Here is a 72089-nt window from a genome sequence, read left to right on the forward strand (position 1 = left end):
CCAAGATGAGAAGCAAAGTCTCATACTCCATTGTTCCTTTCTCTTCCCCACAGGAGCATATTTTAAAGATGGAAATTCAGCTATCTGTATTTCCTTACTTTTGTCAGTTTGGGTCATAGCCTTAATGTTACTTAAACAGTTTCTTTAAAGTAATGGAGCCCTTAATATAGACTTAATAAAGCAATGTAAGGCGGTATGGATTTCCTTCTGTCTAAGGTTCAGAGGCCTTTATCTGAATAATACATTAGATACTTTTATTCACTGGTGAGGCTTCCTAACAGGAAAAACTTTGAAGGGAATGTCTATCCTATCATTAAACTGATAATAGACACGTTCTTTACTTTCTATCCCTTTTGTAGCACATCTTTTACCTCTGTTAGGTTTCTCCAGGAATTAAACAGGGACCATAGGATACTTTTACCAGAATGTAACAATGTGGTCCCCTAACTTGTTGCAAGCATAAATAACTGTGGTGAGGAAAACCTTATCAAAAGGTTCTTTGATACTTGCATGTTACTTGTATTGTTATTATATACAGTACAGTAATATAAAGTAGAATACTGTTTTAATATTTTTTTCAGTGTAAGAGGGATACATAAACATCAATTTTAAAGTTATTTCAAAACTATTTCTATGAAATGTATGTTGACATTACTATAAAAAATTTGGATCCAGTGATACCTATATAACCTCCCCCCCCCTCCCCCCCCCAGCTGAATATCTGTGTGCCTTTATTTGCAAATGGAAGGCTTTTTCATGGGTTCTAATATGTCAAAATACAATGGTTCCAACATACATATAACAAAGAAAAGATATGCAACTCTTTCACCCAGAATGCCATACCATTTCTCTTTTCTTTTTTATGCATATGTAATCCCAGGTTTAGAGATCTTTCAAATATGCACCAAACTTCCTATTAATTGTTAACAACTCCTGTCAATCAGTTTACGCTGTTGGTGAAAAGTGAGAATAGCTTGGCTTTCCTTGTTTGTATTTGTAACCCATTTTCCCTATTTAACCTATGTTCAGCTTTTTCACTTCCCAGTAGACCCTCTAGCAAAGGTGTTACAAATGAAGAGCTGCCAAAAATGCATAGAATTCTGGACAAAGTTGTAAATAATGTTTTTGCTAAACATTTCAGACCAAATTCTCAGCTGGTCTAGACCAAACCAACTTCAACTTCAGTAAGCTGTTTTATGTTTGCCATAAAATCTGACCTAAATGGCCTAATGAAGGTGAAGATCTGGTTCTTCTATCTTAGCACTCTGATGTACATCAAAGTTAAAAAGAACTGAATATGAAAAAAGAGTATAAAACGTGGTCCAAGTTCTTTGTCCAATCAATATCTAGAGGCAAAGAAAACAAAAGAAGATATCTGGACATTTCCACCTGTGGTAGTAACAAGTTCTTGCATGGCTTTCAGTCAGGAAAAGAAATTTTGCAAGAACCACTTTCCGTGAAATGTCTGATTCATGTTTTTTGTCATTCAAATGGTAAAATCTATAGGGTTCATTATATTAGTATAAACCCAGCATAGCTTGAAAGAAATGTATGGAAATATACTTGATTTGCAATAGGATAGGCAATTTTGAACAATGCTTCATATAGTTTATAGCTATATATTCTCATCTGATCTGAATCTGAACTATGATAAGAAGTGTTTTGATCTGTCATATACTACTGCAAATCCAGATTGAAGTGAATAATGTTTTGTTATTATATATAAAAAGTTAATGTTGCTTTTTTTTAAAAAAAAACAATTCTCATTCAGTTTCTAAAAAGAACATAATTTGCCATAATTTGTGGTTAAAAATTAGCAAAAATACTACAGTTCTTTCCATGTTGAGCAGCAGCTCTAGTTATTTGTGTAGTTAAATTGAAAAATCCCAAACATATTAATTCAAGTAACATATAACAACTGCCTTATTCTCTTCTATTTTATTTATATCATTAAATGAGTTACATTGATAACTGCAAATGATCAGATTGTGTTGATCCCACCATGCATCATTTTAGTTTTGTAATTGTTTGTATTTATTTGTGGCTTTATGTAGTGGACTTATTAGTATTTATCAGTTGCAGCTCCATCCTGAAATGCATAAGGCAGCAATTGACTTATTAATGACATTAATATGTCTTACTGATTCTGGCTAAATACTTTGCAAAAATTTGGCCCTTTAGTTTGATATTCTTGTGGGTGTCGTATACTACTTGTAAAAAATGTTCCATCAGAGGGATCCATGAAAACCAGCTATGAATATAATGGATACATTCCTTTTTGCAGTTCATCATATAGCAAGAAGTAAGAATATATCTCCAAAAATATAGAGATATACATTAGTCTGTAAGCTTCTATTTTTCCATGTGTAATGAATAATTGTTTTCTGTTTTTAAAATCTAGCTTTGAATTTTAAATAAAATTATTTTATAGGATATACCATGTTAATGTAATTCAATAATTTCATATTTCAGTTTTGATCAGTTCCCTTCGTTTAACTCAATAGAACTTTTATAATTGAAACTGAAGTGTTACTAGAACTGATGTTGGCAGTACACGTAGCACCTAACTTTTTTCCAAGGAAATTATTAGTGAATGAAACTGGAGGTGGTGGGCTATTATTGGTTTCAAAGGTAATGAGCTTGATTATTTACTTTAGTCTTAAGTTTGAGATAGCTAATTTATGCCACTAATTTTACAGTGGATTCATAAACATATATTGGGATGGGAAACTCCACAGTCTTTTGTAAATTGCGATGGACTTCCCAGGTATCTAGAAAACATTATTAACCTTTACTGTTTCAGCTGCAAACCTAAAGCTAATAAAAGTATTGGACTGATTGCAAGAGAGGAGTCTTGAAATGACTGTATTAGATAAGGCAGAAAGGGGAGTGGGAAAACAGACAGCTATTCCCTCCTTGTAGATCTCCCTACTCTGTGAATCACAGGAAGCTGAACTCATTTGAGATATGAAAATGAGATAGAAGAAAAACAACATGGCTGTACTGGAGTAGGTTGCTGAACTGTTCAGTACTTCACAGTGAATGAGACTATTATTCTGGGAGTTTATGACAGAAAGCCCTTCCTTTATTTACAAGGGGACTTTTTGTTAAAAATTCATATGCACATATTCAAAAAAAAAAAAAGAAGAAAAAAAAAGTTGCCCAACTGATGCTTGACTTGTCAGTAGGGAATAACTTTTGATCATGGTGTGGATGAGATCTGGCCGGCACCCAGTCCCTCTGGGAAAGAATATATTTATTCAAACAGAAGACTGTGCTTTCTGGAAGAATCATTTAGGCAAAGCCTTTTAAGCACACCACTCCAAGGGATCCTGCTCCCTACCCCCTCAGTCTGCAGCACTGAACTCCCAGGTACCAGTGAACACAGAAATGGCTTGATGACATGTCAGAGAGGTTAATTTTGTGACCATACAGGGACAGATGTTCTCAATGCAGATAACCACTGAAATGCACATAGAAATAATGTGGAAACACTGAAATTCCAGAATCTGATTCTTTGTACAGTACAATAGTGCAAGTGAAGATACTAAAAAACAGGGGAACCAGGTTCCCTCATTACCATGTCAAGGAATATATTTGACTTCTCTGATGTGTTGCTAAGCTTTCTGTCACCTGCGTAATCAGCAAAAGGATGTGTCAGTTCTCAGCATGATAACACCTCTAAGTCTGGATGGGATTCTGTGAGAGAAAAAGAAGGGACTTTCCTGACAACAGGAATTTTTCCCCACTACATGACATAATATTTGCTTCAAGTAATGACACTGGCTCATGGATCTAGTGGGAAATTTTAGATAACTTAAATATAGCGTAAGTTAATGCCTATTTCCAATGTTTTTCTGCTTGTAATGCATCCTAAATGCCAACTTTCACTCAGCAGTGGAAGTTTCTGCACTGTAAAGTCTCTTGGGACTGAAACTTTGCAAATTCAGTCTCAAACCAAACAACTGAACACAGTTAACTATTTACAGTTATATGAAGCATGTGAGCTCATTTAAACTTTGTGCTCATTTATATGGCTGAAGATAGAAACTTGGCGTAGCTTTTTGGACTTGAAGGAAAACACAAATATGGAAAACAATGGCTGTTTCAAAACTATGAGCTATATGCATTTTTGCTTATTGTTGTTAACTTACTATACTACTTTTTCAGTGTGTTTTAAAGCTTGCATTGAAAATACTTTTTATACCAGAAAAAGAATGCTTTTTCTTTTTTACAGTATTTCTAGTTATGCAGGCATTTACTAGAAACTCCCTTAACTGGAGAAGCAGTAGTTAACAAATTATGTTACTGACCTTTGAGTTAAAACTGACGGAGTTAATTGCATACACCTTATTAATAAGTCAAATAAATACAGCTCAGTAAAACCTTGTTATTTAAAGAAGCAGTCTTTCCTTTTATTTTATTCTCCTGTAGGCCACAGAGCTTTATGTGGCTTTCTGTTTCTCAAGGACATTTGAGAGCACTGCAAAAAAATCAGTGTCACTTTAGGACAGATCATTTCTGTTTGCTGCAACTTTAACAGCACTTTTTCCTGTCTAATTTTCTTTTTGGAGACGGAAAGAAAAGTTTTTTCTTGCCTTTTTTTCCATTCTTAAAGAATTTTTTAGTGATCATAGGAAGTTTAAAATTTATGAGGAATGCAAGATTACCTGTTAAAACTATACATAGGTGGGGTATGAAGCCCTAGTTTTTAGAATTTCTTTGCTATTAAATACCTCATTATTTAATTGTAATGTATATGGCTTTTAGGCCGTACTCACACATTGTTTTTACTTCCAGATTTCGCTTTGTGACCTGGGGCAAATCACTTAACCTCTCTGTGCTCCCACTTACTCATCTGCAAAATGAGCAAAATAGAATTAACCTAATAAAGATTCACATTTGTCTTCTGCATTATCGTTAATGGGGATGTGAATCATAACGGTGGAGTGCTTTGATGTCCCCAGATGATGCTGTAATCATGAAACTATTATTTTGTATTTGGGCAAAATAGCTGAAAATGGATCTGCATAAATTATGCAGGAATAAACTATACATCTAAATAATTGCATGCAGTTGTTAAGCTGCTAGTGGCCCATGGAGAGATTTGTGAAGCTGTTCCTATGTGTAGATCCTTCACAGCTTGGTTCTTGCTGAGTTTGGCTGTTCCACCTAGCTGTTTTATATTAATAGGGCCTAAATCAGGCCGAAACGTCTTTTGTTCCTCATCATTGATTTTCTTCAGCAGCATTAAAAAAGTTTTCCATTTCTCCCATTTGGAAAAAGACCCACAGTGGGGTAAAGGGCCAGAGGAAAAGGTCAGTGTGATCTGAGGAGGTGAGAGCCGCAAGAAGGATTATGTGCATATCCTGAGAGGTGTTTGGTACCTTGCTGTGGGGCCGAGGAGGACACTGCGACCTCCCACTGGCAACGGGCTGCTCCATTCCGCCCGGGCACACTGCTACAGCTGAAAGCCTTCCCCACCTTCACTTTATTCCCATGCACATTCAGACACAAAAGAAGGAGGGATGGGAAACAGGCAGGCTTTTAACTTACCCACTTGAGATGAGAAAAAGGGAGCAGCCAACCATCATTAAAAGGATCAGGGTTCAAGCATTGCTAACCTACAGTCTTACCATGACAATTGAGAGACATCATTCCTTCCCCTCCCAGGACAGTAATTAATATTCTCACTTATTCCTTAGGCTACTACCACTTTTCCATCTTGCCAAACAAATCAACCAGTAGTATATAGCCAGAGTGTTAATATTAATAGAATAATGAAGAATATCCAGATTATCTTGAAGCCTTCCTGTCTCTACAGTTCATCACTTTTGCTTTTACCTGAGAAAATTGTTTTCTCTAATTAGCCAAGACAATAACCAAGCTGAGGCTATGGGTGGAAAGTAAATCATATGCAATTAACACCTTGGCTTGCATAATTCTGTTTTTATGTGAGGTACCTGCAGACTGCTGGTAATCAAAAATTTCCAGTGGGTGGTTATGGAATAGTTAGTAGGCATGGAAGTGAAAGTTGTTATGTCTGTCCTCTGGATTCAGGACAGCAGGAGCAACAATTCCAGTCCTGAGAGATGCCTATCTATTCTTAAATTTTCCAGTAGTGCAGCCTCTTCAAATTCTCCTGGCAGTCAGTTCTCGGTTGTTGTTAGAAAGCTTATCTTAATATTTATATTTAATATCTCATTATTTATTTTTGGTTACGTCATTCATTATGCTTAAGTGCTGTCTGGCGTAGAAACATGCTTCAACAGAGCCTGAGCTCTTACCAGGTACTATACCAAAGAAACACAGAGAAAGATAAATGCATCTAATAACCTGATTAGGAAGTAGGTACTTAAACACCACTGACTTCAGCAGGAGTTTAGTGCTTCAGTTTCTAATTAGCTTTCTGAATTGGAGCATAATTATTGACTGAGTTGATTCCCACTAGTCATGATTTTAAAATCATATTCAGTAAGTAGCCTACAATACTTGCAGTACACCATTGTAACTTAGGAAATGTCCTTGATAGAAAGCTTTTCACTGAGCTATTGAAAGAGGAAAAGTGGCAGGGTGATGTCATCCAAAGTACTTTTTTTCCATCGGAGTGAATCAATAAACAAAACTTTGGGTCCTTTGCTTAATCGTATGAGTTTAAGAATATACATTCTCTTCATAAGGGCCTTCCTTTCTGGAGTGAATTCTGAAGGGAATGAAGGATGTTCTGGTGGCATTAGCACTCACTACAGAAAAAGACCTTAAAAGTGGAGAGTGAAGAGTGGGAGATGATACAAAAAGTCCAAAATATCACAAGGAAGCAATATACACTGTCATGTGAATGCTCCTTCCTTGTTTGGGAGAGACAAGAATAAGGTACATTGGCCTAGTGTCAAGACATTTCACAGCTGATCTCTCACTTTTAATTGAATAAATTCTCCTCCTTCTCCTCCTCCTCCAGTGCCCTGAAGGTACCACATCAACAGAATTCCCCACTTGTCATTGTGAGAATAGTTGCTCCCTGCTGCTATTTTCCACTCTTGGACTCTCTAAGCTACTACAGAGAGCTCTAGGGATAATAAAGACACCTGGCAGGACCAAATCCGCTGCCCTTCATATGTAAGTGAGCACCACCTCCATACTTAGCTGCTGCCCTTTCACTTCCCTGTTTCTTAGTGTCCTGACAGCAATCAGTGCAGTTTCCTGAAATAGTTGAGCATCATGAGCTTCTGTTATGTGTTTCTAATCTAAAAAATACTTTGAAGAAGAAATGCTTGATGTGCAAGTTTGAGTCACTGTCAGACGTGCTGCCAGAGATGTAGCTTGCTTCTAGGCATTGCTTCACTGTTGATGAGCCCGGTGTTTCTCCTCTCAGTGCTGGGACCTTTGCCACATACTGAATTCCTGTGTAGTCCAAGCTACACAGAGAGCAATGCTTTTTCAGAAAGATACCAACAGAAACGTTGTGAGACTCTGTATTACCATTAGGTTATAGTCTGGAGTCATTCTGGGTCTCAGGGGTGTGAATCTACATCAGGTGAGGGAATCTTTCAGGTTCTTCTCCAAAATAGTCCAAAATATTTGTGCATTAAAATGTTGTGAACATAGGCAAGATTTTACTCTTGTGTTCACTATTAGACAAAAAGCCAGAATGTATTTCAATCGTAACACTTCCTTTTCACTTAAAAAGACCCCGGACAATAGCACTGCTGGAAAGATTAGACTAAAATGACCACTGCTTTACTTTCTCAAAGCTGGACATATATCAATACTCATTGTGTCTTCTACAAGTATATCTTATGCATTTTTCCATGTTAACACCTTGTGTGACTTACTGGCACAGCAAAAACATTTTCTGCCAAGCATTTGTGAAGTCCTGTGATACTGAAAAATAAAATTTCTGTTCAGCCACTCAGTAATAGAAAAGCTGTTTCTGAAGTAGAGATGTCTAGGCCTCAGAGACCTTCAACAAAAGCGCATCCATTTATACAGCCTGTTCTTCCTTACTCTGTAATAAAAACACAAATGCCTTGCTACACATTTAATTGATAAATCTTTTTGGCTTATAAAAAATCTTTTAATGTTCTATTTGAAGTACAAAGCCAAATCCATAACTCTCAGCAAGGAAAATGTAATTGTTAATTGATATTGCCATATGGCATGTCAATCTTAAATTTATTGGGTTTTTTTAACCAACTCTTTAAATGTTTGGAGGGAGTGTAAAAGATTGTGAAAGACCGTATCAGGTTAACAACAGTCATTTCTCAATGCAAAATAATTCCTGCTAAAAATAGTAGCTGGTTTCCTAATCCCTCTGAATATATTTGTTAATGTACTTTTAAAAGTACCTGGAATCTCAGGACATCTAAACTTCTATTATTTGTCCTAGAAAGCACTATTATTCTTTTGACCATAAATTTTCCAGTTGTCAATTTCAAATCAAGTGATTTGCTGATGCCTTGCAGTTTGCCTGTTACTGAAGGAAATACATTCACTGATGATGGAAAGACACATTTGGAGAAGGGAGACATTTAAAACTTGTTCCATCCTTTTCCATCCTTTCCCATTCAAAACTGCTTCTTTGTTTTCCACTCCAAAAGGGCATTTCTTTCTCAAATCTACTTCACCCTCCACTGAACATAAAGCATATTTTCTTGCATAAGCAATGGATCCCAGAGTGTGTCTATGATAATTAGTACATTATTATGACATCATAAAGGTCTCAGTAACTGCAGTTCTGCCTTGACTGAGTCCTGGACTGTCCATGCTATGTTGCGCTGTAGCTATTTGCAGTAACATAACTTTTAAGGGAAAAACACAAAAATATGTCTTTAGTAGTGAATTGAAAGAGGAACCTAAGGCAGTACTAACAAGACCTTTCTCTTTTCTAAGCTATGGCAGTTAGCAAAAGAGAAGTAAACAGGTCACTGACACTCCTTCCATGTGCAATATCTAAAATTTCTCCTTAGATGCAAACTCCGCTTGTCCACAATAATGTCAAGTGCTGGTTGGAAGTGAATTGAACCAGAACCAGAAATTAAAATTAGGAATGAGGTAGTCCATCTGCTGAAAATTATATCCATTCTTCAGTGATGTAACTCAGAAGAATTTGTTTCTTCTTTTTCTCTCACACATTTGACTTTTGACTACAGTGTTCTGTTCGGTTGCATTCTGTTCTGTTCAAGGAATGCAAATATCTCCTTTTTGGAATGTGTGCTTCACAGGGTGGCCCCATAGCAATAATTATCATTGCGTTTTTTCAAGTTATTATGGTATTTGTGCAATGCTTTTATGTTTGATGTGTTCTGACTAGCATATGTTAAAGCTTAAGCTGTGTCCCTGCAATACTCTACCTGTAAGAGCAACGTTTTTTTCTGACGTATTATAGAAAAGCGTATCGAAAAAGTATGTGACCTACCTTTTCCCCAGCACAAATATACAATACACATACCACTCCTGAAAAAAAAAAAATCTTTTTTTTTTTTTTTCCCCAATGCTATAACATAAATGGCCTCCATGTTGTGATGATGGACCAATCTTTACCTCCACCATGTGTCTATGAATAGTCCACTCTTCTGAGGCTCTTCTTTGTTTATACAGTGTAGTGAAAGGCAGAGCTATTTAGCTGGGGAGCCCTGAAATGCTGGTAGGATTTCTACTGTTCAAATTACTGAAACAGTCTTCTGGAAGATACAGGCCTTTCAGCTTATTCAGAAGAGGAACAAGGTCTAGACATCTAGTGTTAAGGACTGATGATCTTTCCAGAAGCAATAGGTTCAAACAGGATTACAATAAAATTTGCCTAGGAAAGTCTGGGTCTCTTGCGATCCAAAGATCTGAGGTGCTAGTTTCTTTCCCTGGTAGGCATAAGAACTGTGGAAGCGATTGTGTGTTGAGGTAAGTGATTTGTTTTCAAACAGCTTAAGTCGACTGTAGAAAGAGGGGTAAATCTTTGCAGCTATTTTCCTTTAATGTATTTGAAAGTATATGTAAATGTGTAAACCTCAGGAATCTGAGAGAAGTTCTTTCATTAAAGGCAGTCCTAATAAATATACCCCTCTTTTTACCCCTGCATTGCTTTTAAGTGTTCTTTTCTATCCTGAGGAGAATACTCTGTCTCCTGTGGAAACAGTGCTGAAAAGGACAGCAAAAGAAAAACTGGACATCACTGAAGAAGGCAGATGAAGTAATTTGGTCTGGAATGAAAAATGCATGTTTTGGGTATTACTCTAATGCTTTCATCAACTACTTTCCCCTCCTTCCTGAACTCAGGCAAGCCAGTGACATCTATGCTTGCTTAATTATAAAGCTTCATTATTTCCTCCACCACAAAGTCTGCTTTTTGTTCTTATAAGGGCTTGGCATAATCCTTTTTTGTAAATGCCAAGAACAATGCCAATTAGCCTGTGGGTAATGGTGATCAATTGTAGCAGAAAGAAGTCAAGTCTGAAGTCATACAGCTGTTTGTGCACCTCCTGCTTTGCCTTGTGCAGATCTGTGCTGAGTTGTCCAATGCCTTCATCCTAATGAGCAATAATCTACCAAACTCTCTATAACTGAACAAAAGGAGAACATCCAATTATCCTGCAGAATCAGAGGTATGATATATGCATGTGTATATATAGCCCATTTTTTGCAGCCTGGAGGCACACAGATATATCATCAAGCTGTTTTCTACCCTCTTCAGTACTGGCTAGCATTTTCTGAATGGAAAGTTTAAAATGCACACCCTTCTAAGCAGGACAATCACAAAGCAGTTTATTTCTGCAGCCAGTATTTTTGGAAGTAGAGCCCTTCCCTTTCACATTCCTTATGCTAATGTTCTTTAAACACATATTGCCACTGGCTCCTTCCCTTAATTAAACTTGCAGTGTTTCTAGACAATGTCCTACTCTTCCCTTACCGTGTGCCACACATTCTTGTATCAAACATTTGTACCCTTACTGAAAAAAGTCTGCTTGCTCCAGAATTATCTGGCACTTCTGCATCAGTCTATTTATTCCATCACATGATTGTTTTAGTGTTGTTTGAAGCACTATTTTGGAGCCAGACATAATCATATTATACAGTTCCTCACCTTATTAACTGACAGAGAACTGTTCCCCATTAGACAATTGATCCTGGGCAGATGAAGCCATTAAAAACAGTACTAATTAGCTGAAGAGTGGAGACAGTAATACAGGCTGCATCACTTCCTTTCATGCTTAGGGAAGTTCATGTTCCAGACAAATAATAATTGATATGTAGTCTTCCTTAATTGTGGTTGTTAACAGCCAGTATTATAATGACAGGCTGACAATCTCTGTCTAGCCTATTGTATGTTTATTTCTGAATCCAAGAACCACTGAATAACATTTTTGGTTTAACTCGAACTTCATAGAATATACTTTAAATGTCAATGTAATGAGAGTTGGGCAGCTAACCTTAACTTATGAGTTATTTCTTACATGGCTGCAGGTGTCAGCTGTTTTTCTTGGAAGACTGGGTGCCCATATTTATGTGGAATCATGACATGATACATCAGAATAAAATAAACAGATGGTTCAAATGGGAATCCAAAAATACTGCATTAGATCCACAAGTGGGAATGCTAGGCATCTAAGTAAGTTTCAGTGTAGCCTATAGGGCAAGAAAATCGTATAGTCTTTAAACAAAAGAATGCTTTGATTTCCTCTTCCAAAAATGTGTTCTATTTTTAAAAATCTACATTAATATATGCACATGTATATATGTGTGTGCATGTGTATGCATATATAATGCATTTATTACAGGAAGTTGGTAGCACTCTATAATTTAGTTGATGAAAAACATGTTCATTGTTATCCTTTATTTTTATTCATAATCATCCAAAATATTTCCTTCTCAGCTAAAAATCTTAGATTCAAGGTGATATTTTTTTTTTCTCCTTCAGGTACTCTGACCAAATAAGCAGCTGTTCTACAATTCAAGAAGCTAGAAAAAAATCATAGCAAAAGTAGAAAACTTAATTTCGCAAAAAGAATTAACATCTGAAACACTAAGCATTAAACATCTTTAGTTGATTTGATAAAATTTCTTTTGATATTAAACAGAGTTTTAGCTTTTTTAAAACTGGGTTGGACTTCAAAATGTTTTTTTTCTCCTTTTCCAGCAGTTTTATTTAAAACAAAATGAGCCAAAAAATAGAAAACCCACTCCAAGAAAATTAAATGCAATCAAAGTAATGTGTGACATAATAAAAGATGAGGACATTGAAATTCTAAATATTACAGCTTTGACAATAACTATCTAAATATATCTGGTTTCTCACCATTTCCTTTGCTGTCCCTCTACTTACTGCTCTTCTGTTATCAGAATGCCCTCTAGTTTTGGATTTGGGGAAGGAAGTCTGTGGTTTCAGAATAGTGTTCTGAGTTAGTTGGTTTAGATTTTATTACTGACTGAGACCTTGCATAGGTCACTGACAGCCAAATCCCCCTTGCTTTATTTATTTGGATAGTCAGTCCTATTAAAGCCCATTGATGAAATTCTGGCCACACTGAAGACAGTGGCAAGACTCCAATTAACTTTAACGGAGTAGGGATTTTCTGTTAAGATTCTAGTCTTATATATATATATCTAAATAAGCAGGTAAGCATAGTCCTATCTTGTTCTGCATGATGAAGTTTACCATTCACATTGCTAGTATTCAGACACAAGGAAATTGACAACTTCATCACAATCTATAGATTTCAAGCAGGGGAAGAGCTTGACTCTCGTTAGCATTTTGGCATGTCCTAGGCTCTCATTCATATGGTCTTGATGCCTCAGGCACTCGAAGGGAGGGCACAGACTTTCTGCTCTACAGACATCAACAGATGACTGGATTTTAGCTCTTTTACAGTAATGGGAGTTTCTTAACCTTTTAATTAATTCAGCACTTCTTTGAGAACCTTAGCACTAAAACTTTTACCTCTCTATTATTACTTTTCCCTGCTGTTCTTCACATAACTGCACCCTTTAATTCAGTGAGAGTTTTGTGTGAGGCAAAACAGGTAAATCAGGCCCTTTAACTCAGCAAAATAGCTGTGTTTTTGCCTCAAGTGTACAAACCCCATTGAAGTCACTGGTATGACTTTGACTTCAGTGGATTTTGGATTAGCTTATATGAACCTGAGATGCTAATGGCAGAAATAGCTCAGCAGTGAACAGGGAGAGAGAATATGCAGGGACAAAAGCAATAATTTATGATACTTTCCTACAACACAGATGGTTGTGATTCATAGCATGAGATACATCCAGGGTCCTTTTGCCTTTTACTGCTGCAGTCGTGCTCATTAAAATGAGTGAGCCACAGACAGCTGTATTAATTTTCTTTTTTCATTGGAGGATGCCACATTGAAAGTTTTTGGAGATAAAATTAGAAGGATGCCTGTACATGCATATAGTTATACATATGTGGCCATAAGAAAAAAATTCTCTATTGATTTGGGCTCTGATAGGGTAAAAAATCTCCACTGATTTTCACAGTATGTCAGAGCTATCCTTTGTCCTTCAAATGGAGAAATGGCTCCACAAAGAGCGAGCTTGTGCACAATGTATATTTACTTGTAACATGCTTTTCTATTTTTCCATGCTAAATACAACTTTCTCAATGTTCAATTTTTCTGTTTTATTTACATCATGTTAAGTTATTCAAATTAAATCAAATATTATATGGAAAATTGTTTGCTGGAATCAAATTTAAAGTTGCAGCAACCTCCTGTAAGCTCCTTGCAGGCCAAAGCACAGGTACCTTGTGTTTCAAGGGAATCGAAGATAAATGAAATGTCACCTGATGTATGTTCGTATTAAGGAATAGTCCTAGCTATTAACTAAACAGGAAATATGGTATTGTATATAATAATTCAAAACCCTACAGATCTAATGAGTTAAGCTGTATAAGACATGAAAGTCCCTTTTTACAAAAACAACCGGAGAAGGATGCAGAAGCAAAAGATGGTTAAGGACGCATGAGTAGAACAGTAGCGTGCCTGCCATGCTAAACAATTACCTGCTGTCATATTTGTTTATTAGGAACTCATACTACTGTTTTGTGATGGTCAAATTTTCAAAGGCCCATTTAGAAATTAATAAAACTCAGGAAGAATATTTCACTGCAGTAAGGTTGGTAATGCATGAATATCATTATACTTATATCTATATCTCTGTCCATACAAATGAGAGCAAAACTAAATGTACAATTTACTGTGAAATATTAATATTAATAGTAGTAGTAATATTAAATAATAATATAAAGACTTTAGTAAGCTTTCTGGATCAGGTACTGTAAGTCATGGTAGCATTATTAAGGTCACAGAAAGACCACTGGTTTATACGTCTAAAAATTGACCTATTGGCAGAACTCAACAGTTAGAAGAAGCCTCTGTTGTTTTAATGTATATTCATTGTCTTTCCACTGTCCCTTGCAATTACACTTTCTCTGATGGAAAGATCAAGGAGGAAAGAACACAAAGAACTCTTGAGTTTTTACAACTTGATAAAAATGAGGGGGAAATTACTCAATGTAAATAAAATGTTTTCCTGATGCCAAGGGTCACAAAACCCTCAGGATTCTGTCCATGGTCTCAGTGTCTGGGTTGAACCTCTAGGGTTAGTTATCTCTTTGGAGGAAGCTCATTGATTTGACTTCCCCTCAAGATTTTCTCACATGTGGTTCCATATTATCTTTTTTTTCCATCTTCCACAGTCTTAAGATTTCTGTTGTATAATCTCCTTTCTGACTCAAATCAACTGAAATGAATGAACAAAGACAGTTAAAAAAAAAATACATTTGTCAAAAAGGCTGGTCACTGGATCTAGGCCTTTCACTCTCCCTGTGCTGATGGTGTTGATGGTATTGAAGGTGTTTTCAAGCTGTCTATCAAAATGGTCTGTTAACATGCCATTTCTCACTCTCTGTCCCCCACTATTTCTGGTTGTCATTCAAATTGTTCCACTAAGAGAACAAATAAATGCATGCCATGAAAACTAGCAAGATGATATAATGAATGAGTTACAATAAATGCCCCCAGCATAAAACAATTATGTACCTGCTATTGTCAAAAACATTCAACATTCTCTTTGTTGAAAAGGAAACAGCTATAAATTATTCACTGGGGCACTGAAACTCCTTTCTTTTTTTTCCATCTTTTTTAATGGTTGCTTTCAATTAATTCTTCCCTGCATATCCCTAGGTATTTAGCTGAGGGTAGAAATTTACATGCATAGAATTTTAGCTGTTTCTTGGGATTGTCAGACTAAGTGCCCAAATTAAAAATAATAATAATAAAAAAAGTCCACTATATTTTCCTGTGTATAGTCAAAGCTTAGTTATAAAAGATATCATGCAGTATCAGTATGGGCTATATGTGTCCAGGGGTAAATGTAAGTGGTCTTTTAACCCAGAGCATCTCTCATTCTTAATAAAACCCCACCCTCCACTGCCCTCAAGTCTCATTCTCATTTCAGAATTTGCTTCTTCCTGATGTGCCTCAACTTCACACTACCCTTATTACCTTAATGACTTTCTTTGTGGTTTATCAAAGGGTAAAGATTTCCTGCAGATACTCAAGAAACAGTGCTTTTAAAAAGGCTTACTGAAGGTGCAGATTGTATAGCTGTGTAAACAAAAAATGGAAGGATTTTATTTATATATATATATGTCACCCCAAATAATAAGCTTCCTGCCGAACTGTCTTCATGCACTGGGTCCCCAAATAATGTCAAAATGCAAAGTTGGTGTTCTGTCTCACTCAAGAAGCTGTGGGATTAAGTTCTTTTTATTATTAAAAAACAGTATATTTCAGAAGGGCATCTGGAATAATTGTACAAAAAGATAAAACATCATATTTTATTCAGAAATGAAAGTGTGCTCGTTTTGTTGTCAGCAGTATTTCATTTTATTCTAAAGGTGGGCCAAAATACCAGTTATTCTGGATGACACTAAAAATGCCAGCATAAAGGTCTCTGGATTTTTGCTTCCGTTAAAGGTCTAGTCCTTGTGCTTTGTGCTTTGTGCATAGAGAATAACTTGTTGAGGCAGAGACAGTGATGCCTAGCTCAACTGTACATGTGGCTTTCCAGGTGTGAAGATGTGACTGTGTTTAAGGTGGGCCATGCAAACTGACACAAAAGCTGTAGGTCCCCTGGCCACCTCTCCAAGCCAAACGACAATGTCTGTCATGCCTGGTCTATGGCTGCAACAGTGGATTTTATAGCCCAGCTGTAGTTGTTAGGCGGGACAAACTGTGGTACTGTAAGGCTCAAATGAGCAATGGCCTAGGTTAAATGCATCTGGAATGCATGAACCACATCATTAAGCTAAGAGCCCTGTAGTGGCAGAGAAAAGCTGCAATTCCCAGCAGTGCAGACTGCTCATAGTTGTGCTCTCCTGGTTCACAAGGGGCATTTGAAGAAGATGTGAGAGGCACTGGTCATGGAAAAGCCAGATGCTCTGATCCAGTGTGAGACCCCTACAGTCACTATGAGGAAATAGTCCAAAATCCAGACAAAGAGGAGCACAGAAAATGGGGATGATTTTGGTCTTCTTTGGTTTTATGAGAAGTACACCTTTATATTCTATTTAAAATGTATTTTTTATTTGATATATACTGGTTAGTATATGCTGGTTTGTGGGGAATCAGTGTTACTAATGGTTTACTAAAAGGAAATCCTATCCTTTAAACTACCAAAAGCCATTAGACATTATTCAGAAATACAGGATATAAGCCTGGCTCAACAGACACTTTGATTTTAAGTCCGTTTGTAATCTGGTGCTATGGTGTGTGAAACAGATGAAGTAAGAGGAGTACAATCAATTTACAAAGGATATTATAAGAAGTGGTTGCTTGTGATGACAAGAGACTATTCTCAATGACCCAGGAGATCCCTCCTGGTTTTGAGTCCCTGTAATTAAAGCAGCAGTAAGTTCAGTGAAATTTAGGGAGAAGATTAGCACAGCTGCTGTACTTCGTTAGGCACTGTTCACTGCCTGCACCAGAAATGTCCTTCACAAGTTCATTCAGATTTGATGCTGGGAACAGAAACTTAGCTGAGGTTTTGGATTAAAAGAAAGCAGTTTCTATATCATTATCCACATCTGATTCATGTGGACCTCAATCATAAAAGTAAAGGGCATTAAATGAGAAAAGAACAGAGTAGGTTGCTGTGTCTTTTTCATTGCTGTTTGCTTAAAGATATTAAAAAAAAGGAAGAAGTAATGACTATATTTACTGTGGGCTGTTTTCTCTGATTTCCTAACAATCCTAATTTTTTTGAGGATTTCTGTATGTTAAAAAGTGCAACTTAACAAGGAGTACTTTGTGTAATGACATTTATAACCAAAGCAAAAGAAATTAAAAGTTACATTGACAATCAGCCTCCTTCTTTAGTTGAAAATGACATCTGCGTCCCCTTGTGCAACTGTCCTGAAGAATCAAAATGTTTGGAAATGGGAAGATAAATTGTTGATATTTCCAATTTCCCTCCCTGTTCAAGCATATTTGATGTTACTTCAGATAGTTTTGAATGCCTAACTTCACATAGTTCAGCAAATAATTACCTGAAAAATACTGATTTAGTCCTACTCACTGGTACTGCTAATCACCACAACAGAGTAACAGTTACAGTCACTAAAAATTCAGAGTAAGTAATTTGAATGCTATTATGTGAATGCACATTCTTTTACTAATATTAAAATAAAAATTTTTGGGGAGTATCACAGTTATTTGGAAGCTCAAATGTGTGAATACTTTATGCTAAAAGCAAAAGACTTTTTAGGACCTCCATTTTTAAACACTTAGTTTTTAATTTATCTGTGAACGACCATGAAACAAACAAAGAGTTGTACTACTTACCAACCTAGACCAAAATGTGGCATTAAAAATGTCAGTATTTCCAGAAATAAAATTGTGTTAAACTTTCACTTGCTTAAGCCAATATTCAGTACTTTAAAAAGCATATGCTCTGAGTAGTAAGTGGATTAATCAAATCTACTTTCTAAGATCCTTCTCAGGTTCCTCACTGGTTGTGCACAGCCTCAATAGGAAAAGAAAAATCAGAAGAGGAGAAGTTGCCCTCAAATTTTGGGTGGGGTTGAACTGAACTTTTTGTATATGCGAGACAGCTCTTTTTGTGTATGCAAGGCAGCTTTACACCCATTAATTCGAAAGCTGGTGCCCTGTTTAGTCATGTGTTGGCTCCTTTGCCCTTTTCTTCTTTATTTCTTCATAAGGATGCCTACATGTGAGTTTTGTAACCATTAAATGTAATTAATAGCAGAACATTGCTAGAAAGTCAGACATAATTGATTTCTTATTTTTTCTGTGCTAAAGATCAAGGGCCTATATCCTTCTTCCGCCATTATGCATGCAGAACTATAGGAGAATGGACCCTCTGGGACAAGTCTAATATCCGGTACACTGCTGTCTACCAGATCCTTATTATAAAAAGCTTTCTACTCTAGCCAAGCTGTGAAAAAGCTCATGCTGTAGTGGCTGCAAAATGAGCAACTTTGATTACGTAGTCCCCATCCAGAGTAAGGTTATAAGTTAGCAAATTGAATTCCTGAACAAGACCTATTCATCAAATAAATCTGAATAGCAACAGTTCTCAAGGAGATTACAACCCGTTCTGGGGCAGTAAGAAAAGATGATGTGTTTGATGGAGAGTTTGCTCTTGACTGTATCTGTTACTTGTAAAAATTAGAGCTAAGTGAATTTTTCCATGACTATTAAATCAAATGAATTTCAGAAGGACCACAAGTATTTAGGAACTCAAACGGGTGAACAGTTTGTGCTAGGAAGAGATGTTTTATTTTAGTGCTTTCAAATTGGCAAAGATTAAATGACTCATTTTGAAAACATCAGAACAAAACCTATTTGCTTTCTCCATCAAAATGATTTTTTTTACTTTAGCTTTGAGCTGAAAGTAAATAAAGTCATGGGTCTCATTTTAGGGGACTCCAAGGTACAGAAAAATCCTGCTGCTGTCAATATGTTTATTAGATCCTTTTTCAAAATGTTGGGTAAAAAAAGCTAGGATGTTTTAAATGGTGTTTCAAAGAACACATTATTATGACATTGATACATCTTGATCTGTTCATAATGCCTAATATTTTTTAAAAAATCTGCCTGTAATTAAGAAGTTACTGTTTCTTTTATACTAACTGAATTGAAAGAACCTGTTTCTTTTATACTAGCTGAATTGAAAGAACCTATTACTTCATAATTTTCTTCTGTGTCAAAATATAAAAATGTTGTGTTTTCTGATAGCAAAGCAAACTAGATTATGTTGGTCAGCATAAGGATGACAAAACAGCGATAGCAGAAGCCACCCTTTCCTCCCATCCTGCATACATCTTAGCAAGAATGGAATGGTATAGGTTATAGCAAGGAATCACATGGAATAGTTATACCCTAGACCAGATCTGTGATCTGTGGGGAAAAGAAGTTCACACGCTGGACCTACACTGCCATGGAGAATAGAGGTGATGTTGGTGAGCGCTCTCCTCAGCAAAAGGTACCAGAAAGGAAGACGAATTCAGGTAGTAGGTGAATGATGACAGTTTAGATGACAGAATACAATAAAGAATCAATGGAGAGTTAAGATAAACTGAAGAGCTTTTGCAAATTATGGAAGAGTTGAAACCCTTTATTTCTCAAGGAGAGCAGTTTTATATAAGTTGGCATAAATCTGTTTTTAGGGTTTTTCTTTAAAAAAGGCAAATGTGAAATCCTGTCTGTACTGAAACACATGTGAGTTGCCATTTTCTGAAACAAGTACAACATTGCCTCATTGTGACCACCATACACTAACTATAAGAAGAGTTCATTGGTAGGACTTCAGTTGTAAAATTAATTGTTAGATTGTGAAAGGGTGTAGATGCTACAGCGTAAAGAATGACAGAATCTCTGTGTTGGCCTTGCTCAGTTGCCTGTCACCCTTTACAAAATGTGTGGAAGACTAAGTGATGTAGCAGGCAATGTATTCAAAAAAGCACCAAAAAAGCACCTCTGTATCTTCTTTATTCTGGAGCATTGGCTTCCAGCACTCCCTGGGACAAGCATTCATCATTCCTCAGCATCTCCTAAAGACTAGACTGTGTCTTTCTATTTGGTGCATGTGTTCCTGTTAGTGCCACTCCTCAGGACAATTGACCAAGCAAAGCCTCTTTGATGTGGCCACCTGCTCTTGCAGGCAGTAGGGCTTATTATCCTTCACAAACCTACAAAATTCCATTTTCAAAGACATATAACAGTAGTCCAGTAAGAAGGCTGATTGCCCTGGTGTTTTTGGAAGCTTCTCCTTTCTAACCCAATTTTTTTCATGGTCAGTTTGTGTTCATTTCTTTTCTTGAGAATAGTAGCCTTCAGCTTTATTTGATGTTTACTACCATTGCATATTCATAGAGAGAAATCATATTGCACCTCACTCCTGATTTTGGTGGGCCAAACAAACCAAGCTTCTTTAATTTTGCCCATATAAAATAGAGCTGTGCAGATCATTGTAATGCATTTTCAATGTTCCATTTTCAGTTGTAATTAATCTTTTTAGACATCGATGTCCCAAATGCTAATCAGGATTCTGGATGCAATGATCTTGAAAAAAAAAGCTATACAATAAGAAATATAAAACTTAAGATGGAGGTTGCCCACTTCACCTTTGGGATTTCATTAACTGAAATGGTTCAAACTCACATAGATTTACTACAATTTTACAGTTGTCTTCTCTGGACAGAGCTTTAATCTTACACATCTCCAAGACAGATCTCCTGTCTGACACTGTGCAAGGCTTTTTGCAACCACTTTGGCCAGTCTCTAAAAGCTCATTAAACTGTTAATTGAATCCAATTCATAATATAAGAATCCTCAGTTTTCACTTCCGTTTCAGTCAAATAGACCTTTAGCTTTTCCTGCTTACAGATTAAAAATTGTCTAGTCACTGAAACATCAGAAAGGCAGCAGGGAGGGTATGGTTTTTCATTTTGTCCCATGGACTATGCTGGAAGAAACAATACCTTCAGATCCTAAAATCTTTTGACAGCTTGTGGAGAGGTAAGTGCAGAAAGAACATGAAGTTGAGCTGTTACTGAGGAAATTTAGCTATTTGTTTGTTGAAAGTTTGGAATTATACAGTGCATGATACAGAATGGCCTTAATTGATAAACAGAGGCAATATATCTCAGTGCCACAATTCAGTCTCACCCTCTAATACAGGCTGATGTGGTTTATTTTTGTGTTATTTATGTAGTAAGCTTTCTACCTTATCAGCTGGAGGTTATGTATTGTAATATGACTTTGAGAATAAATAGTTTAAGAATAACCTTGGGAGTGAATTAAAAGGGACAATTAAAGATCTCTTGAAGTTTTATTCAGCAGTGAATTGCTTATGAACATTTTTAGTGGTCCTACCTGGCATGTATCTATATTTTTTAAATAAATATCTATGGCTTTTAAATAGAACTCCTTCCTAATGTATTCGTTGTGTGTTAGTGAATTTATGTTTTGTTATTTACTTGCACAGAGGAAATCTTTTTGTGTGGAAGATTTTCCCATCTGGTTTGGGAAGGTAGCCCATGCTCCCAGGATAATTCTTGATATGTTTTCTTCTTCCTCATCCTTTCATCACAGAAAAGGAAAAAATACCATCTTACTATCTCTTGGATGACCTTTCTTCATATCTTACACATACGTATTGTTTTCCGTTTTTCTGCAGTGTCTATGCCTGGATTTCTAGAAAATGTTTTTCACAATAATATAAAAAATTAATAGTTAGATATTAGTAGTGCATTATTCATTATTCAAGTGGTTTACAGGGAGAATGAATGCTGACCATAATAAAGTATTTTTCCTTTGCTTTGAAAGCAAGTACTTGTTTCAGTTTCAACTAAAGTAGGCATGAAAGAGAACAGTGGAGAAGCATGAGAGAGTTGTTTACAGATTTAGCGTTGTTTCAACACTCATAGTATGTATCTGCTCTGATTTTCAGATTTAGAGTGCAACATCAGGAGGGGCTGAGAACTGAGATCACCCTGTAATGACACTTTTCTTCAAAACAAATATGCCTCATCAAGGAAACTGATGATAGCAGGGCCAAAACAACAAGTATGGGTTTAGATTTCAGTACATTTCATATGAAAAGAGATAAGAAATGCAGAGCTTTTGTGTGAAGCTGCATATTTCAACAGATATGATGTGGCAACTGATGAATCTTAGCCATCAAAGGTGATTTGGTAGAAATGATCCAGCTGGCAATGCTGGTATCAAGAAAATGAGAAAATAAGGTCTAACTTGTAATGTCTTTCCCTTATGGGACTGCAGAGGTATGCATGGAGTAACAGTTTTGACAGATTAAAATGCATCTAGGTTGGAAATATTTTGATTGAGACAAATCTCAAGGTTTTCATATGATCTCAAAATCTTCCCAGACATCATTTGCAGAATGAGAATAATAAGCAATAGGTGAATTGGCTAACGACATTTACTGGCAGGGATATATTCTGGGAGAGTGAAAAGTATGCCTTCCAGATCGTTGCTGTAGAATGTGAGAGTATACTGATAGGTGAGAAACATTAAAAAACAAAAAAAAAGGTGCTTTTCATTTTATTTACTCAGACATTTCTACATTAAATTACCCACACTCTGAAAATAAACACATACACCATTGATTCAAGCTCTAATTTACATCCAGGTAGCTAGGCTGATATTTAAAATAGTTTCCTGTCTTACCAGAGGAAAAAATTTCTATACCAAAGAAAACATGTTTGTATTAGAGAAACTAAAATATACTGCATTCCATTATGGATGATTAACAAAAGGTTTATTTGTGAAAATTGTCAGTAATCTCCAGATCAATTCACATTTTAAGGCCTCTTAATAGAAAAAATACATTAAACCATTTTATATGTGTTCATGAAGCTGTTGTGGTCCGTTATACAGCAAGACTTATTCTACTGTAGTTTGCTGGGATGTAAATGAAGTTAACAGAGTTAGATCAAAATAAAAACTGCAATTCATAGAAACATAGGATCATTTAGGTTGGAAAAGATCTTGAAGATGATCAAGTCCAACCATTAACCCAGGACTACCAAGTCCACCAATAAACCATGTCCCTAAGCACCATATCTAAGGGTATTTAAACACCTCCAGGAATTGTGATTCCACCACCTTCCTTTTAACCAAGGAAAAAGTAATTGTAGGAGATAATGTTGCAGTGTTGCAGTAACAATGCAGATAACCTCAATGAGAAACAGTATAGAAGTGGCAGATGATTTTATTTTAAAATGAAATGGAAATGTTTATGCTTATCCCAGCTCACGCTCTCATACTCAGATGTTCACAAACATCAGGATGTTGAAGATGTTGGTATCCAGGTCCTCTGTCTAGGAGAACATAGGACACAAGAGATACCCGGTTTTGGGTTCTTGTCTTAATAAGCTTGTATCCTTAGGTTGGTAACTATATTCTTTCCTTGGATGGAGCTTTTTGTCCCTTTAGGAACCGACCACGATACCTCTCTCCACCCTGTCCCACCTCTATGAGCATCAGGGTTTACTCACTGACCTTAGTGTCCCCACCTGGGTGCCCTGTGAACATAAACGTGTGTTAAGATCTTAATGACCTGCTAATGCATCTGTACCTGCTTATCATATGGCCCTTTCCTGTCTTTATCCTTCTGGTTCCAGTTTCCACAGCTCTGCTTTCTCAGTCATTGTCAATTCATACTAATGTTAACATTTCTAATATAATTCTCTACATAATTAAACTCTAACTCTGCCACATTAACTACCTCTTTTCTTTCTGATGTCTGAACTCCATAAATTAAAGTTCATGTAACCTGAATACTAATTTAATTACTTTTAGGCCTTTTGTGATTCTTACTACATCAATATTTAGAATCTGTAAGTTATAATTTACAGTGAACTTTTCTTGCTCAGTGGGTAACCTTTAGACCGTATGGACAACAGGGTGTGTGTCCACAGTCAAACTGCAATGGAACTGTCCCATAAACCATGACTGTACCCGAGGAGACAAAGTTAATTTTGTACAAATAACAGAAGAAACTGGAAATTTTTTTCAGGAGCTTTTTTATATGTATGCCTCAGAGCAAACCCCCTTCTAGTGCATTTTTTGAAGATTTGGGCTGTTTCTGTAAACAGAACTTTCAATTTTAGCATGACCAGTGTGCTGTAAAGGACTCTTATTATACATGTGAAATGGAACTCTATTTCTATTCAAGAAAGTCCAATCAGAAGAAGTCCCATACTCAGTTCATGTCCATGTTTAGCCTATCCTAACATAATATATACGACACAGATGAAAAGAGGAAATACTAAGACTTCAGAGAATCTTCCATCTGTCTTTAAATTCTTTGCCGAAGTCAGAAATCCCAGTAACTGCTCAGATTGCACAATCCTGTACCAGAAGACTGTCACTATCTTAGCATTCCCAGGACATAAATCATCTTTGAGACTTGTGAAATTTGTTTTTGTTTTTCAAATTAAAAAAGATAGAAAGCATGTCTGGCAACTCCTTTTTGTATATATTGATATATTTGGAATAGACAGTATGAATTGACGTCCTTTTCTTTTGAAAGAGTAGGCAAAGTGGTACAAAATGAGATCTCTAGAGGGCTTCTTACTTCTCCAGTCTGCCTCTCCTTTTTTGATACACCACTGCTAAAGGTACTGATTTTCTGGACATACTACAAAGTCTATTCCATCCCTTCCCCCAGTTGCTAGTGCATGATGAGTCCTACTGCATTTTGGGACTTTTATTTGGTCCCTGGACCTTTAGAAGAATGAAATTTCATTGAAAGGATGAGAAATTTTTTACTACTATATTGATGAGATTGCTACTTAAAGAACCATAAGGGCACAGGCTGGACACCTGTTGAACTACACATATCTTCTGTAGATCAGAATAAGTAAAATAAATAAAAAAAGTCCAGACTTGTCACTACAGTTTCAGAAAATCCCTCAGGTATGTTCTGGGTCTAAAGATTCCAGGCAAAACAGCTTTTTTTTTTTTTTTTTTTCCCATAGTCTAAAATTAACCATCAAGCACATGACTAAGGCTGTCACAGTATATATACGTATACAGACATTCATACATACATAATCTTGAAGTAATGCACTACTAATAAATACTTGTTACTGAGCCTGCTCAGTGTATTTGTTGCATACATGTATCTGTATATATTCACATTCATAGTAATAAGTACAACTCTGAGCTGTAAATTGCAGATCTAAAGAGATAATTATGAAATTGGAGGCAAATTAGTCTTTGCAAAGAGGTAAACAGAGTTAATGTTTTTATGCTATTATGTAATTTAATTGGCTGTATATGTTAATTGAATACTAAGTTTTTTTATTTATTGCTAAATTGATTGCTGTTGCTTTATGGCTTGTCATGTAACATTTCTTGGAGATGTTTGAAAAACAGTCAAAGGTAATTTAAAACCAATTAGCTGAATAGAGAATAATTATTCTTTTTCCTGCCTAGAAAATAAAATTCTGGAACCACGGAAATGCATCATGTTTTGGAACTAAAATCTATTCTTAAAAAGTAATGCTAGTCACATAAGCAGAGAAATAGGCTCTGATCAAGGATAATTTCATAATACTAATTTATCGGATAACTCCTCTTAGGTCTGTTGTGAAAAGCCAGATGACGAAACATAAACATTGCCCAAACTGATGCCTGGCATCTGATCTGTAAAGATGTGTTTTCCTTTAAGAGGGCACGCTTCTGTTACCATGCTCCCAAATACTGATGTTTCCACATATGATGTAGCCTAATATAACTGACTGATCATAAACTGTAAGCGGAAACTTTTTTATTTTGTATCACCTGCCCTATAAGGCAGTGACGTCTGAAAGTCTGCATTTTTGAGGGGCAGATATCTACGAGAAAAAAGCAATCTTTGTTTAAAAAACTCTGCATGCAGTTTATTATTGTATATATTGTTATTTAATGCACTTCTCTATAAATACCATCCAAAATAAACTGAGAAATATATATATGTAATACAAAAGGTAGAAATAAAATCAGATTTAATTATGCAGTGAGACTTCCCTTCTGCCTCCTCCTTAAGAGAAAAAGAAAATAAAATGTTGTAGCAACTATGATTACTCAAGTAATCTAACATACAGGATCTGTGCCATAATCTGATCTTACTTAAAGTAAAAACCTTGATGAATCATTATTCCAAATATTAAGTATTTTACATGTGATCCAGCTCTAAACTTGAAGTCCAGACTTTTAAAGTAAGTAGGTGTTAAGGTATCTCTGAACTGTAAAAGCATAGCTGTATTCATCCATTGGTCCACAGCAGGGTGTGTGTGAAAAAGAGAGTGAGTATTTAAATGGAATCCACATATTAAAATATTTGAAATTTAAATAAAGAAAAATAATCTCTTGCTTATATTTCTAGATTAAATCTACATTAAAATGGAATCAGAGCTGAAGGATATATCAGTAAAGTAAAGTGAGATGCATTACAGGAATGTTACAGTTTCTCTAGAAAGAGAAAGGAAAAATTCTGGAAATTTAGATTCAAGGCAAATCTTAATAGAAATCTAAGCTTCAGAAGGACACAGCTAATGCACTCAGATAACCTTAACTCTGCCCATTAGCGAACCTTTTAAACAATCAGGCAATTATTTTCCTGTAATTGTTTTGCACAGTCCAATTAGAGGAAACCATTCCTGTTAGATTGTTTTCATTTTTATTTTCTTTTATAGTGTCACTACAGCGTGAAATTAATGTTTTCCGGATTGTTCTGCATCTGAAGTCTTGTTTACACATGGGAAAGTTTTGGAAAAAAAAAATATATCTCTCTATTGATGACACCAATTCAACTGAACAAATGCTGGCAACGCTGACAAAAGTCTTAGACAGCTTGCTGACTGCCAGCATCATTTCAGTGCTGCCTCAGTCAAGCTTGCTCCCAGCTGGAAGAGGTGGCATGGTGTTGAAAAGGGTGTTTATTATCTAGATCAGTGCTCTCTGCTCTGCTACATTTAATTGCCGCAAGATGTCTTTTTTAGATAGGTGTCTTCAAAGTTGTTTTTAGACTAATGATAGACAGTGATGGGTCTGAGATAATTTGAATAGTTTGGGCAACAGAAAGAAAAACCTTAGCATGTCTGAGTCTTTGGAGATGTCAGGACTAGCTATACACTCTGGAAAGGAACATTCTTCCTGGTTTTTTTTCCTGACATTGCATTAACCTTTTAAGGAGTCCATTAAGATTTCATGTTAAAAGTGTTTCCCATTCAGACTAATATGTACACCAACAAGGCAAGGTGTACCTTAGGTTTATATTTAAACTAAACTCTTCCCTGAACTTCCTATTATAACCTGTTTCCTATCCACACTGCTTCCCTCAGCTCATCACCCAGGAGTGGAGCCTCCTAAGCTTGGCTTGGCAATGGGCTCCTTATTCCCTCTTAATTCCTCCACCCACTCAAGTTTGCACCAGAAGATCCTCTCCCACTGCAAAAAACCCCAACCTGTACTTGCTACTTGTCCTTTGCTCTGCTTCAAAAGAGGTTATCTGGAAAAGACAGCATGCTTTTAGGTATCCATCCATATGGCAGACTTTCCAAAATGAGCTATGAATGATTCTGTAAATAAAGGGAAACAGATGACCCAAAGCTTTGCTGACTTTTTAAAGATGCAATTAAAAATGCACTTGTGTAATCTTCTTTTCTGTACTTGCATTTGTGTGTCTTTGCTCCTTGGGTTGGTGAGGCATGGGGACACATGTTTCATAGCTATTAGATGAATTCCAGAACTGGAAGGACTCACAGGAAAGTTTTTATTCTGATATTCCCAGTGCTTATCCAAGCTTTCCAGTTGTTTGAGGTTTCCTAATTGCTGTCCTTTTTATGGTGTGGATCAGGTTTTGATATCATTAACTATACCAAGAAACCTGTAATTCCACAATTTGTCTCCTGCAGACTCCAATTTGTCTGCTCATGGAATGATGTAAGTAGATATGTCATAATAAAGCTAACTATAAAAATTCTTCCAACTGTTTTAAAGTTCACTTTCCTAAACAAAAGATTGAATGCATTTATTGCCAATGTCTAGAATTAGTGAGTGTAATTTGACAAAATTTTCCATGAATAATAATGTAATTAAGTGGATTTGGGTTCCATGCACACATACTTTGACCATACTTGTCTCAGTTTTTCCTCATGTCCCATATGACTTCAGTTCTCTTTCCTGATGAGAACCTCCAGTTCTTCCCTGTGTCCCAAACAGTCTATCACAGTTCCTCATGTCCCTGGCACGTTGCTGCCTGTAAAAGAGGGAGAACGATGCCAAGCTGAATTTGAACTCCTTGTATTGATTGCCCAGTTGTGCTGATTGGTCAAAGACAACAAGTAACCCTTGAGCTCATACTGCTTTTCTTTAAATTTTTTTCATGCTCAGCTTTTTAAGTCTTCCCCAGCACAGGTGCCGTTTTTCAAAAATCTTGCATAAGCTTCACAACGTGGAAATTTCTAAACCCCTGTTAAGTCTATCCAATTGAAATGAGCCAGTGATTTGAAAAAATAAAATAATGGGGAAATTGACAGACAGAGAGACAGCTGAATGATGAGAGTCCTGGGAATGTAAGGTGATTCCTCTTACCCACCTTTGAGCACAGCTTTGCTCTGTGTAGGGGGATGCAGGGTATGGTTCTACACCAGTTTAGACCGAGAAGATACACAATACGGTGATCCCATTGCTAACTATTTGTCCTTGCTATGGCCTTGTGCTAGAACTCATGGTCTTGTAGCAGAAAAGACCTGATCCATCTGGAATATAATCTTCAATACTAAAGAAAAAAACCCAACAAAACAAACAGAAAAAGGATTAGTACACCTGTGATCTGCTAATATCTTGGCCTTATACATTAAATCACACCTTGGTGTTCCTCAGAGAGTGTGTGGATATATGTGTGGATCTCTTCAGGAGGAATTGATAACCAGTCTTTAAAAGGATGAGACTTTTTTCTTCTGAGTGGGGCAAAAATATGCTAGTCTTTTTCTGAATTCATTATTGCAGTCAACAGAAAGAAAACTAAAACTCCTGGCCAGGAGGAATGCCAGCACCCCACTTTGCAGGGCTGTTTCAAAGCTTGTTTGATTGGCAGACATATAAGTGAAGTTTAAGGAGAAATGCAGAGCGGGGGTAGTGAAGGGGAGAAGGAAAGGGAGAAGGAAGGAAGGGGTTCCACTTAAGAGACTTACCTGAATAGAGCCCTGAATTTTTTCTTCTGTACCAGAGGTTTTTTTCTGGTTTTGTGCTTTACATGTAACAGATTTTGGGTGACAACAACTTCTGAGTGGTTCCTGAATTACTGTAACTTCTTTTTGAACTTATTATATCTTTAAATATTTGACAAAATAGATACCATCATATTTTTTTACTATTATTTAAGTGAACTCATTCCTTAAAAATAAATATGCCTAAATAAATCCTGCCTTTTAGTTTGATAAGCTTATCTTGATAAATTAAAATAGAAAAGCAACATCATTACTATTGTATAAGGAACAGTGCTTGCTTACAATATTTGAGATAAAATACTCACAAGAAAATCTCTTGTCTGGTTGTCTGTTTTAAAACTCCTTTTTATGTAGGCTGGTGACACAGTATTTTGTGCCCTAGCTATGTCCTTCCACAGTGTGCAATGACTCCATAGGATAGAGAATGCTACAACATGAGATACACTGCATTTCATGTTGGGTAGGGGTTATTCACAACTGCACTGACCTTTGAAATCTAACTGTAACTTTTTTTGGGGTTTGTAAAGGAGTTTGTTATCTTTCTCTTTTTCTTTATGGTTTTAAAATATTTTTTTTTTATTTTAAAGACTTCATGGTTCCTCATCCCTATGGAAAGATTTGTGTTGGTTTATTTCATCACTCAGGTTTTCCTTCGCAGTGACAATCAAAAGGAATGAAAAAAGAAAAGGTAATGGCGATCTCCTCTTCCCTGCCTCTGTTTCATATTTTAATGTGTTAAGAAATATTTAAAGCTATTCTTACATTTTTTTTTTAACTGGAAACAAAGTTTACTTGTACAAAGAGAACAAGCACTAATTGATTGTGTCATAAATTAATAGACTATCTCCAGATTCTTACTGTTAAACACCCCTCCAGCCCCCCTCCTCCCAAATCTAACAAGCTGCATAGAGTCTCTGGGGAATTTAATTGATCTTTTGAGGAATTTATACATAATTTGAAAACACCTGCATCTTAAAAAGGTGTTCAGAAGTTCTTGAAAGCATTTGGAATGTTTTCAGAATGTGCAGTGCTTAGCAGGTGCCAGCTGAGGCACGTTCTACAGGTATTAGTCTGAACAGTGTTCACCTTGTTTGTGCATTAAACTAACTCGTTATAAGCCAAGGTACATGGACTGCATGCTGCTTAAATTGGAGTTAAGGCCTAATGAATTGTACATATGCATAATATCCTAGAACTTTTTCCATCTAATCTGTGCTCCAACCAATGACTTGCAGATGTTTTATATGATCCTATCATATTTGGAGGCCAAAAGTGACTGCTTTGTGCTGATATAATTCCAAAGTCAGATGTTTCCCTGTTTTCAATATTATTAAACCTAAAAAGGGAGAACATGCTAAGACAATTGTTAAAAGTTATTTTATTGCAATTACTAAACATATAAAAAATACACTATGTATGTATGCATGTATACTTATGTAACTTCAAGAGTAGAAATACAGAAATTTGTACCCAAGTTTACTAGCTTAAATCTGGACAAAAGTACTAATTTTCAAGGATAAAATAAGTTATTGATGTTCACAGAAGTACAGCATGGTTGAGGTTGGAAGGGACCTTTGGAGGTCATTTGGTCCAACCTCCATGCTCAAGCAGGGCCACCTAGAGCTGACTGCCCAGAACAGTGTCCAGATGGCTTTTGAATATCGCCAAAGATGGTAACTCCACCACTTCAAACACTGTTAGCCATGCTATTTTTTTCTGACACAGATGCAGAATTATTGAAATGTAATTAACTGAAACAAAGAAAAAAAAGCGTGCAAAGAGCCTTGGGTGTTAACCTTAGCTCAACTTCTTGTTTGCTGCGTACTGTCTGCAACTCCATTCATCTTTCTGTGCCCCTGCTTCTTTTTGAGGACTGTGTTTATTTAGATTGCAGACTCATTGGAAAAGGGCGCTCTCTTCCACGTATTTGCACAGTGCTTAACACAGTGGCCATATGTTCTCATTTCTTTAGCATAATAGTGCAATACTAATTGGCCAGATCCCTCCCTGTGACATCTTAATGGGAGTAGTAAGCTGAGGGGTCAAGAGCTCAGATGCAGAGTTTACCTGGGAGTGGGTAAGCTCCTCCTTAGGACCTTCCTTGTAGCCACTGAATCTGTTATACAAGTCTAATAGGAATAAAAAAACCCCAAAGTAGTCCAAGGATCAAAGCCCATGGCCAATTTTCCTTTGTGCAGCACGGACCCAAAGACTGTCTGATACACATTTTATTGCCTGGGTTCCTTGGGTACTTACATACTACTAAGTGAAAAAGACCAGATATTGCACCAAGGAGCAATCTCTAGCCCCAAAATCGAGTGGTACAGACTGGACTGTGATTGTACTTCTCAGAATCAGGTCCCACCAGATTAAATTGACCACATTTGTACTACCTACTCAGACTCATGTTTTGCCTGGGTCCACTGTGTTATTTCTCTCACCCTAAGAAATAATTATGATTTTTTGTGGGATGGTTATTTTAGTTCAGAGTATCTGAAATAATATGAGGTTGCATTGGCAGCCAAGATCAGGGTCAGATGAAACTAAGTGTACGTGCTGCACAATGTGGAAGGTGGGGCTGCGTCAGGGTACAAATCCTGCTATGATATTGCTGGGGGAGGTATTATGGGGTGGGAAAGAAGTCTGGTAAAATCTCACACATTATGTCTTTTAGGAGCAGTTATTAGTGTGAATTATTCTTTCAAAGAAGGCGACCTTTCACTGGCTTTGATTGGGTAATATGTCAAATAATGCTCAAATGCCTCCTCGTGCTAAGCACATATGCATTAAACGTATGTACAGTGCAAAAAACCGTAGCCCCAGTTACTTTGATCTAGTAGCATGGGTGCCAGTCTCCCAGTCCTTTATCCCTTTACTAGAGTCCCTGAACTATTTGGTTACACCACCATCTCGCCATTCACCTTTTTGGTGCAGGAAGGTTGTACTCTTTGCTGTCATGGTCTGGTTTTAGGTAGCACATGTTTGCACACCCATGGATGCAAGATGGAGGGCACTCTGTTCTTTCTATCCACTTTCTCACAAGACTATCCCAGATGCTGGAAACTGGGACAGTATCTTGGGAGGCAGGAAAGCAATGTTTGATCTCCCCTGGGTAAGGTGAACATGAAGCCCTGGTCTTATACACTTAGTAGGTTTTCTTTCTGTTTTGAGAACTAACCAATGGAAGTCTATGTCTTCTAAAACAGGCATACAGGTATTTTCTTATGTTTGCACACATATGTTATGTTCACGACATTTTCATTTATCGGTTTCTGTTTTGATGATTGTACAAAAGCTTCAGTGTTATATGCATTTAATAATTTAAAGTTTTATCTTAAGCAAGACTGAAATCTCATTTATCTCATACCCCAAAAAGAATATGCTTGTAAATAGTGACCAAGCCTTAAACATAGTATTTGTTAGTTTTCTTGGGCTTCACCCCAGGTTATCAAGATTACTCCAGAGACAAGTGTCTGTCCTAGAAATATGTACGTATTGAAGGCAATACTTTAGTGTTTGAAACCCAGAACACTTCTTATAGTGAGGATGATTTTTGAAGGTGAAGGATAAGTATCTGTGTTGGCTATACAGTGTCAATTGACTTGGAGGAAACCCTCGTACAAGTATACAGCAATTTCTGTTATAAAAGGAAGGACATCTAGACCTTAAAAATAAGGGACGTTTTGTGATAATTATTTTTAAGGTTAAAAATTAGTTAGTTGAATAATATAAATGTTCATTTTACGTTGCCCACTGCTAAATGCTTTCTCTGCATTTCTCTGCATATTTTTCATTACAGAGTCTTTTTTTCTTTACTATATGATTTTCTTGTAAAAAACCTAAGAGATTTAATGTTTACTCTGAGCAGAAATCCAGCTCTGATATTGTCTGCATTCATTCAGCTCTTTACATTCACTTGCTGTCTTGCATACAAATATTGTTCATCATCGAAATGTTCATTCTACTTGGATTGGTTCACTTAAGACAAAACTAATTCAACTTGGTACAGTATTAATCTTGCATGAACTGTTAATAATTGCTAAAACTGCATATCTAAATGATAGAATGATGCACTACTGTGTGCCAGTTGCTCAAAAGATGTTTTTGAGACATGGGCACATTATTACTATAAGGTAATATATGAAATTCAGTACGTCATATCATGCTTTTCTTTAAAAAAACACACCTGTTATTAGCAAGAAAGCAGGATACCTGTTTTGCTGACACAAAGCTACGATGTGACACAAACCTACAATGTGAATGTCCTGACCATGTGACTTTGAAGCTTAAACTTGTAGAATATCAGGAAATACATTAAAAAGGTCTATGTACATGAATTTGCTTAGGTTAGATAACATCTTCCCATGATCTGAGAGTTAAGTTATTAAGATAATTTTATAAAGAAGCATTGCAACATCCTTCTGTGCCTCATCTTCCCTTTCTGGAAAATGAAAAATATGACATTTAATTTCTTTCAAAATAATTTGAGATCCACACATTAGAAATGTTATCTAAAGAACTGCTTGCTTCTGGGGAGTTCATGGGGGTCCAGCCTCTGTCACAGAATATTACAATAAACAAACTCACTCAGCATACCAGTCTATTTGCAGTTCTAATTGGTCGTTGATTTTCTGGTGTCTGTTATGCTTTTTAGGGCCCTCACCAGCACCATGTGACATCTATTGCAAGTGGTGGTAAGATATTTGGGGGTTACTTTGCATAAGGGCTGTTTTATGTTCTGAGCTAGGTTTTCACCAATCTAATAAAGCTTTCAGTGGACTTTTTATTGTCATTCGTAGCTTTATTAGTCTTTTATCTGACTGTTGCTTTGGCCTTTCCCTTGATTGACTGTGCCTATAGCAGGAATGCTATGTCAGCTGAAATACTCTTCACTCTTTAATTGTAGTGCTGCCTTTCAGGGAATAGAATTTCCAGAGAACAAGTCAGCTGCTGTTATAGCTAAACTTAATGCTTTACTATAAACAACTTCATGCCAAAATTGTCTTAGATTATGTAGGGTATTCTTGTGTCAAAATGCTGCTTTTTAATTTGTTAGTACAGATATTTGTTATAACTTGCAGTGTCTATGCTTTCCAAAAGCATTGGATTATAATGGTTCACGGCTTTGTGGAGATATGTTTATGCCTTTAGATAAGTAACATGGATCTGCAGGTATCCTGAGTCAGAAATGTGGGACTGACTGTTCTGGGTCCCTTCTATGGCCTGCCGTACTGTACTCATTTTTCCTCACCACATGCTCCTAAGCAGTGGCATGACAATCCCATCACCCAGGCAGAATGGCTACTACTTTGTATGTATTTGGGACAGAGAGAGCTATTTGAGATGTGCAAGGATTACTTGGTTAGCTGTTAATTTGGGAGAGCACAGCTCCTACTGCTCCTCTACTCATGGTACCAAACGGGATGAAGAGGCTGCTCTGCTTCCCCACATCCTTCCCACCAGACCCACAAGTTCCCAGTTCAACAGTAGGGAAGCCAACTGGCTCTGAAATTGGACTCCCTTGTAGATGCCTCTTCCAGGCTTCCCCACCAAGACTCATGATTAGCTGACATGGACCCATTACCTCCCTTGTCTTGGAAGAAATTGATCTTGGCGCTGGTAGTGTCATGTGCTGAAATGCCATAAAAATGCCAGGTAATTGTGATTCTATAGGTACAGGTTGTATGATTTGGATGGAGGTACTAGGTGAATTTTGTTAGTATATTTTTATGAAATTGCTAAGTAGATCCAGTTAATGAGATAGATTGTATTTTTTTAGCTGTTCTTTGTAGAAATCCAAATGAAAAGCAGTTTTGTATGGGACATTTTAGGAATGGTTCTTGTCTTACATGACCTAATACTCCCTGGTCTACATTGCAGTGTGACTGATGAAAGACCCTGAAGCAGGATGTCCATTTACTAACATGGTGGAAATGATCATTGTCCCATGATACCAGCCCCAAAAGACACATGTAGTCCTTAATGCTGAGCTTCATGCCTGTGTTGTTGTGTGAGCTAAATACTTAGGTCTGGTATTTACATACCAAATATGTTGATGAGGAAGAGCAGCTAAATCATCCAGTGAGAAATACCAAAGCCAAGGAAGGATCTGAACACCTTCCAACTTAAGGTTATTTGCTTTTGCCAAATATGCATTCATGTACGTATAATATATCTGAGTGTAAATGGTCATATGTTCACATAGCTTATATCTGCATTTACAGTCTCCTTTTGCATTTTCTTGCTTTTTCTGCAAGAATTTGTCCAGTCACCTTTTGCATTAATGTAAACTTTGAGCACTCTTTGCTTGCCACCAACATCTAGGGCCAGCCAGATGGCTTTCACTTCTACAAACTGACTTGTGGATGGTGCCAAACGCTCCTTTATAAAAAACTACTTCCTTTGTATTTATTTTTATATTTTGTTGTTGTTGGTTTTTTAACTTTTATTTTAAACCCATCCCTTGACACTCCCTCCCTTTGTTCTTTCACTGAAGTGACACATTAAATGAAATGCCTTTGCATGGCAACAGAAGACACAAAGCAGCCCTCAAAAGGCTATCAAGACAAGTATATACCATGACAATGTACATTACATGCTGGCTGAAGCTAGGGTTGGTGTTCTTGGAGGGTGTCACCTACTGAGAGATTGTGGGCAGCCTCAGTTTACGCTCAGCTCAGGTGGCTACAACGTGCAATACCAGTGTCACACAGCTGGGCACCCTGTGCTGCAGTGTGATCCTAGTCCTAGTAAGGGAAGCAGAGATGCAACCTCTGAGTGTGAGTGTGCAAGGAATGGGGTTTTACCCGGGGGCTGGGAAGCTGCAAAGGGAATTGTCTTACAGCTGAGCTGATTTTCACACCTTGTTTTCTTTTTCTCCAACAAGCTTGTGCAACCCTTTCTTTAAAGCCCTTAAAGCAGGGGATTACTCTGGAAATGCCAAAACAGGATGACATATAGTGGCATTTGCAGACAGCCTGAAAGAAGACAATAAAATCTGTATATTCTTTGTTCCTGATAGTTTAGTATATTATTTTTATTCAAATTAAGATCACTGAGAAAAATTCAGAGCCATGCTGCTAACTTCAGTGCAAACTATACCACATCTGGACTTGGCCCAGCCAATTCACACACATGTCATTGCAATGAGATTATATGGGCAGAAACCTGAAGCACGGTACGGTATTCACAGTTCATCAGTTTTCCACCAGTTGTGTTAGACAATACCGATTGTTAGATTCTGCCCAGCCCTCAGCTCATTTCTGTAATATTTACATTGTCAATTTGTCCGCAACACTGGTGCACTGGAGCAGAACTCCCAGAACTAGTGGTTACTGAATACCAAAATTGCGTATTTTTCTCATCCTGGCACTTAACAGGCAATGCTTTTTACACAGAAAAGTAAGAATTTTTTAGTAAACAAGTGCCTTAAAAGAAGTGATGTGCTAAAACACAGAGAGAGAGAGAGTGAGAGGCTAACCAATTTTTTCTTTCAGAGAAGCTTCTTTCTTTCCTTGGGGAACAAGGCAGATCTAACAGGTGGAAGATTATTCAAATCATAAGAAAGATGAGCCGGGCATGAATATGTCCCGCAATATTGTGTAGGATAATCAGAAAAATAATATAGGTCAAATTCTTACATTGTTTGACCTCAAGAATTAAGTCGGGTCCAAATAAAAGCAGTGCTAAGATTTCAAAATTTAGCTCTGTTTGGTGTAGGTCACTTTTTCATTTAGCACAAACTATACTTTACTCAAAATTTGTGTGATTAATGCATTGATTTAGCTTCCCAATGTGCACTGCTGCTAGGCAGATTCAGATATTATTTATTTTTATTAGTTTATAATATGTCAATTTTTCTTGCTTATCTGTCAGCTCCCACAAAAATACATAAATCAAAAATATAGCAATGTGGACACTAACAAGGCATAATTATTGTAGGGTCTGTCCCCTTTTAAAGAAAAACACAATTACCTCCCAATATGTTGCTGGGATTAGGTCAGAATTTGCATAATACTGACTCATATTTTCTTAACAATTTTAACATCAGACAATAGGTTTTGCAAATCTATATTCCTTTCCTGTTTTTCAGTTTTATTTTTCAGGCTAAAATAATAAGCTCAGTCAAAACAAGATAATTATTGCAGTCTATCCCCACAGAAAACTTTAATTAATCCATGGCATGTTTCTAGGATTAGGTCAGATTTTTATAAGGCTGATTTTTTTTTTTAAATAACAATAGGCAATTAAGTCTGCCAAACTATAATTTATTACAGTTAAATTTATTCATTTTTCCATGGATAAATATTTAATAGAAAATAACTCAATCACTGCAGGAGATTAAAGAAGATTTTTACCTCAATATAATCTTAGAAAAACAGCAGACAGTTTTCTGTTCTTGGCTCTAATACCAAATAGCATCAAGTTAAATGACAAGATGAAAATAGTTGAAAGTTTTTAACTTCAGTGAAATAATAGCTGCTAATGTATAGGATTATAAAACCCCCAGTAGCAGACTATGTAACAAATAGATCCCTCCTGAAATACTGAAAACTATGGTTGGGATCTAGGGTTAAATAACCGTGATATATTTATAGAGGGCAAGGGATCACCATAAAATAAAGCAGCAAATAGTAAAGAAGTCAATGTAAAAGAGAGGCCAGGGATTTAAGGTATAGAGATCATAAATTTTCATCGATATAAACAGTCCGTGTACCTCAGGAGCTGAGTTTTAGCTATAATTTCAGGTCTGACCTATAGGCTTTTGGTGTTCACAGTGCATGCACGATCAAGATGCCATCTGAGGAGGTGAAAAAAATGTTTCAGATCTGTGTGATTTACTCATTTAATCATCCCCAAATCCACCCCAAACACAACAATACTGTGTCGAATATCAGTACTTGAGAAGATTTTATTGTCCCACTAAATTACATTTAATTCTTACTATAACATCTCATATAAACAAGAATAGTGAATGATTTCCTCCCCAGTGTGTTCTTCAGGAGGCAGGAAAAGATTGTTATATGGAATGCATAGATCTGGAAAAGGTCACCTTTTGTCCGTCCCTCAGATCTCCAGAACACACAGAGATACTTTCAGTTGCAAGGGATGGTTTTCTTTTTCTGCTTTAAGGTGATGTTTTCTGGTTTAAAATAATAATTATGAAACCACCACAAAGAACCATTTAAGGCTTTTAGTTTTTTACTAATTGCTTTGAAAGAGAATTCTAAATGATTTCCAAATGACTTAAATGATTTGGCTAAAGAGCATCTTATTACAGATGGGCTGAGTTGAAAACATTGTGTCAGCACTAAATGAGGTTCCCCCCCCCCCCCCCCCCCCCCCGGCTTTTCTCTAATGGGCAGATCAGAACTTGTAAAGCACCCTCCCTGCAATGACTTTTAAATGAGCTTTGAATCAAGCCTTTATTTAGACAACTTCTCTTTTTTAATGGCATTTATTACACTGTGATATTTGCCATTACTAGGCTTCTTGCAGTATTCCCTATCCTTTGAACCTGAAATCCTCCGAAGTGCGCAAGCTTAACATCAGCTTGCAGTAAATACCCAGCCATCTTAGAGCAGATGACTTCAAGCCCTTCAGTTGTCCTGCTTTGCTTCTGATGACAGCTTGCTGAAGAATTTCTGGCTTGGGGACTGGCCCAGTAAACCTGAAGCGAGACAGAAATCCTTACGCGCCTGAATAATGACATTAGTTTCATCAAAACCAGTTGCATAAATTAAAGAACGTCAGCAACAGCCGCAAGGCGCAGCCTGACACCAGCCCACCATACCTATGGTTTACCCACCCAAAGTTCGTTGCTCGTCTTACGCCAGCTTTTTAGAAACGCTGTGATGCTGCCGAAGAGACCTCTCTCCAGCGCCCGTCCTAACGAGGCAACGGAATGACTTGTAAAGCAAGACCTTTTGATGTAAGCACTGTTTTTCAGATAGTAAAATCCATGCAAAAAGATGTCAAACGGCTTTGCGGGTGAATGGAAGAGCTCTTCTTAGGAGCCACTAGGTCGCACTGTTGTATAGAGAACAACCCTCCTCCGCCGTGCTGCGCGCAAACCGCCTCATGCTGTGCAGAACCTTGTAAATACTGTTTTACAGTATTCACTAACAACAGAAGTATATGACATCAAGAGAAGGCGGCTGGCATTTGGAAATCTTTCCTTTCTCCTCAAAAGCAGGTCCAGGTCCTGGTTTCAGTTAGGTGTTTTTGTTCTGTGTGAGGTGCCCTGAAAATAACCACATTTTGGAACTGGATTTTTTTTTTTTTTTTTCCTGGGGGGAGGAGAAGCTGGGGGGAACAGGTTTGGAAGGGGGAACCAAGCTGTTATTCTTGAGGAATTCCTGACTTGACAGGCATGTTTCTGGAGACCCGTCTAAAGCTGCCATGGGCCTTCCTATATACATAGACTCTGAACACGTGCTTCCCCTTTCCTCCCTGATTTGGCACTGTTCGATGGCCCAGACAATACGAAAGCACACACCAATTACTTCCCTATGTACATTGCACACTCTGGGCAATCACAAATATTATATACTGTTCACGTGTGAACAATTAATTACAGTTATATTATTTAGTCATTCTTTCCACTACCATTGTCCAAAATAAATCTTTCCTGTAAGTGTAATATGGTTTTAATTTAGGAAGCAGGGTTTCTTTAACCTATTTGACATTATGCAAACCATCTTAAAGGAGGTTTCATGCTATTTCCACTCTGTCTGCTAACATAGCTCCCCTCCCAAATGTGAGCTGTGTTTTATCAAGCAAATTACTTACAGAGGATTTTGTTCAAAAAGATGTTGGGTTCATTCCTTTACCCGTATTTACTCAGCCTTGGTGTAAATCTTTTTGTGCTTTGCTCTGTGGATTAGCACCTTTCTCATCCTCCCACTACCCCTCTCTTCAGGGTAGTAAGCTGAGACAATAATAATAAGGAGCAGAGCTGGTGACTCTTTCCATCCTGAAACTCTGGGAGGGCGTAGGTCATCCCAAAGGACCTGGATCTGTCTGGGTTAGTTTAGTTGGCCTGCTACAGGTCTCACTGTTTGGAGCTATCTGCTTCATGTTTTAACTCTTTCGGTAGCAATGTTTCTGGCTGCTAATTACAATTCTTACGGCTCCAACACCAGAGAAGATAAGTAAGTCCCCCTTAAAAGGGCACCTAGATGAAAACAAACTTCACCGACTGTAAGAATACGTGTTGCACGCAATTAACCTGTTATTGGTCCCTGGAAAGGGGAAAGGTGATCCGAGGGAAAAAGGACAAAATAGAAGGAGTGATACCTAACAGGCTGAAACAGAATTTTATCTACTGGCCTTTTTAATTTGGGGCTGAGGCACTTTTTGCTACTGCTCAGATACGGTTGCCTCTTACACTTCTGATCAAATGAAGCTGATGATTCTACTTTGTTTCACCTAATATCAATATAGAATTAATATTTTTTCACAGGATCACAGACACACACAGACCTTCGTTGTAGAAAATAATGGAGGTGAGCAAACATTGTGACTATTCTGCATTGGGATTCCCTTAATTATTTAATTGCACTCATTTTCAGATACACACATACAATTTTGTATCTTACAGTCAAGCTGGCTTGCCTGCATATTTGCAGAAAGTGAATCTGCAGTTTTATTGGCAAGTACTCTCATATGAAAATTCAAATGTGCAAGTATGTGCAAGCATCTTTAAACTGCACGCTCATCCAACCAGGGAACCAAAAGACTCCTATAATCTCTCTGACCAAATGTAGCCAAGCACTGGGGACAGACTGGTGGGTACTTGTAGAAAGTGATTTGTGCTCAGCCCTGGAATTTGCACATTTCCTCTGGAAAAAAAAAGTGCTTGATTTGGCATAGTACATAGTCTAATACGTCTAGTGTGAATCATGGGATGTGTTGTAATAAAACTACATATAAGGGAGGGTATCTGCTCCCCCAGAACTTTTTCTCTGTTAGCATGTTATGTGCAACATGAGAGGAGATAGCAGAATTGTGGCTGTGCCATTTCCATATGGAGGGACAGCTTAGTCTCTAGGATAGAAGGAATCTTCTTCAAGTTGTGTTTATTTCAGTAGGAGCTGTGTGTGAGTGCAAGTATCTGCCTTTACAGTTTTTTTCACAGGAACAAGGCCTTTGTTAGGAAAAGCTAAAAGAATACAACAGTTTTACTGCCACATCCGTGCTGGTCTTTGTAGATCCAGGGGTTTTATACTTTGTTTGAGAAGTCATTGCCCATAAAATAAACAGCAGCGTTTTCTTTTCTTTCCTTGGGAAAACACTAGTCACTCTTTCTGTTTTCTGCATTTATAATAAATACTTTTTTTTTTTTCTTCCTTCTACTAAATTGCTTCCTTAAACAGAAGGGGACATCTTAAAGCAGACTATGTTTTAATGGTCACACGACTTTCATAGTTGAATACATTGCCCTAATACAAATACAGAAGCAGAAATAGCACATGTGTTCACAGCCATGTTTATTCAGGGATCAGGCAGATGTCATGGCAAAGTCTTTGTCTGTATATATTCTACTACAGGAGCCAGCTGTGAAGGACAAATCTGAGGTGAGGAATATTCCTTGCCTTACTCAAATGAAACTTCTATAAATAAGTTTGTTTTCTTAGTTAATACATATATGCATATAATGAAAGATTGTATTCACAGCATGCATGTCTACTGTCCTGACTGTAAGCACTAGACAGGCTGTAGGCTCCTGCACATTAGATCCTCTGATGTTTGGAGTGGGTCCAACTGTTGTGAGTGAAAAACTGCATATACCTGGTGGAAATGACTGAGATTTGAGCCCTGGCCAAAAGACAGCATGGATGCAACTAGTTCAAGGCCCTGGGCTCTGAAAGCCTGGACATACAGCTTTGAAATAAATGTAAGCTTATTCAGTGATTCTCTATGTAAACGACCCGTGGAAGACAGCGTAAAAAGACACACATAAACACACACACTCATCATTCATTTTCTGTCTTCTAAAAAATATGTCAAGTGAACTATTCCAGCCCACACTGATCTAGAATTCGTGCTAATTAGTCTTTAAAAGCTAATGGATACCAGCAACGTATGGGAAACACATCTCAGAATATAATGGATATGAGTTTGGACAACAGCTCTTGCATTTAATGCTGGGCATTTTTTGTATAAAAGGTGGAATACATTTATGAGAAGTGGATGTAAGCTGCATATAACTAATTACAGTGAAGTTAATGCAACAGATCATATCCCTTTCTCCTACTTCCCCAGTCATTCAGGTATTTCTTCTGGCTGAAGTTAGTATATATTTATTATAATAAGCCTCTATCTCTTTTGCTTTCATTCTCTTTTAGTAGTAATAATCAGCTGATTGATTGTTAGAAAATTAGCCCAGGGAACTCTCCTTAGTTTGCACTCCCTTTCTGTTTCCTGTCTTACTAAACTGGTGAGCAAATTTAACCTGTGACACTCACACAGTTGTCATTAGACTAATGTGTTTCCATCTCAGTTTTAGAACAAGGTTGTGTAGGATATGACTGCATTTTCATATTACAATTCAAGAAGGCACATGTGTGTGTATGCAGTATTGTGTATATTTTGCATACAAAGTTATTGTTCAAAAGATTTCTATCATCTATTCCCTTGTAACACCTCTATACTTGAAACATCGTGCTGTAATGTGCCTGTACCAATCAGAAAGCTGAGCGATCATAACCTCTTGCTTACATCTAAGCAAAAAATATTTCAACTGTCGCATCAACAGAGTAAATCCCATTTTATTGAGTATACTTGGAATATAAAAATGATAAATGCTAACAATTAGATGTGAGTCATGTGTGTTTTTCAGGGGTTTAGAGTCTGAGCATACAGAATTCTGTAAGCCTGACTTTCTAGAGCCATTCATGGTATATACAGAAGAGCTATATAAGCAGGTTATGGAAATGTGTGATTAACCCTTGTCAAGGTAGCCAGCAAAATGAAAGCTTGCTGGATTTCTCATTAATAACTGGTAGGTATGACTCACTTAACTATTTATTCTTTCTCCGTGCAATAAGGACCTAGAGAAGCATTGTTGTCTCAGAAATTCTATATGTAGGGTTTTTTCTTCAAGATTGCAGCAATACGACAGCAGGCAAACATTATCCCTGACATGCGTTCCTCAAAAAATAAGAACTGTATTTCCAGGCCTAAAAAAGCTTGACACACAACTTGACCTGACGAAGGCACTCCTCAGATAAGCTACGTACCTATGACCTGCTACCTGCTTTGTTATAAAACGGACACCAAGGCCTTCAGATGTTAGGTAGGCATACAGAGGACTTTCCACCTTTTTTTCTACTGATCTCACATGGCAATAGCCTGTTCTGCCTGTGACCATCAGCAGAGCAGAGAAAATATCTAGATCCTAGGCTTACAAAAACCCCTAGGCACCGTGCAGTAGTTATTAACAAGAAATACATTTGATGAAAGTTGAGGAAAAAATATTGAGAAATATGCCTGCCTCACAGGAGGGAACTTTGGATGCTGTCCCTGGATCCCGTTAAGTTTCCTTTAGTTTTGTATTACCCACAGGCTCATTTTGTGGAAATTTAATAATGCAGATCTTTATGTTACAGTAATTACTTGCTAGAAAACAGAAGGACCCTTCTGTCATACTCCTAACTGCAAAGATCTTTCAGCACACCGCGTCACATTAATGGCAGAATTGGGGAGCTAGCTATTCAAATAAGGGGTAGGAAACCCCTTTATGTTCTTGCCTGGTAAGATTCTGCTAAGTAAGTAAAACCAATGCTTTGTTTGCTTGCATTTGGCCAAAGCGGGGAAAGCCACATATATTCCTTCCTTTCCCTTAAGCTCTGCCTTTGAACCTTCTGTGAATAATATGAGTCCCTGTACATAATTTACGAAGAAGCTGCTATGATATGACTTCTCAGTTTTGCTCCTGTCTACAAATGCTTTTGGTTTATGTGTCATTATCCGTGCTTAATCCATAGAAGAAATAGGTGTCAGAGTCTGTTCTCATCAGAAAAGCCTGGCTCAAGTCTTAGGGATGCATGACTTTAGCTCACTTTGCGCTACACCCTAGATGGCAGATGTTCTACAGAAATGCAGGACTTTAAGTCCTGCACTTAAAAAAAGTGAAACTTTAAAGGCTGTCTTTAATTTCACCCTCTGGGGCCTGCCAGGCAAGCAGCTGTGGAGGCACTTGTGCCACAGCCTCCAGGCTGGGATGGGGAAGCCGCTGTGCGCAGACACCAGCATGTGAGCCTGCAGCTTGCTCACTGGCCTCTGAGCACGTGTGAGCAGAAACCTTGGGTTATCATTGCAACAAACCACAGATACTTCCAACTAGCACAAAGGCAGTAATGTTCCTCAACTTAAAATCACTGCTCCTCCCAACTGTGCTCCACTCTGAACTGAAACAGGGTTTTGCTATGTCTGGAGTGGCAGATCCTCTCTCTGCAGTGGCTAACAAAAATGCATACAGTATCTAGATTAAGCAACTGATTATATCCCGAAACAGGGAATTTTCTCACCATTTGAGCATTTTGTGGGACCATCAAGAAAAACTTCACAAAAAGGAATCCAACTCTATTCTGGAATGCATCCAATCTCAATGAGCAAAACCTTATTAGGCCAGAGGGTAAGGGGTTTTCTATCCCCCTCTGTTTTTATAGATGTCTCGCTGAAGTCTGAAGATGTTTTCTGTCCTGTGGAAATTAAGATGCATGGTTAGTGGGAGTCAGGTTGGGGAGGGGATAGTTGCTAAAGAGTGGGTAGGGCAGAGAGAAGAAGCTTGATCAGACTCTAATGTGACTTCCTAGTAATAGACAACTTTTTCTTTAATAGTTACACATGAGCTAATTGCATCCCCTTTTCTAGATGTTCCTTCTTCATGCTAACGTTCTCTACCAATGAATATAAACTACTAATCTGATCAGTTTCCCTTAACCACCTCAACATATCTTGAAATTGAAATGTCTATAGCCATATATATTTACTTCAATGCTGACCCCTACACCTTCCAACATACCTTATTTTGAAGCATAATATGCCTTTTCTCATAGCTTTTATTTATACAGCATTATTTTCTATCATATGCTTTTCTGTACCTCAAAAAATACTGGATGCCTTTTTACATCTGCAATTCTCCTCACTTCATAGGTGCATCTTGAGGCACACAAAAGGTACAGGATTTGACCAAGCTTCCAAAGGAAAAAAAATCAGGCTTTTGGACATCCAAAACTAATCTCTGGCATTCTTCTATTTGGAAGCTGGCCTAGTATAACAATATATATAAAAGGTTGTAAAGTTTGCTCTTCAGAGGGAAGCTCAAAAGCCCCTGAAATCTATGCTCATCTGTGTGATGCCAGGCTAGGGTAAGTGTATGGTATCTACCCCCAGGGAATGGTGGGGAGGTTTTAGCTAGGCAAGATGGCATAATAAAGCCTTCAGGCTGGAATAGCCGTCTCTCCAGAAGTATGGTAAGAGGTGATGAGGGCTTTGGATGAAAAGACTTTGTACAAATGTACATGCAGCTACAAGGGACAGGATGACTGGAAAGGATGGGGATACCCTGTGTAGTCTTAAAAATACTGTTGTCAGCATGTAGTGTTAATGGAGATGTTGTGATCAATGCAAAGGTGTGTGGGGGTGAAAGGTAATTTTTTCCTTATAAAAAGGAAGAGCACTGGAAATTTTGTTTAAAAGAAACCCCAGATTTCTTTGACAAGATCTGTTTTCCATGAAACTATGTTGACATTGATTGTGCTAAAATCCCATAATTCTTCAACAGTTTCATTTTCTATCAGCATTTCCATGACTTTGAAGAAGACTAATATTAGAGTAACCTGTTCACATCTGCTGCTTAAAAAACTCTTCTTTTCTCTGAAAATGCCTCTAAGATCTAAAAAAGTTCTTTTTCTCATCAAGTAAAAATGTTTTGGGAAGCTTGGGAATATTTTCTAGTCTATATTCAGCTCGTGGGGGCAGGCTTTCAGGGCCCTGCTAGTTATCCAAAACCTGTGTTCTAGCAAGGTGAGATTTCCAGCCTGAAGAGCTCTGAAACTGTACTTTCAGTCCCTAAGGGAATAGGTGCATACGCTTGATAAAACCCCTTCTGCAAGAGCTGCAGCCTTGGACAAATGTCCCCTGAGGGAAATGTTTCCTCCAGTTCACGTACCCCTACTTAGCGTTAGAAGTTTTCAAGTGAAGATCAATAACCTGGAACCAAACTTGAGGAGTTTAGCTTTGTACCAGGTTTTTATCTCTCTACTGAAACTCAAGAATCTGACTGTAGAGCACTGGATACATCAGATAAATATGGATTTTTTTGTAGCTTGCTGTTATTTGGAAGAACCCATATCAAACTCCTGCCTTTCTTGGTTTGTCCAGTCTAATTTGGATCAGTAATGAGTCTGAATTACTGTTAGTGCTGCTGTTTGAGTTTCTTTGTTCTTCATTCACTCCTAACACTTCTAGTGTGTAGCTAAATAGAGCCCTCATATGCTGAAAGCATTTGGAAAAGCTCATACATCATTCATCCAGAGGGGAGAAATGAAGTAAGAAGGAAAGGAGTGTCTTTGTTTCTTCACAAGGACTGAACACAGTGCTGAGAGACTGATAACGAGGTTACCATTTAGACAGACATATTATTAGAAATGCAAATTCAGACTAGGAAATACTGAATATCCCTCATTTTGGAAAGTCATTTTTACCAGATTTACTTACAAATTCGTTAGAAAAGTAATCCCATTAATGACACTACAGCTTCTTATGGATGGTGATGACAAAATGCAAAAAAAGAGCTCCAGCCCTTCTTTTTAAGGAATGCAGCCATCTTTTCACCCATGTATTCAGAGCTTTCATTCGGAAAAGATGCATTTATATCATCATATGGCAAAGCCTTGACAATAATAACATCTCAATTGCCAGAATATATTTACAATGGGTGGCTCTGGCTCTGAACACTCAATTAAGTGCATTTTTTTCTTACATGGTCCCTGTGGTACATTAAGTTTTACTGATATCTAATAGCTTCGGCATCTCTGAGGGAGCTGGCCTTGATTTTATTAACCTAAAAGATTGAAGAACAAAAGGCACATATTGCTGACAGGTTAAAAATTCCTTAACAAAGGTATCTTAATTGCTTTCTTATTTCCCGTAGCATATGCTGCGGTAACCTCCACTGCTTGTTCAAAAGGATATTATTTTTGGACTCTAGTTTTCTGTGAAAGATGCTTGTTAGGTTTTATAGTTGTTGTTTTTTGGTGTTTTGGGTTTTTTTTGGTCAAGAAAGATTTGAACAAATTTGTCGACTATGTTAGAGGTTAGAACCTTTCCCTGCCTCTTCGAAAATCATCCGTCTGTCTGCCTCACTCTCTCTCTCTGGCAGAGTGACTATTAAAGCTAAAGTAGTGTGTAGTGATACATATGTGATAACCAACAACTTTGGCCTAAGAGCTTATCTGTTAACAGTGTCAAATGCTATCTGATAATCAATATAGCTGCTCTTGTGTTATGTGCCCATGTTTCTGAAGGCGTGACTGTTTGTTTGCAGACACACATTCTGCTTTCTATCCTTTTGCCTCTTGGTGGTTGTCAGCCTCCATATCTGTGTCTTTCAGCTGGTTTCATTAAAACCTGTCTATAGCAGTCAGAAGAAACCTGCAGCTTTAGAGGATCCCCAAGCCTTAGCAAGCTATGTAAACTGTGTAAATCTATTCAGGGCTAAGGGTCCCATGAAAGAACCTCCAAACTTCTGCTCTGTATACTAGGGAATTGTGCAGAAAAGAGATTTCTTTCAATTAATATGCTGCTATTCTCAATCCTAGTGACTACCCTTTTGTGGCCCTGCTTTTTTCCCTTATCACACATCTCTGTTTTGCAGCATACAGACTAGAAGTCCTTTGTTCCCTGGAGATGGAAATAACACCAATAAGTTATCCAAGGATAAAGGGATGAGTTGTAATCTTGCTGATTTTTTAAGATGAAAATGAACTGGTGTGATAGTAAAAACATTTCTCTTTTTTCCCTCTTGCAGTTTTAAGGCACGTCAGAGTAAGTGTATATATTTATGAAGGTGAGAATGTCCTATAGGGTTTTGCAGTGATAAATACCTTACAACGACATAGCCAACTTAAAGCAGGCAGTTTGGGTGTCAGGGGAAGCATTAGGTATTTCTGATATCACACCTCTGTGTGGGGAATTTGCAGGTTTGTATATATTTCAAGTTTCATTGCTCCACTTAGAATCATAGAATCATTTAGCTTGGAAAAGACCTTTAAGATCATTGAGTCCAATGGTTAACCTAGCACTGCCAAGTACACCACTAAACCATGACCCTAAATGCCACATCTACATGTCTTTTAAATACCTCCAGGGATGTTGAATCAACCACTTCCCTGGGTAGTCTGTTCGAATGCTTGACAACCTGTTCAGTGAAGAAATTTTTCCTAATACCCTCCTAAACCTCCCCTGGTATAACCTGAGGATGTTTCCTCTTGTCCTATTGCTTGCTACTTGGGAGAAGAAACGTACACCCACCTCACTACAGCCTCCTTCCAGGCAGCTGCAGAGAGCAATAAGGTCTCCCCTCAGCTTCCTTTTCTCCAGACTAAACACCCCCAGCTCCCCCAGCCGCTCCTCATAAGCCTTGTGCTCCAGCCCCTTCACCAGCTTCGCTGCCCGTCTCTGGACATGCTCCAGCCCCTCAATGTCCCTCCTGCAGTGAGGGGCCCAAACCTGGACACGGCATTCAAGGGGCGGCCTCACCAGTGCCCAGTGCAGGGGGACGGTCACTGCCCTGGTCCTGCTGGCCACACGGTTTCTGACACAAGCCAGGGGGCTGTTGGCCACCTTGGCCACCTGGGCACACTGCTGGCTCATGTTCAGAGCCGGCTGTCGACCAGCACCCCCAGGTCCTTTTCCTCTGGGCAGCTTCCCAGCCGCTCTGCCCCAGCCTGTAGCGCTGCGTGGGGTTGGTGTGACCCAAGTGCAGGACCCAGCACTGAGCCTTGTTGAACTTCACACACTTGGCCATGGCCCATTGATCCAGCCTGTCCAGATCCCTCTGCAAGCCTTCCTTCCCTCCAGCAGATCAACACTTTTGCCCAACTCAGTGTCATTTGCAAACTTACTGAGGGTGCACTTGACCTCCTTGTCCAGATCATTGACAAAGATATTAAACAGAACTGACCCAATATTGAGCCCTAGGGAACACCACTTCTGACTGGCCACCAACTGAATTTAATTACATTAACTGCCACCCTTTGGGCTTGGCCATCCAGCCAGTTTTTTACCCAGAGAATACACCCTTCAAAGCCATGAGCAGCCAGTTTCTCCAGGAGAATGCTATGGGAAATGGTGTAAAAGGGTTTACTAAAGTCTGGGTAGACAATGTCCATAACCTTTCCCTTATCCACCAAGCGGGTCATCACCTTGTCACAGAAGGAGATCAGGTTCGTCAGTCAGGACCTGCCTTTCATAACCCCATGCTGGCTGGGCCTGATCATCTGACTGTCCTGTATGTGCTGTGTGATGGCACTCAAGATGACCTGCTCCATCACCTTCTCTGGCACCCGGGTCAGGCTGACGGGCCTGTAGTTCCCGGATCCTCCTTCCAGACTTTCTTGACATAAATATTTCTGCCCTGACCTCTTTCTTTCTCCCTGTGTGAAAGTTTCAAATGCCAAAGGGATATATATGACTAAGGGGATGTTTAGGAGATACAGTGAGACATGAGAAATTCTCAAATTTGGAAAGTGTTCTAGAAAACTGTAGAATAAATTTCTATCATCTGAGCTGAAGAGGTGTGAGGTGCAGGAGTCTGATTTGGCCATGAAAAATGCCATGCCTTCCAAACATTTTGGACTCAGGAGCATCACCCATCCAAGCTTTCCCCCTTATGCACAATTGTAGATGGGGAATTGCTGATCAGTGCATGGACTATGTGTTGCAGCTGGCTGAATCCTGCAGAAGCAGCCATGTACCACTGTGCTGTGGACAATTAAGGATTGCTGCCTTGTGTAAGTAACAGAAAATTAAGAATTCCTGTAGCAAAGATACATTGCGTTCCTTACAAATGCAGCTTTAAGGGCTGTGACACAGCAGTGTCTCCTTAAAGCAAAAGTAGAAGTGTTTTGCTTTGCAACAGAGCTGTCTGTTTTCAGGGTTAGGGAATCCTTCTCTTCCTCATTTTCAGGGTGTTGCCATTTATGCCTAGCTGTCTCATATTCCTGCACTCAGTAAGTACTTCTCAGTCTTTAAAAATGATCATGTCAAAAACTTCGTGGCATGAAAAATTGTGTACTTTTTCTTGCCCAAATAAAATGCTGAAAATCAGAGCCCCAGAAAAGACACTGACTCCTTTTTTTTTGACACTATTGTCCTCTGTTTCCTAAAGATGCATGGAAGCTGCATCTTTTTTTTTAATGGAGAGCAGGAACCTCACCTCTTATGAAGATGGCAGTGGGACTTTGACACTGATGAAATCCAGGATGCTTTTGCAGGGAGGAAGGCAGCCCAGGAGGAGGCTGTAGTGGGGAGGGAAAGCCTGGGAGGAGAAGCACCAGCGGTGCAGCTGCAGGGCTCAGCAGCCGCCGCAGGCCAACAGCTGGGGAGAAACTCCTCTCTGCTTTCCTCCAGAAACATTTGCTGCAACATATCAATGTCTGCGCCAACACATTCCTGTGATTAGTGTGGTGGTCCTTTAGCACTGACCTCTACTTAGTGTTCAGCTTGACATATTAATCTTTGCTGAAGTAAAACTTAATTCTAAAATAAACTTGTTAACTCTATTTTTGCTCCCTCCGTTTACTGCAAATTATTCTGGGACAGATTCTGCTGTCATGAAGCTGAGTGTAAGCCTTGTCACAGGCTGGAGTGGGAGCACATTTAGGGCTTTCCTGGTTGTTAATTGTCTTCTCTATTTGAGAAGGATATTTCAGCATCCCTAACAAAAACAGCTGTACCATGAGTCTAAAGATTAAACTTTTGCAGGTGTGTATATATTTTTCACACAAATATATTTCAGTGGCAGAATGAATAGCACGAGCCTCACCTTTTCTCTGTACTAGACACCACCCCTTTTTGTGATCACTTAAAAAAATAAAAGCACTCCTATAGAAGGAGTAGAAAATAATCTTTCATTAGGTTTTGGACTTGCCTAGAAAGTATAGTAGAAAAATATCTGTGTGGCTCCTATACAATTAAAAGCAACGGATTCAAGTGTATCAAAATAATGTAATTTCCCCCTACATTATATCTTTCCAAGTAGAAAAGGCTTTCTGGGTAACTTCTGTGGAATTTTACCATTTTCACTCTTACAGATTTTACTTGGGATTATTCTATGAGGCTATGTTAATAGAATAGTTTAGAAGATCTTTTTGGAAACCATTAATCCAGAAAAACCTGTTCTGCCTCTCTTGTTATTTGCTGCAACCTGTAGAAGAACTAGGTCCTTCAGAAGAGGACCTAGCTGCTTCCCTGGAAAGTCCATCATTACTCATCTTTGCACTTTCTAGATAGCACTTGGTTTCTTTTTCACTTTTGCATATGGTAATGGTGAAACCATGGTTGGCCCTGTTTTCAAAACAGCAAAGCATATGAGCGTATTTGTGCTCAGCCATGGCAGAAGCAGAGGTATGCAAGCTGGACTTTCTGTAGTTGACAAGATAGTCTCCAATTTGCCCCCTGCCCAACTGAAATGAGAAAGTATTTACAATCAAACTACTAATTCTTAAATTGCTCTTTCTCCAAACTAAATAAAGCAAATATGTGCTTTGCTTTGCTTTCTAGAAAAAGATGGTTTTATCAAAGACACAAATGCACGAATGCAGTCTATTTTAGCTCATCTTCTTGAAATCCTTTTTTTTTTTTTTTTTTAAGCTGGACATATTTGAAAAAAAAAAGCTCTTGTGCTGTCTGATTCCCTGCTCCAAATGCCAACTCCAAAGAAATCTCTTTATACACTGTAACCTTCACTCTCTTTCCCATATCCCACTCTGTAATCTGTATCCATGGTAATACATTACTGTTTCTAGCTGCCAAGGGGTTTGGGGGAAATTATGGGAAGAAAAATCTTTCACTGTTAAAGTTGTGGTAAAATATCATCAGTTTGATGGAGCAATACAACGCTTTCAGTATGAAGCCTCAAACAAATTGGAATTTGGTTTGTTTCAGGTTTCATTATAGACTTTGAAATATTGAACCTAGGTTCATCAAAACATTTTCTTGAGTTTGCTTTTACACAGACCTTAGGCCCAGTTTCAAAAGAATCTGGGCCCAGTTTTGAGCAGTTTATGGGCTGACTTTAACATAAACCAGATCACAGTTAGTGGACTTGGCTGAAGTTCTCTCTGAACTTTTAAGTGAGGTTGAACCTGGAAGTGAAATTTTGTGAGTGAGAACCTAAGCAAACTGGAACTAAAAAAAGGTTAGCAAAATACTGCGTATTGATCCTGCAGAACTTCAAACAACAGGATTTGACATCATAAGAAGAATTCAATAAAAGCTTAAAAAACACTTAAACTTTTTATTTCATTTGGGAATTTAGCTTTTATTTTTAAATAAACATAGTAACTACTACATCAAACAAATTATTGAATGCAACCTGAGATTCTAGTGATGTCTGGTATAATTTAAGTGGCAAGAGAATGTTGTATAAAACCTTTAGGAGAAGATTTTCAAAAGCTCTTAGCATTGATTTAGCTTGTCTGTCTTTAAAATTAATGGGAGTTGTATTATTGATGTCTCTAGGAGCAGTATCAGCCCAATCCTGGACATTTGTGGAAATCCTATGACTAGTCCCATGACTAGTATACAAAGATAGTAGGGTTCTAAATGAAGTAGTCAGTAGATAACTTCTACTTGAAGGAGTTATGATTGCTTTGTAGCTGAGGATGGACCTTAGGTTTCTAGCCTAAATATGACTGTGACACTAAGTTTTTTATTTACTTTCCAAAAGTTAACATTTCTTTTAAAACTGTAAATGCTACATTCTGTTCTGAGAAAGACCTTTGTGAGAAGCTGGATAAAACTGGGAAAATGATGTTTTTTGAAAATAGTGTTATCTACCCCTGAACTGCACTTTATTTCTACAATATTAGCCAAAAGGTAGGCAAGATCATTAAATCTCAGACCCAGAATTCTAACGTTAGGTACTCTCATCAAAGTCTGTATAAGCAGGCTTTCCTGTGTTATTTCTTTGATAAAACTGGCCAGTGAGTGAATGTATCGTATTTTGCCTCTCCGGTTCCCTAGATGGTATTCTGTGAGCCCAACTTGGAAGGTTGTTTTTTTGGGGTTGGTTTTTTTGGGGTTTTTTTTGGGGTTTTTTGTTTGGTTTTGTTTTTGTTTTTTTTTTTTACTTCAGGACACCAAACTGTTTCTAATTGTTTTCCTTTCCTGCCACACTCTTTTCCTGCTATTGCTCATTTCTGATATTGGTACCTTGCTTCCCCTCTTCTTTCTAATGATGTACATGTCAAAGCAGACCACCTTTCAAAGCTCCCTATGAATGAATGGGGGAGGGTGCAAGCCAGCAGCAGTCAATCTTTGAAACATTGAAATACAGAATTTCTGAGTATGAGCACAATGGCAATTGTCCAATTAAGACAGAAGCCAGCAGCAATTGGTATAAAGTAGGTTCTGTGTTTTGTGACAAAGGAAGCTGAAGCTTCACAATTTAGCAGTTAGATCACTTTTTAAAATTGTTTTTATTATTATTACTATGGTTTTACAAGTATTCCTTTTAGTCTTTGTAGTCTAACAGGCAAGTTTTTGCATCTTGTCTTCATGGTTGGCTTAGTTTCCCTAAAAGTATTTTTATTATGCAATTTGTTAATAGGCTGGCCTTTTGGTTTAGGAACATCCAGCTGTTGGAAGAAACACAAGGTCATATCACATACCTTCCATGTTTAAATTAAAACATATGTAAGAGAGAGAATTTGTGCTTAAAATATAGTTTTAGCATCATGAAACAGAAGGCCCAAGGGTCCTATGAAATCTATATGCTGTTAACATACAAGATCACTAGCTTAATGCCTTCTTCTGAAAATAATAATTTTACAGTATTATGCTGTTTGAATAGTATTAATTTAGACAAGCACACACAAATATGACTGTCTATAATGTTACCTACTATTTTAATTAATTTGAATTGAGGACCCATTTTCCCAAGTACTGTAAAACAGAGGTCCCACACCTGGAAGTTTTACAGTCCTGCAATCTGATTCATATGGACAAAACAGAACTAGTTCTAAGTGTCACTGAAGACATGTGGGACTGCACCAGCTCAGATGGAGGCCTAACCTGAGGCATCAGATCTGCAAAAAGAAGGAAGATGTGAAAGCTGAGTATAAGATGACATGATCATTGGCTTCTGGAGTAGCTTTCTGCACAGCTTGGAGGTTCCAAATCCTTTGGAATTAGAATAAAAGAATAAATGAGACATAAAATTACATCACTTGTTTCTGATAGGTAACTTTTTTGAATATTTTCTTGGCAGTACATTTTACCCAGAAGTGTAAACTTGCGTAGTAGTTTGGATGTTGCAGCGAAGGTCTCTACATGTAAGGTAAAGAGGGTATTTCTCACTACTAAGGAAGCAAGTTGCAGAAAAGAAGGAAAAATAATAAAAAAATAATTTCACAGAATCACAAAATGGTTGAAATATGAAGGGACCTCTGGAGATCCTCTGGTCCAGCTTCCCTGCTCAGGCAGGGTCACCTACACCTGGTTGCCCAGGACCATGTCCAGACAGCTTTTGAATATCTTCAAGGGTGGAGACTGTGCCAAGTGCTCAGTCACCCTCACAGTGAAAAACTGTTTCCTGAGGGAACCTCCCGCATTTCAGTTTGTGCCCATTGCCTCCAGTTCTGTCACTGGGCACCACTGACAAAAGCCTGGCTTCATTCTCTGTGTACCCTCCCTTCAGGTATTTATGTACATTGGTAAGATTGCCCCTGAGCCTTCTGTTCTCTAGGATGAACAGTCCCAGCTCACTTAAAAGGAGAGATGCTCCAATCTCATAACCATCTTCATGGCCCTTAGCTGGAAGGGCCGGTGTGTGCAGCATATCCATGTCTCTCTCTTACTGGGGAGCCCAGAATGGGACTCAGCACTCCAGGTGTGGTCTCACCAGGGCTGGATAGCAGTTACAGAGGGGGAGGATCACCTCCCCTGACCTTCTGACAATGCCTTGTCTAAAGCAGCCCAGGACACCTTTCACTTTCTTTGCCACAAGGGCACACTGCTGATTCATGTCCAACTTGGTGTACACGAGGACACCCAGGGCCTTTTTTGCCAAGCTGCTTTCCAGCTGTGTGGGCCCCAGCATGTACTGGTGCCTGGGGTTGTTCTTCCCCAGGTGCAGGACTTTGAACTTTCCCATCTTGAACTTCTTGAGGTTCCTGTCAACCCATCTCTCCAGCTTGTCGAGGTCCCCCTGGGTGGCAGCATGACCGTCTGGTTTATCAGTCATGCCTCACAGTGTTGTGTCATCAGCAGACTTGCTGAGGGTACACTGCTCCATCATCCAGATTCTTAATGATGTTAAACAGGATCGGACCCAGTATTGACATTTACAATTTACATTGTATTTTACTGACATTGTAATTTTTATTTACATTGTTTAAGTACATTTAAGTACATTGTTATTTACTGACCTCTGACTGGACTTTGTGCCACTGATCACTGGGCCCGGCTATTCAGACAGTTTTCAATTGGCCTCACTGTCTGCTCATCCCACCTATACTTCATCAACTTGTCTATGAAAATCTTATGGGAGACAGTGTCGAAAGCCTTGCTGAAGTCCAGATGGACAATATCCACTGCTGTTCCCTCATATACCAAGCTCATAATTTCACCATAGAAGTTAATCAAGTTGCTCAAGCATGAACTCATTTATATGAGTTCTTCTCAGGTTCTGGCTTTACTGGCAAAGCAGAAGAGCTGGAGAGTAAAGTAAGCAATGTACATAAACATTAAAGCAAGAAGAAGGAAGAGAAGCACATGCTTATTCTCTGATAAAATGAAAGTACAACTCTGTCAAGGCCCTGTGAGAAAACCCATGCCCCTTCCAATGGGGCTTTGCTTTAGCAAGATTTGGTCCCCCAGTGTCCCAAAACTGCTGACCTGGTTTGTGTCTTCCTTCCCTGCCTTTCTGGGACAGGGCTGTGCAAGGTCTCAAGCTCTTCTGATAGCACTGCGAATGCGAAAGCTTTCCAAATCAGTCAGGGAGGCCTGGCTTTTTGGTAGTGTGAAAGAAAGGCAAGTAAATTAATAAGAATAGTACATGTCCCATCAGGAACTCAAGAACTGCTACCATGAGTTAAACCAATGCTCCACCAAAACACATACTGGTTGGCATGTAGTACTTTAATGAAAGTTATGAACTCTTACGATAGCAGTAGTAAGACAAAGAGCTTATACAGTTCATACCTGGGCAACACAGCATATACTTGCTGTTACTGTCTGATCCAGAACCAAGGGATTGACTCATATTTTAGTTTCCTTCCAAAAGAAATTTAACCTTTGATATTTATCGCTACATCATTATGCAATAGGCTTTTTTGCAATAATATCTCTGAGGGAAATTAAAAATATAAAAACCCCATTATTTGTCACCATTATGATTCTAGTCTTCACATTTTTGTCCCAACTGTCTTCTGTCACTCTTCCCTGCTTTCCTTTCTTTGGAGACTTTTTTGTTTCTTTTTTTTTCTTCAGGCAATCTCTGGGCCTCTACCTTTCTGGTGTTTTGTTTTTTGCTTATGTGTTCTCTGCTTCACTTTGAGCACCTTTATTTTTTTTCCTTTTTCCTTTTTTTTTTTTTTTTTCATTTTCTGTTTTTATTTGCTTCAGCTTTCCTGTCTTACTTTATTGTTTTTCTCTAAATCATCTCTTTAATTCCTCTTTGGCTGTCTTCTTTTTTTTCTCCCTTCTTTTGGCCTCCTTTGTTTAAGGTACAGTAAAGTGAGAAGTACTCTCAGTTCCCAGGTAATGTCAATACAAGTTGACGAAGCAGAGCATTGCCCCCTAGTTGCTTATATCCTTGCAGAAAATATGCTTTCTAAACCTTAGCAAGATGATATATTAAATATTTTTTTTTGGATATTTGAAGGTTCTTTTGAAGACAATAGAGGACTTAGTATTTGGGAGTAGTTGGACCAAAAATTTGAATCATATCACGTCTTTCCTGGTATCTAACTGAAGAGAATGCAAAGGCAACGCTTTTTTCACAGTATTTTAATACATGTGGATACTCCATTAAATTCTAATTTTGCTATCTTTTATGCAAAGACCTCCATGTGTTTTGGGAAAAAAAAATTAATTTAGCCTCTCAGACTTTTGGTAGAAGTATTATTGTCATCCCTATTTCACTGATGTGTACATAGCTGCAGCCTGTGTTCTGTGTACTATGCCTATAAATCAAGGACATCTGCCTTCTTGCATATTGTTGAGGTGTTAATAGGTTGGGAGGCACAGATGGAGGTAGTCACCAGATGGAGGTATTATTGTTAGTTTAACTGAACACACAGGAAGATCATGGATAAATATGTTATTACTGGTGGTGCTGACTTTTTTTTTTTAATATATATATGTGTAATAGGAGATTTAAAAAGCGATAGTCTTTGCCCGACTCTTCAGTTGTTGCCAACTTCAGTGATTTTATCAGAAGTCTTATGATACTGGTATTTTACTTTAAGTCTAGTCCTTGGAATCAATTATCATCTGATAATCTTAACTTTCATTTTAAAATAAAATTGAGTTTCTAGTGTTCATGAATATAGAAGAACACTTGAAAACATGAATTGAGTGCAAACAAAAGGCTAAGAGACAGTAAGTAAATTAATCCAGGCATCTATATTTTTAATTATGATTTAAAATAGCTATATCATTTGAAGGAGGCTGACTTGCAATTTTGTTTATCTTTTCTCTCCCAGAATCATCCCTGAAAAACTCGTGTCCATATCAGATAAATTTTCAGCAAACATTGCACCATCCCAAATACATGATCTTCATCTGACCTGTACTCCCATATTGTCTGTTTAGGCTATCTGGTGTAGCATCTAGTGATTACTGCCAAGCTGAAAGAGAACAAAAACCAGAGACTGGCACATGATTTCAAAATTCCATTTGAGGAGTTAGTTTACCACCTCATTTCTCTTGTGGACCACAACATAACCCATAATCTGAAGTAAATTTGCGTGGTGCTCAGGTTTTGTAATAAATTTCTTACATGAGGTTTGCTGAACAGGGGAAGGGGGAGGCAGGGGGGACCTTTTCATGCTGTTCTTCCTAAACCTCGTACAGAAAGTGTTCCATTCAAAATGAAAGCATTTCTATTGCTTTACAAGGCACCATATAAAGAAGGCAAAATGCATTTCCTCTATTAGGTCTTATCACAGTTGCATATATCGAGGTAGCTTTGGGATCTATGGACTTCCACAGCATAGTACTCTATCAGAGATGCTAGAGCTGGCAATGCTGTGGCAAACCATTTAAATATAAAGACTCTGCATGATCAAATCTTATCACTGTTTTGAAAGCTGTCCCTCTGTAAGGCCATGAAGGAAAAACCAGACTTTGTTAATTCACTTTTTTTCCTTGCAAACTTAATTTTATTAATGAGGAACCTGAAGACTGTCAGCACAGACTGGTTGTATTCATGGTGGGAAAAACACTCAACTATTCTCCTCAACATACATTTTCACTGGAAAAGTTTAATATTCAGAGTAATAAACCCAGTGGCATTTCTCTAGTTAACATAATTCTCTGTGGGTTTTTTTTTTTTTCATTTTAAACACAAATATCAAAGGAAAACTGAAGCCAAAAGACAGTGTATGAAAACGGGGAAGTTCCCAGTAAAATAAAGTCCTCTAAAATCCGTAGAAAAGTATAACCAGGTACTTGTTAGGTTGTTCCCTATGGATTTTCTTTTCTGAATTCTTTGTTATTGCAAGTTAAAATCAACTACTTGAACATTTTATCTAAGAATTTAAAATACATATCTAGATATCTTTAAGTAGGTTACCTGTGAACTAAAATCAAAAAAATATATTATCTATAGAAACATGACTTTAAAAATATGGACTAGAGTTCAGATCTTGTGGGTCTGAGCTGCAGTCTTGTTATGAGTGTAGGGAAAAAAGGAACATGGATAAAAGAAATTGAGCAATGATTAAGAGAATGCATGGGTCCTGAGATCCTAGTATTTTGAACAGTAAAAAGGTACTCATTTGATCATAGAGGTTAGGCAAGGCAAATGAAACTATCTCAAAGATTACATTTTAACATTAAAACTCTGTAACCTCTGGAAATAAGAAATAATGAGGCCTTACAGTTCTGGTATCAAAAGTGGAATCTGCAAACATTTATTTAAAAAGAGAGAGAGTGAGGGGGAGATAATAACATGACATGGAGGCAGATTAAAATATTATACAATTTTGAAGCTGTGAAAATATATATAAATATATACACTTATACTCTGAAAAAATACGTGTATGTAAGCAGGAATGGAAGGGAGAAAATGCACCCCTGACTTTCCAGTGTGATGTCTGAATGCAATTAAAATCTCCAGTTGTGATGCTGTAGCAGATCTTTGACAGTCAGCCATCTGAATACCGTTTTGACAGCTCAGACACCTTTTTATGGTCATGCCGTAGGAAAGATCATTGAAGAACAATTATTTTGTACCCATGGCTGGAAAAAAATAATCAGAATCCCTTCCTCCTCCTGCCAATCTGAAAGTTTTGTTTGCTCTGCCATAATAATTTACCCCTTGATGTATGTACTAGGGATCCCCTACAAAATTGCCTGCTAAACTTTATATTTCCCAGGATCAGCAGAAACAGAAAGGTAAGCTTAAAAAATATTTGAGGCAGAGAAAGAAAATAGAGCTGGCTTGTCTAAATGTTACTCATGCAAGCCACTTCACAGTGGCTTGACAAAAAGACTTAAACTGGGTAGCAGATTTTGGACTGAGGTCCTGATCCTGGTCTCATTAAAATCAATGGTAATTTTTTCCACTGAAATCAGTGAAGCAGACGAGCATCCTAAATGTCACATTGCTGCATATTTAGAAGATTCGTGATGCTCTTCCCTAGCCTGATTAACTCTGATAGTAGTTTCAACTATCCCATTGGCTGCTTTTACTGTCTGAAAATAATTGATCTTTTATTATGTACTGGTGCAACACAAGCTCCAGCTCATCAGAGTTTTAGCAGGACACATACACTATATGGAAGGTTTCCACCCTTCCTAACTATCAGCAATTTGCACTGATATGGTGTCTTTAATGCAAAAACCATTAAAATACAAACATCCCAGAGGTTTGATTTCATCAGTTCATTCTTACTCTAAATACAGACTTCTTACATATGAAGGAAACCGTGCTGTAGCATCTAGGAAAGAAAAGACCATAAAATTAGAATTTAAAAATGATCAAGAGACTCTATTAAATTTCTCCCATTCCCTTTTCTTGCTGAAGCTTTTGTCACTGAGATACAAATGTCATGAATGTAAGAATAAAATATCTCAGGCATTAGGATTCTGTGATAGCTCATTCACATGACAATGACTGCGCTGAGAACAGAACATTTTGCAGAATGTAGCCATTCTTGTGGCAAAGATTATAATGACAGGGAGAAACGGTGCAAAATTAACCAATTCTTGCATCTTCCAACAGTAATCTAGCAAGCCTCCTTGTGTTCTGTATAATGTGTTATATTAGACCCAAAGAGAGGGTGAGAGGGTGAGAGAGAGAGAAATGAAATACTGTGCACCTTGGATCATAATTAAACTTATCTGCTTAGCCCAACAATAAGAAATCTGCTTTTGCCCATGCCGTTGCCAGCAGGTGCCACTGTAACAAATAGGAAAGTACGCTGGAGATTTTAAAAGAATTAGGATGTTGCTGGGGCTGTAAAATAAGAAAGCTCAGCCGGTCATGGGGAGCACTAGCAGGAGCATCAGTGCTAGCCCACCGAGCAGCTGTGGGGAGGTCACCTGCGCTCCGTGTCCCCGTGTGCAGGGTGTGGGGTGGTGGCGTGGGGCTGGCCTCTGCAGGGTGTTGGCACGTGCGTTGTCGAGTGGCTCTCATGGGTGATAAGATACTCCCCAGACTATCCCACAAGCTTTTGTAATTTCTTCAGTACAAACTAAAATATTCAGCCCCATGTTAGGTTCAGACCTTCAGTTAATTAGGTCACCTCAGGGGTACCCCAGACTACCAGCTGTGGATTTTCTTTTAAAACACAGTCTGTTCTCAATATTTGACCAGCGAGGAACAGGGTCACAAAATGAATATTGCTTATCTTTTGGCTTGGTTGCTGTTCTAGCTGTTGGGGACATGTTTAACCCTTGCCTTGCCATCTTCCTTTCGGCAGTAGTATTGTAGGTATGGGTCAGCTCTGGGGTGTGCTTGCAGCTGGCTGCACTCTCCTGTCTCCACCGCAGCTCTTTCAGAGGGCCCTGGGGATGGCTGTTTTTAGTGCGTGTGTGTTTCCTTACAGGCATTTCCTGGTTTGGCGAAACATCAGTTGGGGCCTTTTCTGTACAGGAGTTTGGCTTCATTTAGGTATTTTTTTTGTGAACCATCGATATTAAATCCTGTCTCATGAGACTGTTTCATCCTGGCTGTATCTGAAAATGCTTCACCACAAAAATGTAAGGCTTTAGTAGTCTGACAACCTCAAGCAGGTTTACTGGTGTGACTGTACGCCCACCTCCGGTCTCAGGGCCCCAGAGTGCCATTTTTTATAGATTTCAAAAGGGAATCTGCCCTTCTGTAGTAGAGTTTGGGGAGAGGAAAGCTCTGTGTTTACATTCTCTTCTGCACTCCTGGAGCTATGAGAACAGCAGGGGAGTGAAACCTTCACAGGTTTTGAGATAGTGCTGCATCAGTTCCTGCAAGAAATTATATGGTGATAGACTCTACGAGCAGAAAGGATCATGCCTGTGCTAAATTCCTGTGAACAAACTGATATTCATTTGTTTCTGACATTCATGTTACTTCTGCAAACAAAAGCCCATCCACATAACAACTGTGGACTACTATACAGGCCACAGATCATCTTGGTTTTCTGGCATCACAAATCTGATAAAGATTTATTCCTCTTTGCCTTCAGAACTTACTTTAAAAAGATGAGTTTCACTGCACAGAAGTTGCTGTACAATTTCCAATTTCCTGTTGCATTAACTTTTAATAGACTTATTGCTCCTTGTGAATAATAGGAAAAAATATTCCTGATGCATAGCCTCTAACCTGAATCCTTTTTGGCCTCCTCTGCAAGTAGTGATGAAGACAATCCTTTCCTGAGTCTTTATCTGAAATATTGCTTAATGTAAGCCTTATCAGAGATGTGGCATGCACAATGTCCTTTCTCCTCTAATATTCCTATACCTGCTTTGATATCTGAGTGGTTTGTGTTGTTAATGACCATCTAGAAATACTCTCCCAGTAGAACTTCTGTGTTGTATTAGTTACAGGATTCTAACATCACTGTGTTAGTGCACATCAGTTCCTAACTTGCAGGGATGCTTGCGAGTCAGATAGGTGATATGTTTAGCTTAGCTGAAGCTTGTCCTAAGAACGTACAATTTTTTCATTGTCCCTTGAAGCGCTGGGAAAAGTGACAAGATGACAGTTCCCCTTTGTTCCAGTCTAGAAGTTGGTCATTTCCATTAGGTCTTATTGTTCTTTTCTGAGGAAGTGACTAATTTTTCACTCATGAGAAACTGTCGAAGAGTTTAGGGCCAAAATAAACTAAAGTAAAAGATCATATAGTTTGATGGGAATATCTGCTGTAGTCTTTAATCCTCTCTTAAATCTCCTCTTTCAGCTTCTGTGCCTACAAATCACAACTGTTTGGCAATAGTAGGCTTAGAAGAGAGTCAGCTTTTCTGCTCAACCCATTTTATTTTTATTTCTTTCCTTTTTCCAGTCAAAATTAACTTCATTGTCTGCCTTGTGCACCTGCAGCATCCTCTTTGACAGCTTGGCTGTGAATCCTCAGGGGCCGGGAGGTTTTGCTACTTGTCTGTGTTGTACTTATCACAAAACAGCACAACTCCTTGATTGCTACACCATAAATAATGATAACATTAAAAAAGTGACGTGCAGAAAATGAACAAAACTAGCAAGTAGTATTTCGTCAAGCCCTACTTTTTTGGTTCCACTTTTCCAGAACCTTTAACAACAGGGTTCCCAAGAGAGCAATTGAAAGCTCACAGCTACCTATGAGCAGTGTTTTGTTTTAATTTGAATTTAGGCTTAACTTAACCTTATTTGGTTCCCTAGCAGGAAACTATTCAGAAAGTCACTGACATTAGAACTTTACTTTCAGAGTATGTTCTGCTGTTACCAGAGGATCTGTGAAAAAGTGAATGTGGTCCCAACCAATGTTCAGTTTTACCAGAAATATTGCTGGTTATAGGGAAGATCTAATATGAAACGACCAACCAAAAAAATCCCCCCGAAACCCTGGTGGATTTCTGTCTTTATACCTTTGACATTCTGCAACAGGAGGGAAGATTCTGAAATAAGGGACACCCTCTCTCTCATATATGCACTCAGAAGACAGAGGTTAGTGTGCAGTGGGAAAATGAAACAAAGCTGAAACATAGTACATATTCCTAAGAAGAAGAGGAAAAAAACTGTTAAATAAGTAAAATAAAGATTGCTTAAAACACATTTTATTCATTGAGATAGAAGAGCTGGATATGAGCAGTGGAAAATATACAGCTATGTCTTTCAGCTTTAATTCTTTTGCAACTTTACTCATTTATATGCTTCAGAGTTCCAGGGACTTGTGTATGGAATGTCTTCAATTAGTTTTGGATCTGTCACTATAAAGTCCTAGAAAATTGCTTATCTTGAGAGATTTCACTGCTCACTTTGACAATTTAGATTTTCTCAGCCTGAGGTTCTTAGCAGCTTTGAATTTAATCATGTATCTTTCAGTCTAGATACATGTATATGTGTGCATGTATGTATTTGTATACATGTATGTATGTATATATGTGTATATATGTTCATGTGTATACATTTACATACATGTATGTATATATATTTGTATATCTGATAGCCAATAGTCTTCTAGTTTTTATTTGCTTTCTGTTGAGAATTAAATGATATTTAACCCAGAGCCTCAACTATCTATTTCTGGTTACTAATCCTTGGCCTTCCTCACTTGAGAGAGACTATGCTTAGTTCTCAGTTCTGTTTAGCTCATCATAGTTAAGCCCTTTAATTTGTGATAGATTGCCATAACTAAAAATTGCAACTGCAACTCCTTCTACAATAAAGAGACAATGTTATTAATTTATACCATTTTATTTTAAATTAAATATTATTCAGCTTCATAAATATATCCGTAGAATTAGATTAAGAATGGTTTTCAGACAAGATTTTTGGATTTTCAGATCACTACCGAATGGACTGGTGCTCCCAATGTTCAGTGTCTGTTATAGTGTAGACACTTCAGGAAATAAGCAGTGAGTAAACACTATGACTGAACAGTTCCCCAGAAACTTAGAAATTGATTTCAGTGTGTCAAATGATACTCTAACTACTTTTATGTTGCTTGTGAACTAATCAGTTGTTGCTGATTCTTTCCTTCTCCAAATTCTTTTGATGAAAATCTCCAGCAAAGGTATTTCTGATATTAGTTCAGACTGGTTTCAGTCCATGTTTAATTTCAGCATTCGTAAATCAGTTATGTCTTGCTGTGTAATCAGGTACCTCAGGGATAGGCCCAATAACTGTTTAGATTTATATATTTTATTGAGCTTATATAACACAGAGATTTAGAGCTGGATTCTACTCTCCATTACAAATGTGTATTTGAAGTAACTCTAGCGAGATTAGCGGGGTTACAGTGATGTAAACAAGGGGACAATCAAGCCCGTGATCTGTCAAACCATATATATTTGGATGGCATGCAGACCTTTTTCTTCACTTAAAAAACTATTTTATGGTAACCCTCCAACATGTCTGTTTGGCTGATTTACAGTATTGGAAAGCTATGGAATTTCTAAAACTGAATCCATATAAGACCAAATTCCTTTGATTGGACCTTATCCCCAGTCCGTCAACACTCTTCCATCACTTTCAAAGTTGGCAGTTCTCAGATAGTGTCAGTCCCAGGGGTGGAAACCTTGGGCTTGTGTTTGTCTTGATTCTGTCTCTTCTGAACCATGTAAATATAAATATTAAACTGTCATGTTTAACTCAGAGATATAGCAAATTTTAAATCAGTAGTAGTTGTTGAGGATAGTCAAATATTAGTGCAGATCTGGAAAGTGCAAGAGAGGATGTACACATGTATGGGTTTATATACGCCTGGACAACTAATGATTGTCTTCTAACAAGATGAATTCGTCAGCAGCTTCAGAATGTACTGTATTATGTCATGCATCTTCTTGACACAGCAAAACTTGATCTGTTAATTTCCTTGAACTCATAATATTTATCCATAAAATGTCATATTGATTTTTAAATACCACTTGTAAACTTCATGCTGTCCACATTCTGAACTTGAGTGGCTTTGGGAACTACTGATAGCTTTGGTTCTGCTTCTCTTGTTTATGTACCAGTAGTCATCCTTTTTTCAACACTATTAGGATTAATTTTTGGTCTCAGTGGATCTGGATTTCAATGAATTTACTTCTTCTGTACTCTGGTTTATTTTTCTAAAAATTCAAGCAATTGTGTTATTCTGACAAATATCTTGGTGGAGAATGGCTTCTGTGTCAAAGGGATGTTTTCATGGAAATAACATTTTAAGTTCATATGGTGTTTCAGGCTAGCATTTTACTTGAGGGATGAAACAAAATAGCTTATGACTTAGCTGATCATTCACCCTTAAACAAGAAAAGCAAAATTATAAATATTTGTGACCAACTCATAGTTTCTTAAGAAAGGTATTTGTCCAGTACTTTTGCTAAATCTGTAAGTGCAAGGGAACTATAGTTGCCCCACTGATAGTCTGCAAACAGAAAAGAAGATTCAATTTGGTGGTTATTTTATTCATGGGTTTTTCCATTTAGATCTAGTAGAGACTGCTTTTTATCTGATGTGCATTCTTTTCTAAAAATTTAATGGCATAGAGCTCTCTAAGGTCAAATGTAAAGTTTGTTGAGAAAGAACTCAGTTTTTTCAGTGTTCTTAGCTCTCCCATTGACGTTAATGGGTGTTTTACCCACTAAATTCTTCACAATTTGGGTCTTGTACAATTTAGGTCATCCATATTGGGTTAAACTTTGGGAAACCATGATTCTTGGCTTATTGCCCTTCCACTGTTACTCCCTTACAGTAAATAAAAACAGTGGAGAGGCTTGATGACAGCAGTACCAAGTTGAAAATGTAACCTCGACATCACTTGAAATGCAAACAGACGCAGCAAGTAAATGTTCTGGCATTGAAACATTAAAATTAAATCCCACTTCAAATACAGCTCTTTAATTGGGAAGCATCCCAAGCACAAAGACTTCACTTCCCAACAGACACAACCATTATGCTAATTGGTATGGCCTCCTTACAAGCCTTGGGTGGATCTGAAGTTAGCTGTTGTTATTCTGACCTCACTTTCCAACCACATTCATTTTGCTAAATTGCATTTCTATGAGAGAGTGGGTTGATAGACTGCAAGTGTTACTAATTCTATTGAATCACTTTTTTGCTTTTAAACAGAAGATCAAAAACCCAAACCACTTTCTATTTTTAAATGTTGTATTTCCATAAACAAAAGTAGACATTTGAACAACCACCTTATTAAGATTAGGTGTTCCTGAATGGGAGCCCTGTTTCTCCATGTTTATTACTGACCACAATACTAAACTATGCAAATCTTAAAAGTATGTTTGAACAAAAGACCTATATAATTTAGCTGGTTGAGATTTTTATTTTTAATCTGTGGGTGTGATTTTAGTGCTGACAGAAGTAAAGATTAAAAATCCATTAAAGCTTCCACAGGGCACTCAAAAGGGTTTGTAGAAGGGCCCAAAGCAGATCTCATTGGACCCATTTTTGGGTCCAACATCTGTGTTCCCTCCAGAATATCCTGGAACAGATTTAAAATCACACAGGCAGGAAGGGGCTAATACTTCTTGAGCAGTATTTCTTGGTTTCACAGGGCTTTGCAGAGCTGTAACCCTGACAGTGCTAACTGGAACTGTTTCAATGGGCTGCTTCTTTCTGGTGGTAGCGGGGTAGTGTAGAAAGACAGATGCATGGAGCACGTGGCATCTAAGGTAAAAAAGGAAAATGCTCTTTTAAGCATAAATATCTGGTTCATTCATACCAGGACTTTATAGAGACCAGAGTACACTTTTAGTGAGGCACTTGACAAGCACCCGACATACCCAGGTCCAAACTAGCCTTCTAGAGAGCCAAGCCGAAAGGAATTGAGAGAGCCTGTGGCCTTGACTTCTGTGTTTTGGAGAGAGAAGCGATGCTGCTGCTGTCATGTCACTAAGTATGCTGAAGAAAATATTGTTCCTCGGTTTGATGCCCTAAACCCAAGTGATTTAACAGCTCTGCTATGTATTGAATCAGAATCTTGGCCACTGTTGCTCTAAATACAGGGTATATCATTCATACATTCCTGAATTCACACAGCTTTACCCTTTTTACAGAGAATAACCTACGAAACAAAATAACACTAACATTTTCCTTACTTTCTTTGTACATTTATTTTCCCCCTCCATATTGTAACTTGCTATGTTTATTCCACTTTTTTTTTTTTTTGCTTTGACTTTTTCAGTCTTTTTGCCCTTTTTACTTTTCATCTGTTCCACATTAAATTGTAGTTTTACTTCTCTTTTGTTATGGCAAGGCTTTTCAGATTAATTTTTGCACTTTGTCTTATCACCTTTTTGCTTCTGTATCTCCTCCTGTCTTTTTCTCACACCTTCTTTGCTTTTAGTTCCATTTCTCTCCATTTTTCCACTCCTTTCCCATTTCTGAATTTTCTTTCTATTCTCCAGCATTAGACTAAAACACCGTGCAAAAAAAATGTCTTTATGGGGACTTTTATCTTTGGAAGTGTTTTATAGCCATGAGATGCTGCTCCCAGCACCCTTTCAGAGATTTATATACAGGCTGTATGTACTTAGATCCCTGAATGCACGTTCAGCTGCTTAGCATTCATGCTTGAACTTTAATAGCTTGAACTTCATTCTGGAGTTAAGTGCAAGAAATGACCAAATGCTCTCCTGTACTCACATCTGCAATCTTGTCATAGAGAAGAAAGTCACTGGTAATGAACTTCCCTTAGGAAAACAGTTAAAGACTGATAGGAGTTCTCTTCCCTGTGCTGTAGTGATTGGGACCTCACCATTTTGAGTGTTTTCTGTCTTATCCTGAATGCTAAGCCAGCCTGGAAATGGAGAAGGCACTACTGCACAATTACACTGCATGCCCTCAAGCCTTGTAGAGCTCCAGTGAGCTGGTTTCAGTCCCCAGGACCCGTGGTCACCTGTGAGATGGCAGGTGGCAGGGTTTTACCAGAATGCAGCTAAACATAAAGACACCATTTACCGAGCAGAGAGTCTGCAGCATCTTTGTTCCTTTAACCTGACACCAGAAGAAGGATAATCCAGAAGAGTCAGAATGGTAGCTTTTTGACTTAGTGAGAGAACAAATCCCTCTTCGTGATCTATCTTAGAAAGGCTCTCATCACACTAATGAGGTCTGTCCCAGGCAATCTCTTGCTTCGGAAAATAAATCCTATGTTGTAGTAAGGATTTTTCATCATAATCTGTCTGCATTTGGTATATTTCCTTTCAGGCATCTTTCTATGGTACTACTTTTCTTATGGTACCCTCGGTGTCTCTTTCCTCATCAATAACCAAAATGAATGCTGCTGCTTCTTTTTTTCTTCTTTCTAATTCCACTTCTCCAAGGGCCCTGCTGCTCACCAATTCCATTAAGGAGAAAAAAAATACTTTCTGACACCTGGAATGTGTGGGTTTCCTTCATTATCTTCAACTTATGGCTGTGTCCAGAAAAAGAGAATTTCAGTACCTCCTAGAAAGCACAGATTTTTCACCAATTTAACACTAGCAAATATCTTCATACGTTTCCTTAGTAAGTGGGAAATTTCATAAGAAGCTTTGCAGACAGGCAGTGGCTCCTTTATTTGTGGCTAAAACATTTGTTGCTTTTGCAATTCGCAGTGATTGCTTAAGAAAGGAATGGTTTGTTTTTGGAAAGCTGTTTTGAGTTCAGTGGGTTCTGTGCATAGTTAACGACAATGCTTTAATTTTGTGGTGGGGGTGGTGATGCAGCTTGTGCTTCTTGGAGTCTTTGCTGCATTCTTACAAACTACATGTCGTAGGAAGCCTGGTTTTGGTTTACTTCAAATTTAAAGTAATCCCCTCCCCCTGCTTTTATTAGACCAGGGGTCAATTCCAGGAGCTCTGGTGGCAAAAAGCAGCTGAGCAACAAACATGTCTGATCCCTGAAGATTATCTGATAAATCTCCAATGACTAAGGGCAGATGTTCTGGTTTGTATGCCATCTCCTTCCAGTGCCTGGGAACTGGGAGTGCAACCAGAATGTGACTGTGCTCAGATGATTTACACTTAACAGAAAAATCTCTTACTCTACTCTTACTCATCAGTGCTGGACCTCTGCTTGGGGTAAAGTTGGCACAGTGAATGGTAGGAGGGTGACAAGGTGGTTAAAAACCTTTGCCCTCTGCTTCTCAATCAAATGTGAAGAACAAGAAATAATCTGATCATCTCAACATTTTTTTAATTTTGTTGCCCTTTTTTTGTTGATGTTACACCATTTGCTTCAAAAGTCGAAAGACTAATAAATGGAACAACAGACAACCAAAGTACTGCATGGAGGCAGAAAGCTCTGAGATATAATGACAGGCTAAAAGTTAATAAGTGCAGCTGACACAAACACACCAATTTTGAAGCCCATGCTGGCTTTGTATAGCACTGCCTCCATCCAGAGTAGTCTTAACTCTGGGATGCCTGCACCAGCCACTGCTGTTGTTCTGGCTTGCCAAGAGCTCACACAATGCTGCACATGGATCTGTGATGTAGGCTGAGGGCTTTGAATACACACATGGCAAATGTGCTCCGTATGGTAGTATGTGTGTTTGTGAGAAAGAGAGAGAAAATAACAGTATCCATAGCTGTGTCCTAAATGAAAAACATTCAGTAATTCAAACTGAATCAGGGTCACAGTTTGTAATAATGTAGTGTCAAAAATTAACAGCTAAATTAGGGATTTATTTTGTTTGTCTCTGTAATCGCTGAGAGTACCAAAGGAAAACAAGGCTGACGTTTGAAAATAAAATATCTGAACTTCTTAGATGCTTAAAGCACATAGCTTAAAAAAGCAAAGCTTGTCATATAAGATGTTGTAAGTCAGTAAAGCTGTTACTGTACCATTATGGAAATGAAAATGATGCAAATGTCTATTTTATTTTTATTTTTAATTTAAAGGCTGTTGCTATATACTTGTGTATAAGATGGTAGAAAAATAGTATAATATCCTTATATGGGCTACATTAAGTTTTCACATAATTACATACTCCATTGTAACTCAGATCACAGTTGTCAGGTCAAAATTCTGTCCTATAAATCAAGAGAAACAATTCTACAAAAAAGGGGTAAGAAAAGCTTCTGAACATTCTCCACTTTCTTATAAAGTGATCCTCAAGTATTATGCTAAATTTCCTGGAAATCAAGATGTCTCTAAACATTATTTTTACATTCCTGTGCTTCTAGTACTTTGAAATAAATTGCTCTGTATGAAAAGCCTCTTCCCAGCTGTACTGTCCTTCCCTTCTCAGCAGGGGCAGTCATGTGGAGTAGGACAGTTTCAGGGCCCATTATGCGATGTAAGGATACTTGGGGCTAAGCAAGCTTGTCCATATTGCCAGGTTGTCCCCAACCCCAAGGTATCACTTGACAACTGGCAGTGGATCTGATCTATAATAGAACCTTACAGCTGAAAAACCTCTGGGGAAGTCATCCAATCTATTCCCCTCCACACGACAGGATTATCTACAGCCATGTCATTTCTGACAGATTTTTTTTTTCCCAGCCTACTCTTAAAAGCCTTTAATGATGGAGATGTCACACTCTGCCTTCTTTTCTGAGCAAAATAACTCCAATTTATGTATTCTTTCCTTTTCCAGCATATTCCCTAGACTTATGACCTTTCTTTCAGATTTATTCCAACCTTCCAAGCAATGCAGTGTCCCAAAATTGGCACAGTATTCCAGGTGACTCTGTTCTAGAAGAGGCAAGCAAGTGAGATTCTATGTCCTGTCAGAATCTGACGTTTTGTTGGAGCTACTTAAAATTAGTTTCAATTCATGCTGTGTCTCAGAAGGAAACAGCTTACGAGTGAAAGCAACACATTGTTTCTTCATTGAACATAAAGAATAATCACGCAAGACCTGCTTTTGCTCACTCCCAAGATGTTGGTAAGATCTGTTGGCCTTATTACTGAAACCTCAGGGTGCTCAGTCTCTTACACAGTTTCCCACACTTATATTGTTCTACAGTATTTAAAACCATTAAAATCTCAGAAATTTTCAGTTTCCTTAATAAATAGCAATGAGGCTTTCATGGTGTTCTCTGTATTCAGCATATGTGACCATAACAGGCAAGCAATTTCAAACTCTGTGTTCCTCTACTGGGCTACAGATATAGATTTAGAGCAATTATTGGGTATTAGGTAACAGGTCATGGTGGAGAGGACCAATCTGAAAACAAAGACCAGAGCTACAGCTATGATTGATAAGATCACACGTGGCAGACAGTGGAGGTATGTTTCCCT

The sequence above is a fragment of the Falco cherrug genome, chromosome 3 (assembly GCF_023634085.1).
Source record: "Falco cherrug isolate bFalChe1 chromosome 3, bFalChe1.pri, whole genome shotgun sequence".
Taxonomy (NCBI): domain Eukaryota; kingdom Metazoa; phylum Chordata; class Aves; order Falconiformes; family Falconidae; genus Falco; species Falco cherrug.